Source organism: Littorina saxatilis, linkage group LG2 (genome assembly GCF_037325665.1).
Source record: "Littorina saxatilis isolate snail1 linkage group LG2, US_GU_Lsax_2.0, whole genome shotgun sequence".
In the NCBI taxonomy this organism is placed as follows: Eukaryota; Metazoa; Mollusca; class Gastropoda; order Littorinimorpha; family Littorinidae; genus Littorina; species Littorina saxatilis.
This window is the reverse complement of record NC_090246.1, coordinates 18,000,017-18,072,105: the sequence shown is the minus strand read 5'-3', so window position 1 is coordinate 18,072,105 and position 72,089 is coordinate 18,000,017. Positions and strand designations below refer to the sequence as shown.

At 42.9% G+C, this 72,089-nt stretch overlaps 4 protein-coding genes across 4 annotated transcripts in view; all 4 read right to left on the bottom strand.

Annotated features, from left to right (window-relative positions):
* Positions 1-109, bottom strand: part of LOC138957206 (ADAM 17-like protease) — a 64,689-nt gene extending 64,580 nt beyond the window's left edge. The window contains exon 1 of the mRNA XM_070328363.1: positions 31-109. Coding sequence (XP_070184464.1) covers positions 31-109 — 79 coding nt within the window. The remainder of the gene's footprint in view (positions 1-30) is intronic.
* Positions 1-5,294, bottom strand: part of LOC138957197 (ADAM 17-like protease) — a 60,387-nt gene extending 55,093 nt beyond the window's left edge. The window contains exons 1-2 of the mRNA XM_070328355.1: positions 4,934-5,294; positions 31-163 (exon numbers count right to left, since the gene is read on the bottom strand). Of these exons, the coding sequence (XP_070184456.1) occupies positions 31-163; positions 4,934-4,985 (185 nt within the window). The 5' untranslated portion in view covers positions 4,986-5,294. The remainder of the gene's footprint in view (positions 1-30; positions 164-4,933) is intronic.
* A 10,808-nt stretch (positions 5,295-16,102) lies between these two features.
* Positions 16,103-23,619, bottom strand: LOC138958367 (neurogenic locus notch homolog protein 1-like). Its single transcript, XM_070329484.1, has 5 exons — positions 21,905-23,619; positions 20,866-21,060; positions 20,203-20,424; positions 19,125-19,337; positions 16,103-17,155 (listed from the first exon to the last, which is right to left on the bottom strand). Exons 1-5 carry the CDS (start codon positions 21,957-21,959, stop codon positions 16,893-16,895), a joined length of 948 nt encoding a protein of 315 aa, XP_070185585.1. The 5' UTR covers positions 21,960-23,619; the 3' UTR covers positions 16,103-16,892.
* A 2,861-nt stretch (positions 23,620-26,480) lies between these two features.
* LOC138958366 (prestalk protein-like) lies at positions 26,481-57,869 on the bottom strand. Its single transcript, XM_070329483.1, has 12 exons — positions 57,712-57,869; positions 45,768-45,850; positions 43,320-43,541; positions 40,733-40,975; positions 40,125-40,328; positions 38,182-38,403; positions 35,635-35,859; positions 35,057-35,260; positions 33,115-33,336; positions 29,350-29,592; positions 28,742-28,945; positions 26,481-27,038 (listed from the first exon to the last, which is right to left on the bottom strand). The coding sequence occupies exons 2-12, from the start codon at positions 45,832-45,834 to the stop codon at positions 26,776-26,778; spliced, it is 2,319 nt and encodes a 772-aa protein (XP_070185584.1). The 5' UTR covers positions 45,835-45,850; positions 57,712-57,869; the 3' UTR covers positions 26,481-26,775.
* Positions 57,870-72,089: the final 14,220 nt, after the last annotated feature.

Genomic DNA, 72,089 nt, shown 5'->3' with positions numbered 1-72,089 from the left:
GTTTGTAAAAAAGGATGATAACATACATACCTGCCAAGTGTTCTGAAGCTAACATGCTTGGTTTGAGAGACCTGTCCATCAGCACTCCTCTTAGTTCTTGTGGTAACATGTAGGTCCTCTGATTTCAAAGTTTCAAAGTATCGCACCTTTTTGTTAAGATCAGCTGAAAGTCAGAAGTCAAAATATTAAAAATGCACAATCCCTTCAATCTTGTTTGCTTGATTTTTCAAATCGTAAAACATTTCACTGTGCAGACATGACATACTGTATTGTATAAAGTAAACATACATGTAGTACCTGCCTTTTTTCCATTTTTAGTACTGCAGGGATTAGGGGGGGGGGGGTTGGATTTGATTTTGAATAATCATACAATTATTATACAATGCTTTAAATTAATGTCATATACGCCAACTGGAGAATACTGGAGGTAAAATATACTGATAATGTTATATTGTATGTGTCTTTACAGAGTGTGCCGGGGTATGTACGGGCCTTTTCTGTGCATTTAACGCGGCACATTTCCGAAGAGATCTGGCAATAGACAAACGTCGCTCTCACACTCAAATAAATTGAAATATAATCAAAACGAAGGCCTTTATTGTGCAAGTCACTCGACATGCAGATGTATCTCACAGTTCTCTGCTACAATAATAAGTACCTAAAATGTTTCCAAAGCATCTGAGTAAAGAACTGTTGGCTGCAAAATATGACTATGAATCTGGAAAAATGTATTGAAGTACACGCATATATACCTGGCAAGATTTGTTTCTGTGACTGGTCGACAGACGATGCAATTTGCTTTTTTCCCTTCTTATCGTACAAAAAATTCATTCCGTGTAAAACTCCAGTTCTTTGACACTGACAGGCAACAAATCTTGCAAAGTTTCAGTGGCTGCATTTTAGCAGACGGTCTTTCCCATGTTTAGCATATATATATATATATGATATATAGTCATCAAAATCTCATTTCCGGCCCTAGGCAACGTCCATTATATGCAATGTAGACATGAAGTTACGGGTCTGAAACAATATTATTAATATTATAGTCGTTTAGTCTTCATCGTGCGCGAATCCCTATCCCCAATGGAGGTCTCCCTTTTGCGTACTTCGGAGCGGTGTCACGTGATACGCAGAAATGGGTTGGAGGGCAAGAAGCGGAACGGCTAGTAGCGCCGTCAGTGCGCCGCTCGATGATTCGGGAGTGTTTTAATTGAATAGATGTCGAAATCAGGAACAAAAACGGTCGACCAGCCAAAAGAGAAATACATTACATCATTGAGTGACGTTGCTAAAGTGCGATACTTGGAGAAATTGACCGAAGCTCTTTAGTTTCAGATTACATATAATTTCTGCTTCAGTGTGTGTGCATGAGTTTTCATTTTGTTATTATTCAAGAAATTGTAGTTCTATTTCTAACTTTGTATGTTTATGTGTGAAGCTCTTTAGTTTTAGATTACCTATTATTTCTGCTTCAGTGTGTGTGAGTTTTCATTTCATTGTTATTCGAGAAATGGTATTTCTAACTTTGTATGTTTATGTTTGGAGAAGCGATTCTTTTTTCCTTTTTGGGATCAAGTCTGGTGTCTGCTTTAGTGCTTACTTTGATATTACCTTAGAACATTTATTGTGAACCTGTAAATGTGTAATGTGTGTGTGTGTTTTTTGTTCTTCTTTTTTATTTTTTCTATTTCTTTTTACTTTAGTGCTGCTGAAGACAGTAACTAAAAATTTCCCTGAATTCAGTGTTACGTGTTTTTTGTTTTTAATTTGTATATATATATGTTGACAATGACAGTTCAGTTAAATAAAGCGTTGAACACATTATATGTATTTTAATTTTTACCAATCTGTCACTCTGTGAATGTGAAGCTGGTGTGAGTGTGATATTTAACACATTACTTTTGATTTGTACCTAATCTCTGCCTTTGTTAGCTCCAGTAGGTGTGTTTTCAACAGTTTTGTTCAATTTTGTGAAACGTTACTGTTTTGAGACAAACCAGACACATATTTTTCCGTTTAGGACAGCTGGGCTCAACATATTAACTTTGTTGACTAAACAAAGGAGCCATTACACAGATACACACTCATTCTGACAATCACTCACCAGATTCTTCACAATTAAGAAATGTCTCAGATAAGACACACGCAAGCTTTAAAAAAAAAAAGTCTTAAGAACAAAAACGTTACTGCAACAACAATGTATTTATTAGTTCTTACTAAAATCACATGCTTCAATAAAAAAAAAAGCATAAACTGTACAGACATGCTAACCAGCACTGATTAAGGCACACACTTGGAGTCAAAAAGCTATGGCATCAACATAAGCAGTGTTGAATCTGTTTCAAATTGCACACTTCAGTCAAAAAGCTATGGCATCAACATATGCAGTGTTGAATCTGTTTCAAATTGCACACTTCAGTCAAAAATCACATGTCTGACAATGAGTGAATTAGTGTTTCCAATCAATGAACGGTAACTGTTTACATATAAAAAGTGAAAAAAAAAGTGAAAAAAAGAAAAGAACTGTACACACACACACTTGGCATCAGATCTCAAAATCAAATAAGGAATAGTGTTGAGTCTTGAAAATGCTTTGAATTATACACACTTGAGCCAGGAAGCAAAAAAAGGAACTACACTCATGCCAGCCAGCACAAGTCATACAGATACTGTACACAAGTCAAATCAATACTGTGTTTCAGGTTTGGCATCCACATAAACAGTTTTGTTGAGTCACTTGAGAAAAAGTGACTCTATGTAATCGGTCAGTGTTAGTCTGTCCGGCCGGCCGGCCGGCCGGCCGGCCATCCGGCCGGCCGTCCGTCCGTAGACACCACCTTAACGTTGGACTTTTCTCGGAAACTATCAAAGCGATCGGGCTCATATTTTGTTTAGTCGTGACCTCCAATGACCTCTACACTTTAACGATGGTTTCGTTGACCTTTGACCTTTTTCAAGGTCACAGGTCAGCGTCAAAGGAAAAATTAGACATTTTATATCTTTGACAAAGTTCATCGGATGTGATTGAAACTTTGTAGGATTATTCTTTACATCAAAGTATTTACATCTGTAGCCTTTTACGAACGTTATCAGAAAAACAAGGGAGATAACTAGCCTTTTCTGTTCGGCAACACACAACTTAACGTTGGGCTTTTCTCGGAAACTATAAAAGTGACCGGGCTCAAATTTTATGTGAACGTGACTCATTGTGTTGTGAATAGCAATTTCTTCCTGTCCATCTGATGCCTCATATAATATTCAGAACTGCGAAAGTGACTCGATCGAGCGTTTGCTCTTCTTGTTTCTGTTTTAAATCACACACTTGTCAATAAACTATACAGACATGCTAACCAGCATTGATTAAGGCACACACTTGAGTCAAAAAGCTATGGCATTAACATTAGCAGTGTTGAATCTTGTTTCAAACTGCACATTTCAGTCAAAAAGCGAGTGAATCGGTGTTTCAATCATTAGCAAAATTAATACTGCTGTTGAGGTTTGGAATCAATGAACAATAACTGTTCACACATCAATACTGTCAAAAGTGTAAAAAAAAAAAGAACTGTACATGCACCCACATACTAAGCATCATATCTCAAGATCAAATAAGGAACAGTGTTGAGCCCTTGAAAATGTTTTCAATAATACACACTTCAGTCAGAAAGCAAAAACAAAAAAGTAACTACACACATTCCTGCCAGCACAAATCATATAGATACATAAATAAAATTAATACTGTTTTTCTGGTTTGGCATCCACAGAAGTTATGTTTATGTTTTTCCTGTTGATTTTTTTCAGCCACGCTCTCCTTCTTTTCTCCAGTAAATCTCGGTGTCTTCCTCCAGCGTCGACTTTCGGAATTCTGAAAAATGCAAGAGCATTTTCCTTGTTGCTTCGGCTTGTGCAACCGATTATGCAACAAGTATTCACCATCTTGAATGAAATTTAGCCAAATCGTCGACGCAAATACGGAATCGCCGCAGCGAAACTTCGCGATCGGCGCCACGCTTCCATGTTTTCGCTAAGCGGCGCGGTGGCTTCTTGCCCTCCAAGCCCCGGTGCGCACGAAGTGATGACGTCAATAGGGAGACCTCCATAGAAGTCAAACTTTATTCCGTGCAGTCAGAACAGAATACTATGTCAGAATAGCAATATAAACACTATTGTGTTTCAGCGTAGCAATAAGGTCCAATATTTAGACTGGAACAAGTATAATGCGACTCATCTTCGACTCGTCGGCATTATACTTATCTCGTCTAAATATCGGACCCTTAGCTATTGCTACGCTGAAAACACAATAGCTGTCAATGATCAAGGCCTGATGGTGCACAATTAAGTTTCTGTTGCATGAGATCACTAAAGGGTGGGGGTGCAGGGGGATACCACCAAAGTAATTGTTTGATGTAAGGTTTAAATTCAGAGGCTTTCCATGACCACTATGTCAGGTAACATGTACTAATTCAGAGGATTAACTGTGTTACCTGTATCTTACTAAATGATTCAGTGCTGCTTCTGAATGCCATTATGCAGGACATTTTATCTCTTTGAACTTAGAATTTCATTGTTTCTGACTACCGTTTCTAAGTAACTACGTTTACAAATTACTAATTTTAATAATACAGACTGTACAACAAGAAACACGGAAATGACACTATTCTATTATCGTTTTTTTTTCTTGGGTACTTGCTGCACAAGCTTCGAAATAAGAGGCAACAGTACAAATTCGCTGAAGATTTCTATAACACAGACGGAATGAAAACACGAAACTCACCAATATCAGATCTACACACAACAGTCAAAAGAAGAACACACCAAGTAACTGGTTTCACAGAAGCCGAGAAGGTCTCCGTTCACAGAAACCTGTCCACTAACTGTACCCTGGTAAGCAGACGACAAATCAAACATGAATAGCCATTTACCACATTCAACTTACCTGAACAATAAACAGCAAACAAGAAGCACATAAATACACAGCTCGGTCTCATGATGCTAACCGCATAGGGCTTGTGACATATACGAGCCTAAATCAGCGCTAGAAATCATACTAGCGAACATTTGGCACAGAAGTTTGGCATCTGACGGAAGCGTTCGGAACCACCGCGGGACAGTTACGCACAACAGCAAAGTCACCCGGATAATTTAAGCGATAGTTCCGTATTCGACAGAGACGCGTAACAGAGTTGCTTAGTGGCTGAAAGCATTTCTTTTATGTCTTCTAATTTAAGACTTTTTCATCCGAATTTTTACGGTGATTTTTATCATCAACGTCTTTGGCTCAAAGGAACAAAACTGATAACCAGCATATAATTCTTCTGCTACACGTCGATTGTACTTTCGCTTTCTGCACACAACACAGCACTGAACGAACAGTTTTTGTGTATTTATTTTGAGCTGAATGCTTTGCCGACGGCGTCACAGCCTCTTACAGGGGGTAGCTATTTTTGTCGTACCGCAGCAACGGATTGTACTTGTTGTTTTTCGTTGGTGTCCGTCCTCTGTTCGTCTGTCCATCGCGACGTACTAAAGTTGGCACTGATTTTGAGGAATTATTTTTACTTTCTGATAACTTTACTTGAACTGAGGTTTCAAGCTGTGTATACACTGATTCATCATCAGGACAGAAGCTTGTTCGTTCGTTAGGTTGGTTGGTTTTTAAGCTGGTGTATAATATGCTTTCATAGTTTGAGTAGAAACCTTTTCGAATCAGCCTGCCCCCTAGCTTTATTGTTTTTCTTCTTCTGTCGATGTGCGTCAGTTCTCTATCAGGGTATATTCCTGGATATCACACTTGTAATATTGAAATTAACCAGACATTTCACTGAGCTATGCGGCATGATCCTCTTTGTTGCTGTACAAATACTGGCCATTTTTACACCCAAAAAAATAGATAACTCAAGCTTTCATGTTTGTGGTCGAGGCCTCAGCATGATAGAGAGCCGATTCGCCCCCCGCACCCCCCACCCCCTTAAGAGAAACAGGGAAAAAATAATCAAACAAACAAACAAACATACAAAATTAATAAACGAACAAACAATAAAACAGCATACAACATACAACTTACATACAAACAAACAAACAAATACACGAGCAAACAAACAAACAAACAAACAATATATATGTTTGCTGGGAATGTTTGCTGGAAACATACAACATACAACATAGCCTACATACAAACAAACAAACAAACAAACAGCAACTAAAGGGGACGATCGAGATGCAAGGTCTCGTCGACTTTAACACCCCTCGGCGTTTCATTGGTTTACTTAATTATCATTGTTTGGCTAATGTATCATCTCACGGGGGATAACCGGTCAAAGGCCGAACAGAAGCCGAAGGCCGCTCATGACACGTGTGAAGGCAAGTTTTGTCTGTTTTCTAGGTATTGTTTGATTTATGTCGGGATTTAAGGTAAGCTACTGATTCAGCGATGACTAAATTTGTTTCTCGATGCATAAAAAGTCAGGGAGCGATTGATATTTGCCCGTAAATAGCCTTCAAAGCTGAAAATGTCCGCGATCGAGCACCGGAAATGGCTGTTCGATGGGTTTTGCAAGTAGAAATGTGCTTTATTTCACCAAATCAGCTCGTATTTGGTGTGGGTACGGGATTCTAGAGGACGAAGGAGTCATAAGATGTGCAAAGAAGTGCTATTTGGGAGTAGAATAAATCTTCCGAGACAGTAGACAAGAGAAGGTCATATTTGAGAGAGTTGCGCGTAGGCCGATTGTCTTTCCGAAAAGGGAATGATACAGCAGATTAATCATTCGTTTTGACCAGAAACCTAGTCTCTAGTTTTTATGAATGAGTTTTTTAATTAAAACAATCACGAGAACTCTCTCGCTTAGCCTAATGGCTGTTCGATGGGTTTCGCAAGTAGAAATGTGCTTTATTTCACCAAATCAGCTCGTATTTGACATCGGTTTGGTATATATATATATATTTTCTAATCCTACTGCGAACTGGATAGCAGACGCGGCACGACTGTTGCACCACACTTTGAAGTAATCCCACACTTTGAAGTAAATTACTTCAAAGTGTGGGGATGTGCCCCACACTTTGAAGTAAACCCATTTTTTACTTCAAAGTGTGGGGGGATCTTCCCACACTTTGAAGTAAACTCAGTTTTTACTTTAAATTGTGGGGGGATCTTCCCACACTTTGAAGTAACTTACTTCAAAGCGTGGGACTTTTGCATCGCCTGTTTGAGCCTGATGAGTTTGTAAAAAAAAAAATGGCAAAGTCTTTTGGATGAGTGAACAGAAAAAGTGAGCGAGCCAAGAAACATAGTGATGTTTGTTATCAGGCTTTAAGCAATGTCCCATTGTTGAGTGTGACGAAAACTCGTGGTGACGATTTTAAAACATGTTGGGTCACGCATGGTCCAATCTTACATGGTCCAACCTTACATGGTCCAACCTTACATGGTCCAACCTTACATGGTGCAACCTTACATGGTCCAACCTTACATGGTCCAATCTTACATGGTCCATATATATAGTATTGGACCATGTAAGATTGGACCATGTAAGATTGGATCATGTAAGGTTGGACCATGTAAGGTTGGACCATGTAAGGTTGGACCATGTAATATTGGACCATGTAAGATTGGACCATGTAAGATTGGACCATGTAGGGTTGGACCATGTAAGATTGGACCATGTAAGGTTGGACCATGTAAGGTTGGACCATGTAAGATTGGACCATGTAAGATTGGACCATGTAAGGTTGGACCATGTAAGGTTGGGTCCTTTGTCGCTGCCCTACACGCCACCAGGCGTGAAAGGCAGTAAGTAAGTAAGTAATGTAAGGTTGGACCATGTAAGATTGGACCATGTAAGGTTGGACCATGTAAGGTTGGACCATGTAATATTGGACCATGTAAGGTTGGACCATGTAAGGTTGGACCATGTTATATTGGACCATGTAAGATTGGACCATGTAAGGTTGGAACATGTAAGGTTGGACCATGTAAGATTGGACCATGTAAGATTGGACCATGTAAGATTGGACCATGTAAGGTTGGACCATGTAAGATTGGACCATGTAAGATTGGACCATGTAAGGTCGGACCATGTAAGGTTGGACCATGTAAGATTGGACCATGTAAGATTGGACCATGCGTGACCCAACATGTTTTAAAATCGTCATCACGAGTTTTCGTCACACTCAACAATGGGACATTGCTTAAAGCCTGATAACAAACATCATTATGTTTCTTGGCTCGCTCACTTTTTCTGTTCACTCAAAGATCCCCCCACACTTTGAAGTAAAAAATGGGTTTACTTCAAAGTGTGGGGCACATCCCCACACTTTGAAGTAATTTACTTCAAAGTGTGGGATTACTTCAAAGTGTGGTGCAACAGTCGTGCCGCGTCTGCTATCCAGTTCGCGGTAGGATTAGAAAAAATATATATATACCAAACCGATGTCAAATACGAGCTGATTTGGTGAAATAAAGCACATTTCTACTTGCGAAACCCATCGAACAGCCATTAGACTAAGCGAGAGAGTTCTCGTGATTGTTCTTGTAACCGGAGCCCTAGAGAGGGTCCGTATCCTCATTAATTGTTCTCAGGGGGAGGCTGAAGATTGCCGAGGAGAGCAACTATGGTTATCTTACCTTTACTCTAGCCCTATGTAATGTAGCTGCACAATCAGTCTAGTCTATGCCTCGCGTTGTGTTCAATACATGTGCCTACAATACTAGCCGACCTCGGTATTCAGAAGAAACCCTGTGTGTTTCTTAGTAATCTAGACTGTGTGTTACATAAATATTGTGGTATGTGTTTTGGATGTTAGAGTTTGCCACGTACAGTACAGTTTTAACCACACATGTTTACAGCACAACAGTCAAGGAGAGGCAGAAGTTACAATACATGACACGAAAGCAAGCTCACACACTTACGTTCGTTCACCGACACACGCATGTTCACGCTCACCTCTCGTACGTACAGTGATGTTCACCATAACTCATAGGAAACAGTTACAAGGTTTTATTTTACACTATATTACATGAAAAGCAAGTAACAAACCCATCAAACAAAGCACCAAACAATCCTTCAATCAGTCTTACCTAGCGTTTACCCTAACTCCGATTAATAACTAACACCTACGGCTCCTTTCTTATGTATGCCTATCTCGTCCCTGCTGGCTCTGTTTCACTCACAAGACAGACACGGCAACAACACGTAGACTCAACACTGAAAGACAGAACGAACATGCAAACGTCCAGCATTTAAATGCAACGCTGAAAGACAACGATCAAGCAGAACACACAGCATTTGTTCAACGCTGAGAGACAACGATCAAGCAAAACACACAGCATTTGTTCAACGCTGAGAGACAACAAACAAGCAAAACGCACAGCATTTGTTCAACGCTGAGAGACAACAAACAAGCAAAACGCACAGCATTTGTTCAACGCTGAGAGACAACAAACAAGCAAAACACACAGCATTTGTTCAACGCTGAGAGACAACAAACAAGCAAAACGCACAGCATTTGTTCAACGCTGAGAGACAACAAACAAGCAAAACACACAGCATTTGTTCAACGCTGAGAGACAACAAACAAGCAAAACGCACAGCATTTGTTCAACGCTGAGAGACAACAAACAAGCAAAACACACAGCATTTGTTCAACGCTGAGAGACAACAAACAAGCAAAACACACAGCATTTGTTCAACGCTGAGAGACAACAAACAAGCAAAACACACAGCATTTGTTCAACGCTGAGAGACAACGATCAAGCAAAACACACAGCATTTGTTCAACGCTGAGAGACAACAAACAAGCAAAACACACAGCATTTGTTCAACGCTGAGAGACAACAAACAAGCAAAACACACAGCATTTGTTCAACGCTGAGAGACAACAAACAAGCAAAACACACAGCATTTGTTCAACGCTGAGAGACAAAACGAACTACGAAACAGAGACATAGTACACACTTGTGCAGCGTGTAAGAAAGAGAGAGAAAAAGACGAGGGAAAGAGAGCAAGCACTTATTCAGCGCTGACTGACGAGACTCGCAGAGCCGGCCTCTTTTATAGTTTCTCAAAGACTCGGTACTAATCTTCTGTGATCGCTGTGGGCTGGCTGTAAGGGAGGGGATGGGGGTATCTACAGGAAAGGCGGGGGTGACTAGAAGGAAGGTGGGGTCACTGAGTACCTGCAACTCTGAGCTAGTAGGGCTCTCCCGCTACACTCCCCCCTCCTTAGACATAATGTGCCCTCACATTAGTCAAAAACGAATGACTAGACATCAATAAATGCATCCACAAAATCAAAATAATACATGTTTAAACACAGCAACATCATCATCAATCGAACCAGTTTTTATTAGACAATATTTTGACAATCAGACAATGCTGCATATCCATGGGAAAACAACCCAAACACAACTACAGCAAAAATCCAATCTTGATCAGTCAATTTTCTCCACAGAGAAAAAGTAACACAATGTCAACACTACCATACAAAAATGCAACCTTTATCCCCATCAACCCGTTTAGTTTAAAATATAGGATTTCTCTTTCAAGTCAATGTGCGCTCTTGTATGCACAAGCTTAATACTCACACAAAAACTCTCGCTCACGGCTTTACAATAAAGGCCTCTTACTATATCACCACGTCATGAGTTGGATACGAGTTCATTACCCAAAATATATGTGTCAACTATAATTCCCATTCATCAATTGTAGGGGTTTCTGCGCCTAAATCGTAAATAGGTAGCTTTACGGGCCAATGGCACTGAGGGCTTAACTTTGGACTTTTAACCGACTACTACTCAGACTTTACTGATCTCCAGAAATAATATGTGATGAAAATGGGGAAAAAATCGCAACGATACACATGGGTTACGATACACTCGCGAGTTTTATGTGCAAGACATTATTTAGCCCAGTTGAATGCTAGTACTAGCAGCATTGTTCATTAGCTGAATCACTCAAATTCAGCCTACCGAGTAAACGATCATTAAAAAAAAAATTAAAATCATGTTAATTTCACACAAATACAAAACAGCTCTTTAAAACATCTACAGTTCATGACAAACCCCGTTTAGGTTTTAATGGCATAAGTGTCTCCAGAATGTGACACAATTGAAAAAATGTACAAAATCTCATTGCGTATACCATATAATTATTCCTGAACATCATGACTCACAACCGAAACTTGAGTTGTAACGCGAAGAGGTAGGGCCGTCAAAAGAGCCTTCGACTGCACCCTTACGTTACACTTGGTACCTCGATTTTGAAGCGATGGCTGTTCTCTGCTAAAGAGGGCGATGGCGGTGGTGATGACGTCATTCGGCCAAACTCTTCGAGGACTGAGTTCATCCAGGGTGACATCCCACTCTCATGGCTGCTCGTCGCACTGTCACGGGTGGGGCGTCCTCATCACGGCGTGTGGTCGGGACTGCATCCACGTCACTGGATCGAACACTGGGCTGCTTTGGCGGTTGGTAGGATAGCAACCATACTTTTCAGCATGGTGCCTCCTATGTAGACAACAGACCCGGAACCGCTTGATGACACGTCTTCTGCTCTTCTCAATAAGGCGTACACATGAAAGTTCCTTCCTTACTTCAAGCCCTCTTTACATATGGCTTGTTTCACAAACATATCTACTCGGTTCTCTTACAAACCACGATCGATTACAGCTTCTGTTACACTGTTATCTAATCCGTACTCCTTTTTCTTTTCCTGCCTCAAACTTCAGTGACCTTTCCCTCTACCCACAAATTATCACACTGCATTAAAAATGTTCTGATAGCTGAGCTGCTGCACCGTAAAACGTCATTCTTAAGTCTCCCATTTCCTCATTGAAACAGAGTCAAGTCAAGAGAATGTTACTAGATCCCCCTGTTGGAGCATAACCGGCCAACTCCTCATGAGACCATCCAGAAAACCCGGCGGTCCGGTCACTTGTGCAGAACTACTGACCTCGCAAGATACCAAAGGAAACTGTGATCATCAGACCCGTTGACACCCGGATCTCGGCTCTGTCATTTCGCTGTCTGAACCACCTCGTTCCTTCCCTTTCTCTACCGCTAGAGATGTACCAAGCGACTGCCTCCCGCACACCAGGATAACATGTAGAGGACTGAACAGTATTTATAAGGGGTTTCCTCGGCCGCCTTATCTGCCCTGACCACTACACTGTATACCCCCCGCTGAATAGTGTTAACATCGACCTCCGATCCCCTGTCGGCTAGGCTTAGGAAACTCGCATCACTACAAGTCACTACTCATGTTTCTGACAACAGACTCCACTCTTCTCTCTGACAACTCCTCAACGGGACCCTCGTGACATAACACACGAAATGTCAAGGTGTCTCGCTCGCAGAATGAACCATCTCTTAATCTTATCCTTCACCACCTCGCAGCAATGAATTCAAAGTAACGGCAGTTTATACAAATACAATAACAACGTCTGCTTGGCTTCTCTATCAAAATCCTAACTCACTTATCACTTATACCAAACACTTGGAACTTCAAACCTCCTTTCACTTTTACTGTCTTGGCCTTCCAACGAGCCGTCAACTTTGTACAACACTGGACTGAACAAGAAAACCTCTCACAAACGCCTCAGAACTAGGCAGCAAAACGACAGTGTCACACATCTGTACCCATGTGTCAGTCACTTCTCTCTTCAACACCTATCACCAAAGAGCTCTCTGCCAAAATCCAACAAAGACGAATATTCTATGAACGATCTACCATTACTATACCTCCCGGTCCACTATACTTCCAACCACATCACTGTGTGGAAAGCTAACAGCATTTATACCAACTTTCTAAAACTCTGACCATAAAGCATCCAGTCTTTATTTATACACACCAACACACCAACACAGTTCCCCTTTAACTGAGTGGACGGAAAGTGAAACTGCACCTGTTGCTTGGACAATACCCCTAATCGGTCCTTTATCTCCCTGTGTTTGCGCTCGGGCTGAGTCTGGGAGTCGCGCGACCACGCTAATCACTTCCCTGACTGCCTGGCCTGTTTACTTCAGTGCCTTGCCCATTGTCTCTGGGTCCCTGTTTCGGGCAGTCTCTAGAGTAGTGGCCCTTGGAACCACATCTGTAACAAGTGACTGAATCCATGTTTCTAACTCTGTGTCCCTCTCTACCAGATTTTGCAAATTTTTCCAGGGTCGCAGCTACCTGTTCACTTAGAGTTGTCAAAACTTTCAATATCTCACCATCCCGCGTTCTTTGCTCAGCGATGTTTCTACGGTGTTCTTCATCTTTGTTTTCCAGTTTCCTCGAACACAGACAACTGCATCTGCTGAACGAGCTTTCTTCTTCGCTGCTGCTAAAAGAGTTAGACGTACGTCTCAAACCTCTTATTTTCACCCATTTTGGAATACGAACGTTCCGCAACAACCAACTTGGCACCAACAGCCAAAGAAAGCCTAAAACAGCACCCATCTTGCCAAGTCACAAGAACTAACACACCAAACACAACTGTGCGTAATGAAAACGCTTCTGCAAAACTCTAACAATCGCAAAACACCTCTTTTGTAACCTAGACACTAACAAAATCCTACTGTCACGGGATGATTTTGAAACAGAAACACAAAAAATCCTGGTCACGGCACCAATTTGTAACCGGAGCCCTAGTTGAGGGTCCGTATCCTCATTAATTGTTCTCAGGGGGAGGCTGAAGATTGCCGAGGAGAGCAACTATGGTTATCTTACCTTTACTCTAGCCCTATGTAATGTAGCTGCACAATCAGTCTAGTCTATGCCTCGCGTTGTGTTCAATACATGTGCCTACAATACTAGCCGACCTCGGTATTCAGAGGAAACCCTGTGTGTTTCTTAGTGGTCTAGACTGTGCGTTACATAAATGTTGTGGTATGTGTTTTGGATGTTAGAGTTTGCCACGTAACAGCACAGTTTTAACAACACATGTTTACAGGACAACAGTCAAGGAGAGGCAGAAGTTACAATACATGACACGAAAGCAAGCTCACACACTTACGTTCGTTCACCGACACACGCATGTTCACGCTCACCTCTCGTACGTACAGTGAATGTTCACCATAACTCATAGGAAACAGTTACAAGGTTTTATTTTACACTATATTACATGAAAAGCAAGTAACAAGCCCATCAAACAAAGCACCAAACAATCCTTCAATCAGTCTTACCTAGCATTTACCCTAACTCCGATTAATAACTAACACCTACGGCTCCTTTCTTATGTATGCCTATCTCGTTCCTGCTGGCCGGCTCTGTTTCACACACAAGACAGACACGGCAACAATACGTATACTCAACACTGAAAGACGGAACGAACATGCAAACGTTCAGCATTTAAATGCAACGCTGAAAGACAACGATCAAGCAGAACACGCAGCATTTGTTCAACGCTGAGAGACAACGATCAAGCAAAACACACAGCATTTGTTCAACGCTGAGAGACAACAAACAAGCAAAACGCACAGCATTTGTTCAACGCTGAGAGACAACAAACAAGCAAGCAAAACGCACAGCATTTGTTCAACGCTGAGAGACAACGATCAAGCAAGACACACAGCATTTGTTCAACGCTGAGAGACAACAAACAAGCAAAACACACAGCATTTGTTCAACGCTGAGAGACAACAAACAAGCAAAACACACAGCATTTGTTCAACGCTGAGAGACAACAAACAAGCAAAACGCAGAGCATTTCTTCAACGCTGAGAGACAACAAACAAGCAAAACACACAGCATTTGTTCAACGCTGAGAGACAACAAACAAGCAAAACACACAGCATTTGTTCAACGCTGAGAGACAACAAACAAGCAAAACACACAGCATTTGTTCAACGCTGAGAGACAACGATCAAGCAAAACACACAGCATTTGTTCAACGCTGAGAGACAACAAACAAGCAAAACACACAGCATTTGTTCAACGCTGAGAGACAACAAACAAGCAAAACACACAGCATTTGTTCAACGCTGAGAGACAACAAACAAGCAAAACACACAGCATTTGTTCAACGCTGAGAGACAAAACGAACTACGAAACAGAGACATAGTACACACTTGTGCAGCGTGTAAGAAAGAGAGAGAAAAAGACGAGGGAAAGAGAGCAAGCACTTATTCAGCGCTGACTGACGAGACTCGCAGAGCCGGCCTCTTTTATAGTTTCTCAAAGACTCGGTACTAATCTTCTGTGATCGCTGTGGGCTGGCTGTAAGGGAGGGGATGGGGGTATCTACAGGAAAGGCGGGGGTGACTAGAAGGAAGGTGGGGTCACTGAGTACCTGCAACTCTGAGCTAGTAGGGCTCTCCCGCTACACTTTAATTAAAAAACTCATTCATAAAAACTAGAGACTAGGTTTCTGGTCAAAACGAATGATTAATCTGCTGTATCATTCCCTTGTCGGAAAGACAATCGGCCTACGCGCATCTCTCAAATATGACCTTCTCTTGTCTACTGTCTCGGAAGATTTCTTCTACTCCCAAATAGCACTTCTTTGCACCTCTTATGACTCTTTCGTCCTCTAGAATCCCGTATCCACACCAAATACGAGCTGATTTGGTGAAATAAAGCACATTTCTACTTGCAAAACCCATCGAACAGCCATTTCCGGTGCTCGATCGCGGACATTTTCAGCTTTGAAGGCTATTTACGGGCAAATATCAATCGCTCCCTGACTTTTTATGCATCGAGAAACAAATTTAGTCATCGCTGAATCAGTAGCTTACCTTAAATCCCGACATAAATCAAACAATACCTAGAAAACAGACAAAACTTGCCTTCACACGTGTCATGAGCGGCCTTCGGCTTCTGTTCGGCCTTTGACCGGTTATCCCCCGTGCATCTGAGCTCGTTGTTTTGTTTTACGTTGTTTGCTTTTTCATGTCGCCTGACAGCCATTGAATCCCTGACTGTTTCCGGTGTCAAAACGTGACAAATATGACAGATCATAATTATCCTGTGCAATGTCTGTAACACCGACACATAAGCTTACAGACACCGCACACACACACACTGACTGACTCACATACACACGTCACACACACACACACACACACACACACACACACACACACAGACACACACGTGACACACATGACAAGAACGACGTCAGATTGGAATCATGGTCGATTGTTCGTACTGAAACTGATAATGCATTGTAACTAATTGGCCTACTCATCAGCCTTTCTGTCATGAATAAATTGCAAGCATCATTTCAAAAACCTCTTCATTTTGGTGCAGAGGCATTCTCATAATCATTACAGGCAAAACAAATTATGTGTGCGTGCACAGGCATCTTGATGCCACGGTTTATTTGCCCCAAAACATATAAGTAAACGATCGAATGATTATGATTAAAACAAAAAGTCTGAGAATTCGAAAATATGCAACTGAGCAGACTGCCGAGAAAATGTGCACTGCGGCTATCCACATCTTTTTCATCCTAGCACTACACGCTCAGTTATCTTTGAAAGTGTCTCTTTTGAAGTAATGATCGAGTCAATGAATCAATAAATCGGTTGAATTAGCAAAACATAACAGATAGATAGATAGAAAGTTATACATGCATCCATAAACCATTCATGCCGATAAACAATTTTCATTTCATGTCTTCGTGTTTATTACTTTACTATTCCATTGCTGGGAACTGAATTGAGGTCGTTTGCACCCTGTGGAAAGACAGCAGCAACAAGAGATGCGGTATCCGGGTGTGTGCGTGTTTGGGTGTAATCAGTCACCTGCACTCAGTTTTGACGTGCGACCGAGGTGACACGCAGATGGGACAGGGATACCGTCTCTGAGTCCACACATAAATTAGATCCGTATCTGTCCCAGCTTGGATTCGAACCCCTGAACCGGGGATCACAAGTCCAGCGCTCAATCAATTGAGCTGCCGGGACCCTAATGCTAACAATACGAATAATCAAACATCATCATGAAGAATGTCAAAGTTAATTTCGCCAAGCAGCACCAGAGCGGCCCCATGACGTTGACTGCTGACGAAAATGTGACGTTGCAGTCATGTCCCACGTCGACGCAAGTGCAACTTGAAATGACGTCATCCACGATTGTAAGGTTCAGGCCATGACGTGGACAACAGAAAAGCGTGTTTCCATGAGAACAGGTGTTGTTGGATGGTGTACCCTTGCAATGAGCCCCGGTACGGCACTCTGTCGAGAACAACTGAATTACAGGGTGACCGAATAACCAAAGGGAAGTAAGCGCTCTAGATGCATACGACATGTGTAATGGAGTAAGCGAGAGTTATACGGAACCAATCTCCTGGCACCTGAGAGAATTAGAAGCATTGACATGAACAAGCGACTTTCATCCTCTTCATCATCATCATCATCATCATCATCATCATCATCATCATCATCATCATCATCATCATCATCATCATCATCAGAGTGACCGACACTAAAAAATGCCACCCCCCAAAAAAAGTTAATTACTTCTGCATCTGTTCACAGAATTATTTCATATTTGCTGTACATTAACTTCAGCGTTTGTTCACCAGTCTTCAATGTGGCAAGTTTGTAGGTCAAATTGTTTGATTTTTGTGCTCTTTCGAGAAAGAACAAAAATCCGACTTCGGAGATCGACTTAACAGTGCCGCGAGGTTTGAAACTGAGCGGTAGCCGAACAAACCCGATTTAAGCCCTCCAGATTGTTATTTGTGGGATTATTTGAAGGACCTAGTATACTAAAACCAACCTAAGACAATTATTGACTTGAATACAGCAATTATACAGGCAGGATCAAGGCATTTCCCAATAAGGAATGCGTTCACCTCATTGATGAACAAGGGACACACGTACAACAGGTTACATTGTTTGAAACGTTTCGTTTTTACATTTAGTCAAGTTTTGACTAAATGTTTTAACGTAGAGGGGGGAATCGAGACGAGGGTCGTGGTGTATGTGCGTGTGTGCGTGCGTGTGTGTGTGCGTGTGTGTGTGTGTGTAGAGCGATTCAGACTAAACTACTGGACCGATCTTTATGAAATTTGACATGAGAGTTCCTGGGTATGAAATCCCCGAACGTTTTTTTCATTTTTTTGATAAATGTCTTTGATGACGTCATATCCGGCTTTTCGTGAAAGTTGAGGCGGCACTGTCACGCCCTCATTTTTTAACCAAATTGGTTGAAATTTTGGTCAAGTACTCTTCGACGAAGCCCGGACTTCGGTATTGCATTTCAGCTTGGTGGCTTAAAAATTAATTGATGACTTTGGTCATTAAACATCTGAAAATTGTAAAAAAAAATAAAAATTTATAAAACGATCCAAATTTACGTTTATCTTATTCTCCATCATTTGCTGATTCCAAAAACATATAAATATGTTATATTCGGATTAAAAACAAGCTCTGAAAATTAAATATATAAAAATTATCATCAAAATTTTTTTTTCGAAATCAATTTAAAAACACTTTCACCTTATTCCTTGTCGGTTCCTGATTCCAAAAATATATAGATATGATATGTTTGGATTAAAAACACGCTCAGAAAATTAAAACGAAGAGAGGTACAGTAAAGCGTGCTATCCTTCTCAGCGCAACGAATACCCCGCTCTTCTTGTCAATTCCACGTGCACTGCCTTTGCCACGGGCGGTGGAGTGACGATGCTACGAGTATACGGTCTTGCTGCGTTGCGTTGCGTTCAGTTTCATTCTGTGAGTTCGACAGCTACTTGACTAAATGTTGTATTTTCGCCTTACGCGACTTGTTTATTTAATGCTTTCATTGCATACTGGTGAACTGAAGAAATGTAAACCTGCCTCTGATTTTGTGGCCAATATGTAATATACTTGACAGTGGTTGTAAACCAGCATCAAGTGAACTATGAAGATTGTGACCAGTTGTGAGGATGTTCTGAGGTTATCTGTATTCAACATTACAGCTGAGAGGAATTTGAAGCTGAGCTCCCTATCTTTGTATGTCCTGTTATGAACACAGGGCTTGTTTCATTAGCTATCAGTGGTTGTAAACCTGCATGGAGTGAAATATGAAGGACGTAGTTATTGTAACCGGATCCTTTCAGGACATTCTGCGTTTATCTAAATTCAACAGTTGGGAAGTATTATAAGCTGAGCTTCCTGCTTTTATTTTTCTGTTATGAGCAAAGATTGAATTCACCTTTCGTCGTGTCACTGTCAACAGGAAACGGTTCGTGTGCCTCGCAACGGGTACTCATGAACTCATTGGTGCACGTGCACCTGGTGACGTTCGTGTCAAGGTCGTTGATGGTCTCCACACCGCGGCTACCATAGCAACAGAATGTGGCGACATCGCTGTGACAGATGCTGCTGGGGTTGTCGGTGCAGTCGTCGTCGTAGGAGCATTGTTCCCCTTTGAAAGAGAACAAATGATGAAAACCCAAATTGAAATCTTAAAGTAACAGTCGATCCTTCCCGCGAAAACCGTTTGGCTCACCATCTCAGATCTGACAAGCATGTACATGAGATTAGAACATCTTTCCACTTGGACACATACCATCCTGTCTCTGCTTTGTGTAAAGAGTAATAACTTTTTATGAATTGATTTCTCAGATTGACACAAGTGTCCGTTAAAAAATAAACTCATCCAAAAATATACGTTTTCGGAAATAACTCCGTCGGGTTTATATGGGTTGTGCAAGAGTGAATACCCTTGCTTTTTTACTCTGACACACATTGGAGGGCCAGAAGGGTGTGTCCAGGACAGGGGCACGTGTTTCCTATACACCCCTCGTTAGTGATTGGCCCCTTCAATGTTTGTCTGAGTAAAAAGCAAGGGTATTCACTCTTCCACAACCCATACAAACCCGACAATTATTTTCGGAATTCGTCTTTTCCCACACTGCGCAAAAAAGCACCCAGGCTGGGGATTTGACGTTGAATCGAATCGTACAGAAGTGTGTGGATGTTCTTTTCTCCCCTGTGGACCTGGGCTGGGGTGCACGAAACAAAAAATTGGTGCCATCCTAATGGATGGTTCGCAGCCGCGGGGTCAGATTGGTTGAAATTAAGATTTGTTGGGTTTTCAACCAATCAGACCTCGTGGCTTGTTTCCACCAAGTTGGGTGGCGCCCAGTTTTGCTTCGTGCACCTCTGCCCTGGTGTCCATAATTTATATGCATTTGAATTGCCTGAAATGTGCCTGACCCTTTTAACTCCACACTTTATGCCCCTCTGTGACAGAACATTCGAATGCCTTTTTCCATCCGTATCCTTACCTGAACTTGATGCGTTCATTGTTGTTGGTGGGGCATGGCGTTGCTGATCGTGTTTTGGAACAGCACTTCCATGGCAACGGCATACAACATTTCCCGGACCGAAGTGCGTGGAGTGCACGTATTGGTTGTCCCCATGGCAACAGAAAATGATGCCATAGACGTCGAGTCTCGACTTTTCTTCCACGCCATCACATGCTGTACCCCACAGGCAGGAACGACGCCCTGAAGGAGAAAGAGGACATGAAGTAGGCTACATGTATTCGAAAGGCATTTCATGATGGTGTCAGTCAGTCTTTCGTGCGCAGGCTTATCAGTAACACAGTGACACTATTTCATTTGAATTAATTTTGAGTTTTACATAAACTTTTGCGTCTCTATTGAAACAAGGGTATAGTGCATGCTGCATGTTGCAAAACACCGTGAAGAGCAATGAGAACAACAACGATAACAACGACCAATACGCTGGGAAATAATCAGACACAAGACCTATACTCCCTCACACACACCCCCCCCCACACACACACACACACACAAACACACACACACACATACGCACGCACGCACGCACTCATCACCCCCTCCCCCTCACACACACACATACACACACACACACACACACACACACACACACAAACGCAAAGGTTTACGTCTGTTGATCCCAACCTTGACTCATGGTTTGATCAGCATAGGCCATAGCAGCCTCGGCGATGGTAGTACACTGACAAGTGACGTTGCCCCTGGCAACGCGAGTCATGTCCACATAATCTGAAGACTCATCGCAGCAATAGGTGACGTTGTCCACATGGATGCCCGTTTCATTTATGTTCTTGCAAGCCTTGTTCTGTAGACACGGATTACCTGATTTTGGACAGCAAAAAGTGGACAATTTGTTTTGACACTGAGAAGAAAATGCGAAAATCGTGTACACTGAAAACAAGGCCAAGGTTGCATTTGTTTCCCTAAAGTAAGCAATTCAGCTCTCATTTGATTCTTCAAAGATTCTCTAGATGGTTTTGAGACACTGGGTCACACTTTACAGATTAACCTGACCACAAATTAAACCAAACCAAACCAAAACTAACAAACTAAACAAACACACACACATACACCCCAAAACGCCCAGTTAAATCCAGTATAAAACATTATTTGCTACAACTTCATTCCCTTAAATGACACATTGATAGGCCTCCCTTTGAACTTTCGAGGCGATTATCGTGGATTGACGCATGTAAAAGGCCGTATTGACCAATCGCAAGAATCTGTTACATTCTAAACACATCTTGACCGTCTCAAGTTCTTCAAGTGCATTTGTGTAAGAATCAGTCGACAGGGTCACAGCTCTCCAAAGTGACCGCCCCCAGTATAGGACCAACTCCGATGCCTCTTATAAATAGACGATTTTCGGAAATAACTCTGTCGGGTTTGTATGCGTGGTGAAAGAGTGAATACCCAGGTTGCTTTTTCTGTGACAAATAACTTCACACGTGCTCCTGTCCACGTGTTTCCGACACACCCCTCGCTAGTGATTGGCCCCTCCAATGTTTGTCCGAGTAAAAAGCAAGGGCATTCACTCGGCTTTCACAACCCGTACAAACCCGACAGAGTTATTTTCGGAATTCGTCTATTGTATCACGAGAGATGTAGCCTGTTACTGTTACTTTAAAGTTCGAGAATGCAATGAAAATCTTGGTTGACCACTTACTTGAACACTCGTTGAAGAAGCCGAACAACACGAACAAAACAATCCTGTAATCCATTCCTTGTTGCTTGTGAAATCAAAATCAAATTTTAAATGTACCGAAAAGATTTCAGGAAAATTAGCAGGTTCTCCTTTGGACGCAGAAATGGAGAGCATTAACCTGAATCACAACGAAAGGGAGGAACGTATTTGGAGATTGAACGGGTGTTTTTATGAAGGAGGAAAAAAGATGTGCCGATGCTCTTTGCAATTTCACTAAAACAAAAATTCACGAAACACAGTAAAAGTCGTTGCATGCAGGAAAATCCAGAAGCCTCTGAATACACATAAACAAGCAAAGCAACGTTATCCTGAGAAAAAACCACCAGCAAACGTCTCTGGAAATTCACTATTTTGAAACTTTAAAACTCTCTGGAAATACACGATTTTGCAATTTAATATAACTCTGGAAATACGCGATTTTGACATTTAAAATTCATATTTTTGTTTAACGATTTTTACATTTTAAAACGTTTTTTGAATGGACAATTTTGACTTTTTAAAACTCTGAGCACTGAGCACAAAACGACACAACAGTAGAAAACACAACATTAGAAGCGAGATTTGAGCCACAATCAGCGTGCATTCATCCTAACAGTAACACTGACTTCGGGTAGAAGCTCTGCAAAGGTTTCCCTCGAAACAAGCTCCCCACCCAGAACATACCACAGTATTCAGGATTGAGCATTACCGGTGGGAGGGATGAAAAGAGGGGGAGGGGGGGGGGGGGGTAAGAGGAGGAGTGCTTTCTCAATCACACACAAGAAAGTCTGAGGGAGGAATCATTAGAGGCGACAAGAGTAGGGCTCAAGACACGACAGTTTTCACGACGTCTTATCACATTTACGTCACTTTACAGAGGGGCGGTTGCCTGCGAGAAAGGGGTACCTTTCTTCATCGCCCTTCTTGCAGCTACAACTTTCCAGAATTAAACCGCAAGCTGGTGTGACTAAGTGCCTGCTTTTGGGAAACATGTCTGCTTTTAGTTGGAGGTTAAAACATCGACTAGTTTCACGTTAGTGCAGATTGATCTTTGGAAAAAAATTGACATTTTGCAGCCTAATTCGCTTCATTTCAAGGGATGAGAGAGATAGGGGAATATAAAAGAAGGATGAAGCCGGAGCACGAGGAGTAGAATTAAGTTGTGAACGAGGACGGCAAAGAGTAAGCGACGAGTGGGTAAAGACCACAGGCACACGGTTAAGTGAGAGAAAAAATAGGCAGTTCAATATATTGCATCTGGCGTACTTTAATGCACCAGAAATACAAGAATATTGCCATAAATCCCAACAGTAAAATTGTCTTCTTTTCCACTCCCACCGAAACTAGTGTAATTCCCGTTTTTGTACGTGTATGGCCGTTTTTACCCCACCATTCAAGGCAGCCATACGCCGCTTTCGGGGGAAGCATGCTGGGTATGTATTTTCGTGTTTCTATAACCCACCCAATTCTGACTTGGATTACAGGATCTGTTCCGTGCGCACTTGGTCTTGTGCTTGCGTGTACACCCGAAGGGGGTCAAGTTAAGGCATTATGGTGAGCCTAAAAAACCCAGGTAGTGTGCCTGTGGCTACATAAGGCAACGAACATGCACGATCCTGTCTGGTTAATCAAATATTTGGCTTCAATCTTCGCCTTTTCGCGTTAGATTCAGCAGCTGTACCTCCCTTACTAAGTGCACAAGTACACATTCTGTCAGAAACAATTATATATCGCATCTCAGGGGCGGATCTGGGGGGGGGGGGTGCAATGGGTGCAATTGCACCCCCCCCCCCCAGCGGGACAAAAAAAAAAAAAAAAAAAAAAGAAGAAAAAAAAGAAGAAGAAAAAAAAGAAGAAGAAAAATGTATCACCTGAAAATAGCACTTTACACGCTCAGATTGCACCAGATTGCACAATTTTGCTTCCTTTTTAAAAAAAAATTCCGGGGGGGCATGCCCCCGGACCCCCCTAGCATGCTCGGCGCTTCGCGCCATCGGTTCGGCGCTTCGCTGATAAGATACAAAAAAAACCAAAAACTTTGCACCCCCCCCTTTCAAAACCCAGATCCGCCCCTGCATCTAATGAGAATAGTATAATCCTGACTGTTATGTTCCTTTCGGATACAGTCACTCGTTTTTTTAATTAACGGTTTTTTTCTCACGAAATTATGATGTTTTGCACAATATCCATCGTTTTGCAGAGATACATGACTGTTCAGGAAGAAGAGATGGTTTAAGAGAATGTTGTATTAAGACTTGGGTTAATTCTTTAGGAGTTTCCATGAGGAGTTTTCCATGGCGTGTACGAGGGACGGACCTTACACGGGAGAATGCGGAGCGATGGTGGAGGAAGAGACCACATCGGCGCAGAGATGGCTAGACGGTGCTACTCGCTAATGGCGGAAGAGTGTTCCTCGGGGAGGAACGTGTGAAATATGCATACTGTAATAGCATTTACAAGGAGAGTGTGTTTCTGGGAAATCATCATCTACATAGATTCAGCGGCACAAGGATGAATAAATGACGGCATGCAGTGACACGTGATACGAACTCGTGAGTGTCTGTCAACACCTTATCTTGTGCAGTAATCTATTATTGAGATAGTTTCTTTATATCATTTAATCACATGCGTTGAGTGATTGCGATAAGATTGTGTGAACTGTGTGTTCGAGAAGTTGATTGGTATTGATATTTTGAGGTGAAATTGTGTTGTAATTTGTGAGGAATTAATAAGTCTGTATCCTCCCAAATTCTGTGTTTGAAGTGTGTAGTGTGAAGAGTGAAGAGTCAGTTTAATTAGAGAGGGCAGAACACGACTACATAACAGTAACTCCTTTATTCGCACCATAATCCACTTCATGACAGATGACATAAGTAAATAAAAGTGAAAATGCACACACCACAGGACGTCGATACGCACAAACGAGCATACACATGATTGTGTGTGTATGTGTCACATTGTGCATGTGTGTGTGTGTGTGTGTGTGTGTGTGTGTGTGAGTCTGTGTGTGTGTGTGTGTTGAGGCCTGCACTTGCCAAACGGGCCTGTGTGTGTGTGTGTGTGAATCTGTGCGTGTGTGTGTGTGTGAGTCTGTGTGAGTGTGTGTGTTGAGGCCTGCACTTGCCAAACAGGCCTGGTAAAGGGCGTACGATACATTATCGTATTCTCTTGGCACATAAACAGGTGTCTGTGTGTGTGATTGTGTCAGTGCAAATACAAAGAAAACAAGCCATACGAAATACACTCATTATCTATACATGTAGGTTGTGCGTTTTGTGTCGTTTATTCAAAAACAAACAATACTAATACAATGTTAGGCCAAACAAAAATATATGTTGGTTTAGGGTAACATTACCTCAAAAAATAGGATCGGCAGTTTTTTTTAATTTTTTTATTTTATTTTTTTGTTTCGGTATGGTTCGCAAAATGTGCCATTTTTTGTTTGTTTTTTTGATAAATGAAAAACAAGTTTTAGGGTCGGCGAGGAAAATTAGGGTCGGTCGGGTTACCCTAAACCAACATATATTTTTGTTTGGCCTTATACAGAACATACAAAGAATTATACTGCCCAGAGGCCCACGTCGATTGAAAAATATTACTGATCAAATTATTTTCTATAACGTATCTCATCAACATTTAGGAAGAGCACACACACACACACACACACACACACACGCACACACACACGCGCGCGCGCGCGTACGATAACCCCAGACATTTTTTTATTTTTTCGATAACTATCTTTGATGACGTCATATCTGGCATTTAGTAAAAGTTGAGGCCGCGCTGTCACGCCCTCATTTTTCGACCAAATTGATTGATATTTTGGTCAAGTAATCTTCGACGACGTCCGAACTATGGGATTGCATTTCAGCTTGGAAGCTCAAAAATTTGTTAATTAGCTTGCTCATTAAAGTTGTCATTAAAATCTAATTTTCAGTTACAGATTAAAAAATGATCGCTTTGTATTCCTCATCTTCTCCTAAATTCAAAATTATATGGATATGTCATGTTTACTCTAACAATGTGCTCAGAATGGAAGAAAATAGGTCCAGTAAGTACTTCGGTCGCTTAATTGCTTCGCGGAGACGATCGAGGGTGACCCGCCCCAGTCTTCAGGTTAGCCGAGACTATCTGAAGGTAGTCTCGGCGATGACTGTGTTTTGGGTTATTGATCTTTATAGTTTGTTTAACGATTGACTAAATGTTTTTATATCGCTTTTGGTTTAATATGTTCAAGTTCTGGCGGCAAAGCAGTTAACACGGTGGAATTTCAAATTGAAATGTTATTTTCATGGCAGAAATTGGTAACATAAAAAAGTTAAAAATGCTATCCCCAAAAAAGGGGGAGAAAAAAAAAGACAGATTGAGCTATTTTTAAGCTCAGATAGCCCCGTTTGGCTTCTTTGGACCAACATTTGTTCGGGGGGGGGGGGGGGGGGGCATGCCCCCCCCCCCCCCCCCCCGTGCCCTCCTCCCCCCCCCCCCCTGGGAATCTCGGTCGCTTCGCTCATTCGTCTAGGTCTCTTCGTTCCCTTAACTTAGCCCCCTCCCCCCCCCCAACAAAAAAAACCTAACTGATCCGCCCATGGGCATATTAGGCTTAGAAAATTGCTCATGTTGGTTCAGTTAAAAATAATAATTCTCCCATTCTGGCTGCACCCAAAAGCTGTGCAGGAACATTGTCCAGCGTTCTATACTACGCATCATAAAAACAACAACTAGGTAGATGTCATTGAGTGCAGATCTTTGTGATGAGGCCTTTTATTGTAAAACCAGTTATGTGACTGGAAATACCGTCCGTATCTGCCTAGCTTTTTTTTATGACGGGTTGTACATTAGTCTACCAGTTCTTAGTGAATCAAATTCCGCTGTCCAAGCAAAGCTGCAGACAGCACAAGCACAAGCAGCTGAGCCGCCGACTGAAGGAGGAAGGTGGGAGCGGAGGACGTGACACAAGACTTGTCCTTGGCTGTGGTGCACGTGCAATCAGAGATGTTGCCGTTGTGCAGCGTGACCTTGACAGCCATGTTGTGCGCACAGCAGCGCTCGTTGCCCTGGTCGTCTTTGCACACGTCGTCGTCGTCGTCTTTGCCGCTGCAGTCTGATAGACATGCTGTGAGACAAAGACATTTTATGAAGTTTAAGTGTGGCAGATTCTGAGAGCTTTTTGTTGTTGAAAAAGATGCCAAAGGCGGAGTTTGAAAGAGCTTTCTTGTTGGAACTGAAAGTCCGTTTCGGTAAGAAAAAAGTCTCAGCTTCTGAGCAAAAAAAGCTTTCTTGTCGGCTTTCGACGAAAAATGTTGATTGTTATGTGAACCACATCACACACACACACACACACACACACACACACACACACAACACACACACACACACACACACACACACACACTCTCTTTCGTTCTGTCCGTGTCTGTCTGTCTGTCTCTTAATCTCACTATGTATATCTTTCACTGTTTTTGAAATTGTTTCCCTTACCCCCAACCTCCCAATCGCAATGAACTGGAACGTTTTAGCGATTAAACTTTCTGAGTTCTGAGTTCTATCTATATCTTTCTCTCTCTCCCCTGTCCCCCAAACATGCTACATCCGCCCTTAAACTATTTCACTCAGACCATGAAGACCAAAAGGCTGTAAGCTAATGCTCGTAGTACACACATTTTCAATGGAACGTTGTAGTTTTTGTTGTATGTGTCTATGAATTACCAACGGAACGTTTTATTTTGATTTTGTTATTTTTCATTTTTTGCCTGAGCCAACAAATTCTTTAAGGTACAACGTAGTTCTTATATGCGAGCTTATGAATTTCCAAAGCATTCGCAATTTGTGTTCTATGAGCCCATGAACGTCCAATGTACTTATATGTTGTGGATGGTAGGCAGAAGAATTATTTCCACCACATATGCAATATAAAGATTTCGTTTTAGCTTTAGTTTTTAATTTAGTTTTCACCTGTTAGTAGTGGTGATTTACAATTTATCGGCCTTGAATCTTGCAGATTATATCAGAACTGTACTGCTGTAAGCTGTTCAAGTGATTTACTTCTCCAGCTACCATTAGTAAAGAAAATGCGCACCATTCAAGTAAGTTAAAAGTAATATCTGTTTGATCGAAACTTTTGCAATGAATGACAAAGAACATTTTAGAATGTCACCTGTTAAAAGACCACACAGGAGCGTAGCTGTAAAACGTGTGGTATTAAATGTTGTTAACCGGTGCTACGCTGACCAGGCATGCTATATACACCACGATATCCTTTGCTTTTGTGTTCAGTTTTATCGTGAACGTACGGGTGACACGTATTTCACCCTGCCTTTTGCTTAACTTGAAAACGTCTTTGAAAACAACTGAATCGAATTAAAAAATATATATTATCTGACTAGTGTACACACCCATGCTTTGTAAAAGCACACATGCTTCGTGAATAAAGGTCCCAGGTCTCTCTAGCACATTTCTTCGACGTCAAGTGTTAGGTTGAGACGCGCATCCTCATGTGAAACCTTTAATTATCCGCCTTTTGAGCTCATTTTCCCTGGCTGGGTGTGTAAATATATGTGTGCTAATATCTTTCGTTTGACTACCGTTAGGAACGTTTTTTGCACACACCCTATGCCCCACAATTCCAAGCTACTCGCCAAATTTGAGCTCAATTGACCCCACAGTACCAGAGATACAAGTCTAAACAGTAGACAAACAAACTAACCCAAACAAACAAACAGACAGAGTGAATCCTAAAAGCCCCATTTATTACATAAATGGCGGCTTAATAAAACAAATAAAAAACATGTCCATTCAGCACTAATAACAGACACTTACCGAGCTGAGTTTGTGGGATGGGTACAGGTGCACTTTCACACATCTCGCCGAACACCTGGTTGGTGCACGTGCACCTGGTCAAACTGTCGCCGTCATTCTCAGTGACAATGCCGCGGCTGCCATAGCAACAGAAGGTGGCTTCTGGAGACGTACACTTCAAGGACGGTTTGTGATCACACCCCTTATCGTAGGAACAAACCTCTCCTGTTGGGGTAAAAATAAATGTGCAACCGTTATAAAATAGAAATCAGATCTTGACATTGGTAGGACGCGGAGGACTCAGTGTGTGTGTGTGTGTGTGTGTGTGTGTGTGTGTGTGTGTGTGTGTGTGTGTGTGTGTGTGAGAGAGAGAGTGTGTGTGTGTGTGTGTGTGTGTGTGTGTGTGTGTTACACGCGCTGCGAGGGTGGTACTTGTTTCAGCTAATTACCACACACATACACACACACACACACACACACACACACACACACACACACACACACACACACACACACACACACACACACACACACACACACACACACACACACACACACACACACACACACACACTCACTCACCCGACATGATACCCATGCGCAACTTTACCCTCAAACATCAATCTCACCTGTAGAGTTATACATGGCGGTCTGGGGCACGATGTAGGCCCTGGGGTCAGGGGAGGGAATAGAGGTGTTACAGCGACATCCAATGTACTCTTCTTTGTCGCCGTCAAAGATGATGGTGGTGGTATGCTTGTAAGAACTGGTGAACCCCTGTTGCGGCCAACAACAGGTCTTGAACCTGAAGTTTGTGGTAGAGTTTGACTTGGAGCCAGAACAGGCCGTCTCCCCACGACTGCACATTCGTCCTGGAACAAAGCCAATTAGTACACTCTTTGACTGCACACGTGTCCTGGAACAAAGCATCTAAGGACCCTCTTTGACTGCAGACTGCACATTCGTCCTGGAACAAAGCATCTTAGAACACTCTTTGACTGCACACTGCACATTCGTCTTGGAACAAAGCATCTTAGGACCCCCTTTGACTGCAGACTGCACATTCGTCCTGAAACAAAGCAGTGTAGGACACTCTTCGACTGCACACTGTGCATTCGTCCTGAAACAAAGCATCTTAAGACAGTCTTCGACTGCACACTGCACATTCGTCTTGGAATAAAGCAACTTAGGACACTCTTCGACTGCAGACTGCACACTACACATTCGTCCTAGATCAAAGCCACTTAGTACACTCTTTGACTGCACACTGCACATTAGTCCTGGAATAAAGCAACTTAGGACACTCTTCGACTGCAGACTACACACTGCACATTCGTCCTGGAACAAAGCAACTTAGGACACTCTTTGACTGCAGACTGCACACTGCACATTCGTCCTGGAACAAAGCAACTTAGGGCACTCTTTGACTGCACACTGCACATTCGTCCTGGAACAAAGCAACTTAGGACACTCTTTGACTGCACACTGCACATTCGTCCTGGAACAAAGCAACTTAGGACACTCTTTGACTGCACACTGCACATTCGTCCTGGAACAAAGCAACGTAGGACACTCTTTGACTGCAGACTCCACATTAGTCCTGGAATAAAGCAACTTAGGACACTCTTCGACTGCAGACTGCACAGTAGTCCTGGAATAAAGCAACTTAGGACACTCTTCGACTGCAGACTGCACACTACACATTCGTCCTGGAACAAAGCAACTTAGGAAACTCTTCGACTGCAGACTGCACATTCGTCTTGGAATAAAGCAACTTTGGACACTCTTCGACTGCAGACTGCACACTACACATTCGTCCTAGATGAAAGCCACTTAGTACACTCTTTGACTGCACACTGCACATTCGTCTTGGAACAAAGCAACTTAGGGCACTCTTCGACTGCAGACTGCACATTAGTCCTGGAACAAAGCAACTTAGGACACTCTTCGACTGCAGACTGCACATTAGTCCTGGAATAAAGCAACTTAGGACACTCTTTGACTGCAGACTGCACATTAGTCCTGGAATAAAGCAACTTAGGACACTCTTCGACTGCAGACTACACATTCGTCCTGGAATAAAGCAACTTAGGACACTCTTCGACTGCAGACTGCACATTAGTCCTGGAACAAAGCAACTTAGGACACTCTTCGACTGCAGACTGCACATTCGTTTTGGAATAAAGCAACTTTGGACACTCTTCGACTGCAGACTGCACACTACACATTCGTCCCAGATCAAAGCCACTTAGTACACTCTTTGACTGCACACTGCACATTAGTCTTGGAACAAAGCAACTTAGGACACTCTTCGACTGCAGACTGCACATTCGTCCTGGAACAAAGCAACTTAGGACACTCTTCGACTGCAGACTGCACATTAGTCCTGGAACAAAGCAACTTAGGACACTCTTCGACTGCAGACTGCACATTAGTCCTGGAATAAAGCAACTTAGGACACTCTTCGACTGCAGACTACACATTCGTCCTGGAATAAAGCAACTTAGGACACTCTTCGACTGCAGACTGCACACTACACATTCGTCCTTGATCAAAGCAACTTAGGACACTCTTTGACTGCACACTCGTCCTGGAACAAAGCCACTTAGTACACTCTTTGACTGCACACTCGTCCTGGAACAAAGCAACTTAGTACACGCGTAACATCAGTCGATTATTCGCTTGATCGTTACTTCACGTTAGCATCCTCTCAACTTTCCAGGAAACTGCAAGCATTAGGACACTCTTCGACTGCAGACTGCACACTGCACATTAGTCTGGAACAAAGCAACTTAGGACACTCTTCGACTGCAGACTGCACACTACACATTCGTCCTGGAATAAAGCAACTTAGGACACTCTTCGACTGCAGACTGCACATTAGTCCTGGAACAAAGCAACTTAGGACACTCTTCGACTGTAGACTGCACACTACACATTCGTCCTGGAATAAAGCAACTTAGGACACTCTTCGACTGCAGACTGCACATTAGTCCTGGAACAAAGCAACTTAGGACACTCTTCGACTGCAGACTGCACACTACACATTCGTCCTAGATCAAAGCCACTTAGTACACTCTTTGACTGCACACTGCACATTAGTCCTGGAACAAAGGAACTTAGGACACTCTTCGACTGCAGACTGCACACTACACATTCGTCCTTGATCAAAGCCACTTAGTACACTCTTTGACTGCACACTCGTCCTGGAACAAAGCAACTTAGTACACGCGTAACATCAGTCGATTATTCGCTTGATCGTTACTTCACGTTAGCATCCTCTCAACTTTCCAGGAAACTGCAAGCATTTGGTTTAGTGTTTGGAATTTGGTGTATGAGTTATTGTTCTTGGGGTATTCCCTCAAGGGGATAGGGTGCAAAGAAAGAATCGTGCTACCCAATGTTTTCCCCATGCATTCGCATTTTCCAAAGCCTGACACTTTCGCTGCGACCTCAGTTGGGATGTACCCAATCGTACACACGGGGATGTTCGGAAATCTGGGAGAGTCTTCACAAAATGGACTCTGGAAAACACATTCCTCGCCAAACGTGGGGGTCGAACCCACGCCAATAACGACGACTGGGTTCAAAGCCAGTGCCGCTACTGACTGAGCTATTTTCAGGTGTACTCGGTGAAGAAATGAAGAAACATGGAATTTTGTTGTCATTGTGTTGTCATTTTGGTTTGGAAGCCACAACAGGCTGCCGCTCCACGATGGCACATTCGTCTTGGAGCGTATCAATAATACACGTGTCAATTCCTTTATTCACTTGCCCGTTGCATACTTTACTTCCGCGCACTGTCTCAAATCTTCAGGAAACAGAAAGTAAGAAATACGAAAGTTTGATGTATTCTTGACAGAGTGCATGGCTCACAAATGAGACCAGCATCGAACAAATTAGCCCTTCAAATAATAATGATAATAATAATTGTCAGTAAGTACTGGTGTCACATTACCGATGTGAAACAGTTGATTGGCTAATGGCAATGCGCTTGAAACTGTTAGCGCACTGAGTGTTGGAGTGCGCTAACAAACCCAGAGAGCGTATTCTTGCGCCTGTGCTCCTTCTTTCCATTTGAGAAGATTCTTCTCATCTTCCGTGTAAGTGACATGTAGCTTACCGTCTCCACATTTCCAAACAATGATGGTTGACACTACAATTCCCCGCTGCTTAAAGCAGAAGTGTTTTTTCTGACATATTTCTACGCACTTCGTTCAATAATTCGTTTTCTCGATTTGCTCTATAAATCTCTTAGAACATTGTCATGTCTCAATAACTTAAATTATAATAAAAACTATAATGATAGTAATAATAAATAGTGTTACTATAGCGCGAGTCCCATCAATTGGCTCCAGGCGCTTTAAATTATGCTGCGCTGTGTCTGTTCTTACCCAAGTTCTTGCTACCATCGGCCCACTTCTGTATCTTCTCATCTAAGGTAAAGTCGGGACGACAGGTACAAAAGTCCACAGTTCCATTGGTCCTGGTAGAATTCCGCGTAGTGTTCTTCTCAGGGCAGCAGTAGTACGCGAGGTCGTTGACCGAGACATCGTCCGGCACTCCTCTTCCTCCCCGGAAACACGCTGATCCGCTTTCACAGTCCTGCTGGCCGTCTGCAAAAACACACGTCGCCGGGTCGGTTGGTTCAGGGCTGGTTCAAGTATAACAAGTCGCGTAAGGCGAAATAATAACATTTAGTCAAGCTGTCGAACTCACAGAATGAAACTGAACGCACTGCTTTATTCACCAAGACCACATACTCGTAGTTTCGTCAGTCCACCGCTCGTGGCAAAGGCAGTGAAATCGACAAGCCATGCAGAATAGTGCGGTAGTGGTCGCGCTGAGCAGGAGAACACGCTTTTCTGTATGTCTATTCTTTTTAGCTTACTGAGTTTGTTTTTAATACAAACATATCATATCTATATGTTTTTGGAATCAGGGACCGACAAGAAATACGATGAAATTGTTTTTAAATCGATTTCGGAAAATTAATTTTAATCATAATTTTTATATTTATAATTTTCAGAGCTTGTTTGTAATCCAAATATAACATATGTATATGTTTTTGGAATCAGAAAATGACGCAGAATAAGATGACATTGTTTTTGAATCGATTAATAAAAATAATAATTTTAATTACAAGTTTCCGATTTTTAATGACCAAACTCATTGATTATTATTGTCTCGAACACTTTTAGGACCCATCCTGAACTCAGGTCAAAAATGAGTTATTTCCCTTAAACTGGCGATAGCCGTGGATCGATGATTATCAGAATGTTTTTGGACCGTGGTGCGTTTTTGCGCTAGACCTAACTTTTAAAATCTAAATAATAAATTGACAGCTTGTTACACAAACATTCTTTAATCATAAAAGAATTCTTTTTTCATCAAGACAAGATCTGTGCAATTCGAAGTTGTGAAAGTTTGAAAAAAGAAAAGCCCGGAAGCAGGGTCACGCAAGGGTCGTAGCAGACGACGGTTTATGCGGCATACCGCCGTTCCTCTCAACAGTCAAAAGCCATCGCTAGAATTCTTGTGAACCACAGCCGTTTGTTTCGTGCATAAAAACGTGCTATTATAGATAAGCTCACATCGAGTCGCATTCAAATGACTAACTGACGACTACATTGTGAAAAAGGGAAACTGGATCACACGGGTTCACGATGGCTCAGGGGTAAGATATAAACCACGCAAAAATAAATTCTTTGAAAATTGTTCGCTCTTTACGGAGGGCACCTAGGATGTTCTCAATCGGTGAGTGTTTAAATGAAAGGGTGTCTGTACTGTGTGTAAAGGCCTGACCGTATCCGTGATGGTTTACGGGAGGCTTACTGTGCCTTTAACTTGTAAACGTCTTTGAAAACAACTGAAACGAATTAAAAAAAATATATTATCTGACTAGTGTTCACACCCATGCTTTGTAAAAGCACACATGCTTCGTGAATAAAGGTCCCAGGTCTCTCTAGCACATTTCTTCGACGTCAAGTGTTAGGTTGAGACGCGCATCCTCATGTTAAACCTTTAATTAGCCGCATTTTGAGCTCATTTTACCTAGCTGGGTGTGTAAATATGTGTGTGCCAATATCTTTCGTTTGACTACCGTTAGGAACGTTTTTTGCACACACCCTATGCCCCACAATTCCAAGCTACTCGCCAAGTTTGAGCTCAATTGACCCCAGAGTACCAGAGATAATAGTCTAAACAGTAGACAAACAAACACCCAAACAAACAAACAGACAGAGTGAATCCTAAAAGCCCCATTTATTACATAAATGGCGGCTTAATAAAACAAATAAAAAACATGTCCATTCAGCACTGATAACAGACACTTACCGAGCGGAGTTTGTGGGATGGGTACAGGTGCACTTTCACACATCTCGCCGAACACCTGGTTGGTGCACGTGCACCTGGTCAAACTGTCGCCGTCATTCTCAGTGACAATGCCGCGGCTGCCATAGCAACAGAAGGTGGCTTCTGGAGACGTACACTTCAAGGACGGTTTGTGATCACACCCCTTATCGTAGGAACAAACCTCTCCTGTTGGGGTAAAAATAAATGTGCAACCGTTATAAAATAGAAATCAGATCTTGACATTGGTAGGACGCGGAGGACTCAGTGTGTGTGTGTGTGTGTTTGTGTGTGTGCGTGTATGTGTGAGTGTGTGTGTGTGTGTGTGTGTGTGTGTGTGTGTGTGTGTGTGTGTGTGTGTTACACGCGCTGCGAGGGTGGTACTTGTTTCAGCTAATTAACACACACATACACACACACACACACACACACACACACACACACACACACTCACACAAACACACATACACACACACACACACACACACACACACACACACACACACACTCACTCACCCGACATGATACCCATGCGCAACTTTACCCTCAAACATCAATCTCACCTGTAGAGTTATACATGGCGGTTTGGGGCACGATGTAGGCCCTGGGGTCAGGGGAGGGAATCGGGGTTTTACAGCGGCATCCGATGTACTCTTCTTTGTCGCCGTCAAAGATGATGGTGGTGGTGAACCCCTGTTGCGGCCAACAACAGGTCTTGAACCTGAAGTTTGTGGTAGAGTTTGACTTGGAGCCAGAACAGGCCGTCTCCCCACGACTGCACATTCGTCCTGGAACAAAGCCAATTAGTACACTCTTTGACTGCACACTTGTCCTGGAGCAAAGCATCTAAGGACCCTCTTTGACTGCAGACTGCACATTCGTCCTTGAACAAAGCATCTTTGAACACTCTTTGACTGCACACTGCACATTCGTCTTGGAACAAAGCATCTTTGGACCCGCTTTGACTGCAGACTGCACATTCGTCCTGAAACAAAGCATTTTAGGACACTCTTCGACTGCACACTGTACATTCGTCCTGGAACAAAGCATCTTAAGACAGTCTTCGACTGCATACTGCACATTCGTCTTGGAATAAAGCAACTTAGGACACTCTTCGACTGCAGACTGCACACTACACATTCGTCCTGGAACAAAGCAACTTAGGAAACTCTTCGACTGCAGACTGCACATTCGTCTTGGAATAAAGCAACTTTGGACACTCTTCGACTGCAGACTGCACACTACACATTCGTCCTAGATCAAAGCCACTTAGTACACTCTTTGACTGCACACTGCACATTAGTCTTGGAACAAAGCAACTTAGGACACTCTTCGACTGCAGACTGCACATTAGTCCTGGAATAAAGCAACTTAGGACACTCTTCGACTGCAGACTGCACATTAGTCCTGGAACAAAGCAACTTAGGACACTCTTCGACTGCAGACTGCACATTAGTCCTGGAATAAAGCAACTTAGGACACTCTTCGACTGCAGACTGCACATTAGTCCTGGAACAAAGCAACTTAGGACACTCTTCGACTGCAGACTGCACACTACACATTCGTCCTGGAATAAAGCAACTTAGGACACTCTTCGACTGCAGACTGCATATTAGTCCTGGAACAAAGCATCTTAAGACAGTCTTCGACTGCATACTGCACATTCGTCTTGGAATAAAGCAACTTAGGACACTCTTCGACTGCAGACTGCACATTAGTCCTGGAACAAAGCAACTTAGGACACTCTTCGACTGCAGACTGCACACTACACATTCGTCCTAGATCAAAGCCACTTAGTACACTCTTTGACTGCACACTGCACATTCGTCCTGGAACAAAGCAACTTAGGACACTCTTCGACTGCAGACTGCACACTACACATTCGTCCTTGATCAAAGCCACTTAGTACACTCTTTGACTGCACACTCGTCCTGGAACAAAGCAACTTAGTACACGCGTAACATCAGTCGATTATTCGCTTGATCGTTACTTCACGTTAGCATCCTCTCAACTTTCCAGGAAACTGCAAGCATTTGGTTTAGTGTTTGGAATTTGGTGTATGAGTTATTGTTCTTGGGGTATTCCCTCAAGGGGATAGGGTGCAAAGAAAGAATCGTGCTACCCAATGTTTTCCCCATGCATTCGCATTTTCCAAAGCCTGAAACTTTCGCTGCGACCTCAGTTGGGATGTACCCAATCGTACACACGGGGATGTTCGGAAATCTGGGAGAGTCTTCACAAAATGGACTCTGGAAAACACATTCCTCGCCAAACGTGGGGGTCGAACCCACGCCAATAACGACGACTGGGTTCAAAGCCAGTGCCGCTACTGACTGAGCTATTTTCAGGTGTACTCGGTGAAGAAATGAAGAAACATGGAATTTTGTTGTCATTGTGTTGTCATTTTGGTTTGGAAGCCACAACAGGCTGCCGCTCCACGATGGCACATTCGTCTTGGAGCGTATCAATAATACACGTGTCAATTCCTTTATTCACTCTTGCATACTTTACTTCCGCGCACTGTCTCAAATCTTCAAGAAACAGAAAGTAAGAAACACGAAAGTTTGATGTTTTCTTGACAGAGTGCATGGTTCACAAATGAGACCAGCATCGAACAAATTAGCCCTTCAAATAATAATGATAATAATAATTGTCAGAAAGTACTGGTGTCACATTACTGATGTGAAACAGTTGATTGGCTAATGGCAATGTGCTTGAAACTGTTAGCGCACTGTTGGAGTGCGCTAACAAACCCAGAGAGCGTATTCTTGCGCCTGTGCTCCTTCTTTCCATTTGAGAAGATTCTTCTCATCTTCCGTGTAAGTGACATGTAGCTTACCGTCTCCACATTTCCAAACAATGATGGTTGACACTACAATTCCCCGCTGCTTAAAGCAGAAGTGTTTTTTCTGACATATTTCTACGCACTTCGTTCAATAATTCGTTTTCTCGATTTGCTCTATAAATCTCTTAGAACATTGTCATGTCTCAATAACTTAAATTATAATAAAAACTATAATGATAGTAATAATAAATAGTGTTACTATAGCGCGAGTCCCATCAATTGGCTCCAGGCGCTTTAAATTATGCTGCGCTGTGTCTGTTCTTACCCAAGTTCTTGCTACCATCGGCCCACTTCTGTATCTTCTCATCTAAGGTAAAGTCGGGACGACAGGTACAAAAGTCCACAGTTCCATTGGTCCTGGTAGAATTCCGCGTAGTGTTCTTCTCAGGGCAGCAGTAGTACGCGAGGTCGTTGACCGAGACATCGTCCGGCACTCCTCTTCCTCCCCGGAAACACGCTGATCCGCTTTCACAGTCCTGCTGGCCGTCTGCAAAAACACACGTCGCCGGGTCGGTTGGTTCAGGGCTGGTTCAAGTATAACAAGTCGCGTAAGGCGAAATAATAACATTTAGTCAAGCTGTCGAACTCACAGAATGAAACTGAACGCACTGCTTTATTCACCAAGACCACATACTCGTAGTTTCGTCAGTCCACCGCTCGTGGCAAAGGCAGTGAAATCGACAAGCCATGCAGAATAGTGCGGTAGTGGTCGCGCTGAGCAGGAGAACACGCTTTTCTGTATGTCTATTCTTTTTAGCTTACTGAGTTTGTTTTTAATACAAACATATCATATCTATATGTTTTTGGAATCAGGGACCGACAAGAAATACGATGAAATTGTTTTTAAATCGATTTCGGAAAATTAATTTTAATCATAATTTTTATATTTATAATTTTCAGAGCTTGTTTGTAATCCAAATATAACATATGTATATGTTTTTGGAATCAGAAAATGACGCAGAATAAGATGACATTGTTTTTGAATCGATTAATAAAAATAATAATTTTAATTACAAGTTTCCGATTTTTAATGACCAAACTCATTGATTATTATTGTCTCGAACACTTTTAGGACCCATCCTGAACTCAGGTCAAAAATGAGTTATTTCCCTTAAACTGGCGATAGCCGTGGATCGATGATTATCAGAATGTTTTTGGACCGTGGTGCGTTTTTGCGCTAGACCTAACTTTTAAAATCTAAATAATAAATTGACAGCTTGTTACACAAACATTCTTTAATCATAAAAGAATTCTTTTTTCATCAAGACAAGATCTGTGCAATTCGAAGTTGTGAAAGTTTGAAAAAAGAAAAGCCCGGAAGCAGGGTCACGCAAGGGTCGTAGCAGACGACGGTTTATGCGGCATACCGCCGTTCCTCTCAACAGTCAAAAGCCATCGCTAGAATTCTTGTGAACCACAGCCGTTTGTTTCGTGCATAAAAACGTGCTATTATAGATAAGCTCACATCGAGTCGCATTCAAATGACTAACTGACGACTACATTGTGAAAAAGGGAAACTGGATCACACGGGTTCACGATGGCTCAGGGGTAAGATATAAACCACGCAAAAATAAATTCTTTGAAAATTGTTCGCTCTTTACGGAGGGCACCTAGGATGTTCTCAATCGGTGAGTGTTTAAATGAAAGGGTGTCTCGTACTGTGTGTAAAGGCCTGACCGTATCCGTGATGGTTTACGGGAGGCTTATTGTGCCTTTAACTTGAAAACGTCTTTGAAAACAACTGAAACGAATTAAAAAATATATATTATCTGACTAGTGTTCACACCCATGCTTTGTAAAAGCACACATGCTTCGTGAATAAAGGTCCCAGGTCTCTCTAGCACATTTCTTCGACGTCAAGTGTTAGGTTGAGACGCGCATCCTCATGTTAAACCTTTAATTAGCCGCATTTTGAGCTCATTTTACCTAGCTGGGTGTGTAAATATGTGTGTGCCAATATCTTTCGTTTGACTACCGTTAGGAACGTTTTTTGCACACACCCTATGCCCCACAATTCCAAGCTACTCGCCAAATTTGAGCTCAATTGACCCCAGAGTACCAGAGATAATAGTCTAAACAGTAGACAAACAAACACCCAAACAAACAAACAGACAGAGTGAATCCTAAAAGCCCCATTTATTACATAAATGGCGGCTTAATAAAACAAATAAAAAACATGTCCATTCAGCACTGATAACAGACACTTACCGAGCGGAGTTTGTGGGATGGGTACAGGTGCACTTTCACACATCTCGCCGAACACCTGGTTGGTGCACGTGCACCTGGTCAAACTGTCGCCGTCATTCTCAGTGACAATGCCGCGGCTGCCATAGCAACAGAAGGTGGCTTCTGGAGACGTACACTTCAAGGACGGTTTGTGATCACACCCCTTATCGTAGGAACAAACCTCTCCTGTTGGGGTAAAAATAAATGTGCAACCGTTATAAAATAGAAATCAGATCTTGACATTGGTAGGACGCGGAGGACTCAGTGTGTGTGTGTGTGTGTTTGTGTGTGTGCGTGTATGTGTGAGTGTGTGTGTGTGTGTGTGTGTGTGTGTGTGTGTGTGTGTGTGTGTGTGTGTGTGTGTGTGTGTGTGTGTGTTTGTGTGTGTTACACGCGCTGCGAGGGTGGTACTTGTTTCAGCTAATTAACACACACACACACACACACACACACACACGTAAACACACACACACACACACACACACACACACACACACACACACACACACACACACACACACACACACACACACACTCACTCACCCGACATGATACCCATGCGCAACTTTACCCTCAAACATCAATCTCACCTGTAGAGTTATACATGGCGGTTTGGGGCACGATGTAGGCCCTGGGGTCAGGGGAGGGAATAGAGGTGTTACAGCGACATCCAATGTACTCTTCTTTGTCGCCGTCAAAGATGATGGTGGTGGTATGCTTGTAAGAACTGGTGAACCCCTGTTGCGGCCAACAACAGGTCTTGAACCTGAAGTTTGTGGTAGAGTTTGACTTGGAGCCAGAACAGGCCGTCTCCCCACGACTGCACATTCGTCCTGGAACAAAGCCAATTAGTACACTCTTTGACTGCACACTTGTCCTGGAGCAAAGCATCTAAGGACCCTCTTTGACTGCAGACTGCACATTCGTCCTGGAACAAAGCATCTTTGAACACTCTTTGACTGCACACTGCACATTCGTCTTGGAACAAAGCATCTTTGGACCCGCTTTGACTGCAGACTGCACATTCGTCCTGAAACAAAGCATTTTAGGACACTCTTCGACTGCACACTGTACATTCGTCCTGGAACAAAGCATCTTAAGACAGTCTTCGACTGCAGACTGCACATTCGTCCTGGAACAAAGCAACTTAGAACACTCTTTGACTGCACACTGCACATTCGTCCTGAAACAAAGCATTTTAGGACACTCTTTGACTGCACACTGCACATTCGTCCTGAAACAAAGCATCTTAAGACAGTCTTCGACTGCATACTGCACATTCGTCTTGGAATAAAGCAACTTTGGACACTCTTCGACTGCAGACTGCACACTACACATTCGTCCTAGATCAAAGCCACTTAGTACACTCTTTGACTGTACACTGCACATTAGTCCTGGAATAAAGCAACTTAGGACACTCTTCGACTGCAGACTGCACATTAGTCCTGGAATAAAGCAACTTAGGACACTCTTCGACTGCAGACTGCACACTACACATTCGTCCTGAAACAAAGCAACTTAGGACACTCTTTGACTGCAGACCGCACACTGCACATTCGTCCTGGAACAAAGCAACTTAGGACACTCTTCGACTGCAGACTGCACACTACACATTCGTCCTTGATCAAAGCAACTTAGGACACTCTTCGACTGCAGACTGCACACTACACATTCGTCCTTGATCAAAGCAACTTAGGACACTCTTTGACTGCACACTCGTCCTGGAACAAAGCCACTTAGTACACTCTTTGACTGCACACTCGTCCTGGAACAAAGCAACGTAGGACACTCTTTGACCGCAGACTGCACATTCGTCCTGAAACAAAGCAGTTTAGGACACTCTTCGACTGCAGACTGCACATTCGTCCTGGAACAAAGCAACTTAGGACACTCTTCGACTGCAGACTGCACATTAGTCCTGGAACAAAGCAACTTTGGACACTCTTCGACTGCAGACTGCACACTACACATTCGTCCTTGATCAAAGCCACTTAGTACACTCTTTGACTGCACACTCTTCCTGGAACAAAGCAACTTAGTACACGCTTGATCGTTACTTCACGTTAGCATCCTCTCAACTTTCCAGGAAACTGCAAGCATTTGGTTTAGTGTTTGGAATTTGGTGTATGAGTTATTGTTCTTGGGGTATTCCCTCAAGGGGATAGGGTGCAAAGAAAGAATCGTGCTACCCAATGTTTTCCCCATGCATTCGCATTTTCCAAAGCCTGAAACTTTCGCTGCGACCTCAGTTGGGATGTACCCAATCGTACACACGGGGATGTTCGGAAATCTGGGAGAGTCTTCACAAAATGGACTCTGGAAAACACATTCCTCGCCAAACGTGGGGGTCGAACCCACGCCAATAACGACGACTGGGTTCAAAGCCAGTGCCGCTACTGACTGAGCTATTTTCAGGTGTACTCGGTGAAGAAATGAAGAAACATGGAATTTTGTTGTCATTGTGTTGTCATTTTGGTTTGGAAGCCACAACAGGCTGCCGCTCCACGATGGCACATTCGTCTTGGAGCGTATCAATAATACACGTGTCAATTCCTTTATTCACTCTTGCATACTTTACTTCCGCGCACTGTCTCAAATCTTCAAGAAACAGAAAGTAAGAAACACGAAAGTTTGATGTTTTCTTGACAGAGTGCATGGTTCACAAATGAGACCAGCATCGAACAAATTAGCCCTTCAAATAATAATGATAATAATAATTGTCAGAAAGTACTGGTGTCACATTACTGATGTGAAACAGTTGATTGGCTAATGGCAATGTGCTTGAAACTGTTAGCGCACTGTTGGAGTGCGCTAACAAACCCAGAGAGCGTATTCTTGCGCCTGTGCTCCTTCTTTCCATTTGAGAAGATTCTTCTCATCTTCCGTGTAAGTGACATGTAGCTTACCGTCTCCACATTTCCAAACAATGATGGTTGACACTACAATTCCCCGCTGCTTAAAGCAGAAGTGTTTTTTCTGACATATTTCTACGCACTTCGTTCAATAATTCGTTTTCTCGATTTGCTCTATAAATCTCTTAGAACATTGTCATGTCTCAATAACTTAAATTATAATAAAAACTATAATGATAGTAATAATAAATAGTGTTACTATAGCGCGAGTCCCATCAATTGGCTCCAGGCGCTTTATATTATGCTGCGCTGTGTCTGTTCTTACCCAAGTTCTTGCTACCATCGGCCCACTTCTGTATCTTCTCATCTAAGGTAAAGTCGGGACGACAGGTACAAAAGTCCACAGTTCCATTGGTCCTGGTAGAATTCCGCGTAGTGTTCTTCTCAGGGCAGCAGTAGTACGCGAGGTCGTTGACCGAGACATCGTCCGGCACTCCTCTTCCTCCCCGGAAACACGCTGATCCGCTTTCACAGTCCTGCTGGCCGTCTGCAAAAACACACGTCGCCGGGTCGGTTGGTTCAGGGCTGGTTCAAGTATAACAAGTCGCGTAAGGCGAAATAATAACATTTAGTCAAGCTGTCGAACTCACAGAATGAAACTGAACGCACTGCTTTATTCACCAAGACCACATACTCGTAGTTTCGTCAGTCCACCGCTCGTGGCAAAGGCAGTGAAATCGACAAGCCATGCAGAATAGTGCGGTAGTGGTCGCGCTGAGCAGGATAACATGCTTTTCTGTATGTCTATTCTTTTTAGCTTACTGAGTTTGTTTTTAATATCATATCTATATGTTTTTGGAATCAGGGACCGACAAGGAATAAGATGAAATTGTTTTTAAATCGATTTCGGAAAATTAATTTTAATTATAATTTTTATATTTTTAATTTTCAGAGCTTGTTTGTAATCCAAATATAACATATGTATATGTTTTTGGAATCAGAAAATGACGAAGAATAAGATGAAATTGTTTTTGGATCGTTTAATAAAAAAATAATTTTAATTACAAGCCGGATATGACGTCATCAAAGGTATTTATTGAAAAAATGAAAACAACATCCGGGGATATCATTCCCAGAAACTCTCATGTCAAATTTCATAAAAGATCGGTCCAGTAGTTTAGTCTGAATCGCTCTACACACACACACGCACAGACAGACAGACAGACAGACAGACGAGGAATAGACACACACACACACACACACACACTCACACACACACACACACACCACGACCCTCGTCTCGATTCCCCCTCTATGTTAAAACATTTAGTCAAAACTTGACAAAATGTAAAAAAAGAAGGAACAAGAAAACACCATAAACAAACAGAAAAGCAACAACAGCACAAGGAAAATAAACTAACTACAAACACACACACACACACACACACACACACACACACACACACACACACACACACACACACACACACACACACACACACACGTCATTCACATTAAATTGTTCTTCTTGACTTCGGTCACTACTGAGTAGCTTTTACTTTGCATGTCCTGAGGAAAGGATGTCCCTTTAATAGTATATATGTGCGCTTAACACTTGATAATTAAAATGTTCACATAAAAATGGTAAAACCAGGTTTTTGCACCAGTAAGCCGTGTCATAATCGCGTGACTACCTGGATGTGATACATGGCCCCTTTGTCAGTTTAATCGGCCATCTATCGCGGTCCCCGGATTTCTGGTTTGGTCTCGATTCACCGTTTCCCGTCATTCTCCGTATTATTGAAGTAGCCACCGTCCAGTTAAAACTTGGCGGCAGCTGAAGCGAAGTAGCCTTTCGCCGTATTGAAAAGACTATACCGTGATACGACACTTCTATTATGTTCCACTGAATGAATACGGCGGTGAAGTAGGAAACGGAGAAACGAGAAACGGAGAAACGGGAAAACGGTCAACCGGGAGTACACCGGAATCCTTGCGCCACTGTACTCATGTACGGTGGCCGGGGGTGAATTAGTCAAATGACTTTGATGTCCATTTCTGTTAAATAAGTCCGCCTGCAGAAAACAGTGAGACTAACCAGTAAACTAGAATAGTATGACTCATTTTGAAACTTTAGTTTTCTTTTTGACATTGTACATGGGGCGGGGATGTAGCTCAGTCGGTAGCGCGCTGGATTTGTATCCAGTTGGCCGCTGTCAGCGTGAGTTCGTCCCCACGTTCGGCGAGAGATTTATTTCTCAGAGTCAACTTTGTGTGCAGACTCTCCTCGTGTGTACACGCAAGCACAAGACCAAGTGCGCACGAAAAAGATCCTGTAATCCATGTCAGAGTTCGGTGGGTTATAGAAACACGAAAATACCCAGCATGCTTCCTCCGAAAGCGGCGTATGGCTGCCTAAGATGGCGGGGTAAAAACGTGAGTCATACACGTAAAAGCCGTGGGAGTTTCAGCCCATGAACGAACAAACAAACAAAAGACATTGTACATTTTAGAGTATTTCCACAGCCGTCAGAGAAAAGTTTGCGTAGTAGCAGGGTGACTCAGTGCTGTGAGTTGTGACACCCTCCCCCCTCCACCACACACACACTGACACACACACACAGCATGTTATAACCAGTAATAGTCCCTTTGTGAGTTACCAAAACGTCTTTCTGGTCAGACAAAGCAGCGGTAAAACCGAAGGTATCGATTTATGCACTGCGTGCCAACTCAGTAAAGGCTTAAACCGAATATACAGACAGAGAGTACTTACCCGAAACGCAGAGAACCGCAAATACCCCCAGCACAGACAAGACGGCAGCACAATGTCGAACATCCATGGCTGAAGATTAAATTCTGCAAAAGTACAGTGACAGCTGTTAGCGCGATGAGCCTTTTTTTGCGCAGTAAATGTACACAAAAGAACTTGATCCCGGGCCATAATGAGATTTTTGTGAGCATTATGCATTTTATCGTGTGCCTGTTGCGACTCCGCCTCAGTTGGGTGTTCTGACCAATGGAAAACGCACGCGCAGGGTCAATAGAACCTGACCATCGGGGAATGTTTGTTCACGCCGGAGGAAGGTGTACGCCCGTTTTAGGGCATATATATATATCGCCTTCTCCGCTGAAATCTGAGACAAGAGAAACCAGATCGAAGGTAAATACTCGCACAACATGTGCTAGAACTCGTAAACTGTTTTGTGTATATTGGCAATTTTCAGGTCGCAACTGCACAAACCCTTTGTCTATCACATACGTGACTTTTTCCATAGTACCCGCTCCGTACGTGAAGTTTGCACTTACTTTTGTTCCAATCGAATGTCAAACCCCCCCTAACATGGGGATATTTTAATTGTTTTTCATTATTTAAGCATTACCCTGTTGCTACAGCAGTTCGAACAAGTTGTACAACATGTGTGTGTGTGTGTGTGTGTGTGTGTGTGTGTGTGTGTGTGTGTGTGTGTGTGTGTGTGTGTATGTATGTGTCGAGGGGAGGGGCACAAAACTCCTTTTTCTTTTCACACACACACACACACACACACACACACACACACACACACACACACACACACACCCACGAGCGCACACGCACACACACACGAAAACACACACATATATACAAACACATGCACGACGGGCGCAGTGGCGTGGTGGTAAGACGTCGGCCTCCTAATCGGGAGGTTGTGAGTTCGAATCCCGGTCGCTGCCGCCTGGTGGGTTAAGAGTGGAGATTTTTCCGATCTCCCAGGTCAACTTATGTGCAGACCTGCTTGTGACTTAACCCCCTTCGTGTGTACACGCAAGCACAAGACCAAGTGCGCACGGAAAAGATCCTGTAATCCATGTCGGAGTTCGGTGGGTTATGGAAACACGAAAATACCCAGCATGCCTACTCAACGAAAGCGGAGTGAGCTGACTATGCTCTCAGAGTATAGTGTGGGGAACCCAAATGGGCAAACAAGCTCACACGTAACCAGAAAAATTCTGGAACGCTGAAGAAGAAGAAGAAGAAAAACACATGCACATGCACACACACACAGACAGACACAAGTCATATATATATATATATAGACGACTTGTGTCTGTGTGTCTGTGTGTGTGTTCGCGATGCACGGCCAAAGTTCTCGATGGATCTGCTTCAAATTTGGTGGGCATATTCAGGTAGACCACGGACACAACCTGGTCGATGAGAATTTTCAACACGTGCTCTCAGCGCGCAGCGCTGAATCGATTTTGGTTTTTCTGTTTATCTTCCCAGATCCATTCCCACTAACTCTTCCTTATCTTCTCCAGTGTTTTGCGTTTATCTCCCTTCCTTCGTGTGGCGTCAATCCATATTCCCGTTACTATTTTTAGAAGGTCACTGCACGTTACTATTTTTAGAAGGTCACTGCACTGTCCAGAACGCTTTCCTTGCACCCGTAAGTTGTCCTCACTGTAAAAGTGCAAAGGTCGAATCTATTTATAGCCACGCGAAAAATACACTGTCATATATCTCTATATATTTATACATATATATATATATATATATATATATAGAAGACTAGAGGAATACCCGCTTCGCCGGGTAGCCGGCTTCGCTGGGATGAAATACTTAGAGCCGTACGCCGGCTTTGCTGGGTCCGAACAATGGACCCGCCAAGCTTAGGTCCCTCCCAGATTCGTGGAATGGGAACAGCACGAAAATGATTCAGTGGCCATAATGCCATTCCTGACCATATCGAGTCCCATCCTTGTCGACGAATGTAACCGTGTTAATCACCTTTGGAGGCGAACTCCACTCAAACAGGATTGAGCAATTTAGAGCTTATCTGTAAGCCCTTTTGAACTGTTATGGCTTTTCAAAGGAAGGCCAGTACATACAAATACACAAAAGCCGCCAGACCACATCACAAACAGAACTGAACAATCCCCAGGTGTTGCTCACATAGAGACACACACACACACACACACACACACACACACACACACACACACACACACAAACACAGAGAAGCCGTATCTATAGAGAGATAGATGACAGTGTATTTTTCGCGTGGCTATAAATGGATTCGACCTTTGCACTTTTACAGTGAGGATAATTTACGGGTCCAATTTACGTTCTGGACACTGCGGTGACCTTCTAAAAATAGTAACAGAACGCCGGGAATATCCGAAGATGCCCCCTCATAAGTGCACCATACGAAGGAAGGGAGGTAAACGCTGAAAACATGGAGAAGATAAGGAAGAGTTACTGGGAATGGTGAAATGAACACAAAAACCAAAATCGGTTCAGCGCTGCGCGCTGAGAGCACGTGTTGAAATATCTCATCGATGATATTGTGTCCGGGGTGTAGCTGAATACGGTGTCCAAATTTGAAAAAGATCCACCGAGAACTTTGGCTTTGGTGTGTCGGTATGGGGGCCCGGGTAGCTGTATGGGGGCCCGGGTAGCTGAGGTGGAACCAAAATCGGTTCAGCGCTGCGCGCTGAGAGCACGTGTTGAAATATCTCATCGATCAGGTTGTGTCCGGGGTCTCTGTGAATAAGCCCACCAAATTTGAAGCAGATCCATCGAGAACTTTGGCCGTGCATCGCGAAGACACAGACAGACAGATACACACACAGACACAAGTCGAAAATATATATATAGATATATATACGGCTTCTGTGTGTGTGTGTGTGTGTGTGTGTGTGTGTGTGTGTGTGTGTGTGTGTGTGTGTGTGTGTGTGTGTGTGTGGGCAACACCTGTGGATTGTAGAGTTCTTTTTGTGATGTGGTCTGGCGGCTTTGGTGTGTCTGTATGTTCGGGCCTTCCTTTGAGAAGCCATAACAGTTATTATAGGGCTTAGAAATAAGCTCTAAAATTCTCAATCCCGTTTGAGTGGACTTCGCCTTTAAAGGTGATTGTGGTGTTACGGCACTCGGTTACATTTGGCGTCGTCGACAGGGATGGGACTCGACATGATATGTTCAGGAATGGCATTATGGCCTCTGAATCATTTTCGTGCTGTTCCCATTCCACCAACCTGGGAGGGACCTAAGCTTGGCGGGTCCATGGTTCGGAACTTTGGGGACAAAGTTCATTCAAAGGGGGTCGAGTGTGACAGGGAGACTACCGTCGCTCGCTCTTCACAGCAGACTCTGCAGAATTGTTCGCCTTAGAAGTTGTGAGCTATTTATAGCTAGCTCGCCAGGCAACACCTGTGGATTGTAGAGTTCTGTTTGTGATGGGGTCTGGCGGCTTTTGTCTCTCTGTATGTTCTTGCCTTCCTTTGAGTGGGCACAAACTGGTGGATGAAAATGTTCACACATGCTCTAAGACGGCGAACCGCCACGCTGTCTCTCTCTGTCTCGCGATTCATCCTCTAGTACATCATATAATATATGTCACCGTGTATGTATGTGTAATTTTGATTCTCTGCTAGAGAAAGTAGATATTAGCAAAATACATGTATCAATTATGGCCGCCAGTTGCATTTTATATTTTCAAATTATCTACTTACGCTAGCAGATAATCCAAACCATACATACGTACACGGGTACATTATGATGTAGATCAACAGTTGCAGTGATACCCTCCTCACTGACAGGTTCCACATACCTCAATCGGAAAATTCATTATTGACTGTAACGTGTTTGATCCAGGTGTACACATTGAGCAGGGTGGTATCAAATAAAAGTGCAGGGTCTTAGGAACGCAACGGGTAACATTCTACCAACACCAAGACTGAGCATGACCGTAAAAGTCAACCTCCCCAAAGTTTGAACCGAATCCGTGCACCATCTTTGTATCATCTACACACCGTTTGTACGATTTGTCAGAAATTGTCAACGTTCAACAACATTAGCTCTGGTTTTTGGCACTCAGCTTTTTTCTGTCTGAAAACTTTGCAACATCAGAACGTCAGGGCATGCAAAATTGATGACGTCACCACATGCCATCGCAGCTTAACAGACATCTGTATTATTATGGTTAGTGTGATTGTATCCACCCATGGAATACAGAATCATCTCATATAAGAGTTTATAACCATAGGCTATTCTGATGAACACGTGGGGCAATTCGGGGGCTGTGATTGGATGGTCTCTTCCGATCATCAAAGCATAATGCTACGGAAGTCGGCCATTTTTCTCAATATCCAAAAGCATATTGTCAATAACAAAGACGCATGGTTCCGGTTTACCCACCTGTACCACACGATGTTTCACGATGTTTCACTGATCGACAACAGCATACACTGACAACTTGAAATTCTTCTCGGGAATGTTTTTCAGCTTTACAAATGTCGATAGCATACCCTTTTCTGCTAACTTCCCGATGAAACAGGACTAAACCTATTATTTTCTGTCCCTAAACACCACAAAATGCCCAAAGTCGAAAGATGTAGTACAAACAGGGGAGTACAACGGAACAGCCGTTTTTGTGTGCCTGTGAGCTTAGTTCACAGTTGCCGACTGACACAAATTTTCGCATTCGGCTTTTCTTATCTCGTAACTCCACACTAAATACCCCACTTCCCCTCTGAAGTATTGATGTACAACCCATGGCACTAACATTCATGTAGTCGTTTATAACTGAGGTTGAAAAATTCGCTTCATGACGAGACAAGTATAAATGCCATTCACCCAAACTGGAAACGTCGCTGCCGTCTGCTCGCTTTGTACGGATTAGCTGTTCTCTTTTCCTCCCCTTGTTGCATCCTAGTTCTTCAGTTGTTTCTAGTTTTCCGTTGATGTTGTGTTTTGGTCTTCTTCATAAGTAGTCTTGTTCAAAATTAAAAAAAACCTCAAACTTCTTTTTGTTGTATACGAATGAACTAATAAAAAGCTGTTTAACAGCTGTGTTGTCAAATCGAGTTTTTTTCCAAAGTCAGTGTGGCGCCTGCGCAAAACTATTGCGCATAAGAAACGGCGTCTGCTATCAAAACCTGAGATCAACGCATCGACGCAAAAACTGTCATTTTGTAAGTTTGGAACAACAAATAAAGGTCAGAACAGCTATACAATCGCTATTGTATTTTCAGCGCAGCAATAGGGTCCGATATTTAGACTCGAACAAGTATAATGCGACTCGTCTTCGACTCGATCGTCGGCATTATACTTGTCTCGTCTAAATATCGGACCCTTGTTTGTTTGTTTGTTTATTTGTTGCTTAACGTCCAGCCGACTACGCAGAGCCATATCAGGACGAGGAAGGGGGGGGGGGGGGGGGATGAAGGGGGCCACTTGCCAAGCGATTCCTGTTTACAAATGTACTAACCCATTACTTGTGTCCCAGCAGGCTTTAGTAAAACTAAATTAATACCTACTGGAAGATTACCAGTTTCCAGTATGTTAAAATAGGCTTAACCTATCTACTGCTGGACTTACATCAGAACACTAACAGATTAAACTATACATGAATCGCGAGACAAGCGGCAAGAGAAGAGATTTTTGGAAAAAATACAGGTGAATGAGCAAGAAGGCAGAAAAAAGAAAAGAATTCATGAAGAAAAAGAGAGCATGACAGGAAAGAGGAACCAAAAATCTACCTAACAGCAAACTAGAAAGCTCCTGCGGTTCCAAAAACATGAGGGGCCTTTAATTTCATAACCGCAGTGCCCCATTGCGGGAATATCGGACCCTATTGCTCCGCTGAAAACACAATATAGTTAGGGCGATAAGGGTCGAATATCAAGCTGATACTGCAAATTTGAGGCAAAGCATGATTTTTTGCATACACCTTGTGGACACATTAGCCTGCAAATTTAGCGTCAGAAACACCTTGTACGGGGCCCATGATAGCCACAATAGAGCGTTAAACAAGGTAACCCATTCCGCCCACGTACATTTTTTTCACCGGCGCCACTTATCATGAGTAAGAATTTCCCGGCAAAAACAAATGCAATACAAACCAAAACTACGATGAAATAACAAGAGGAAAATAAGAACCGATGAGATTGTGCTTGACATAAATCTTACCTTGAAGTAAATACTACTAAGAGGTCTGCGTGTTGTTCAGACGCGGCTGATCACGTTTGCAGTCCCCACCACAGAAACACAGCGCTGTGCACTGCAGGTTTGCCTTTGAGCATTTGCAGCGGCCTCTACATCCTTGTTTGCAGCCACAGTGTATGAGTTCATAGCACCTTTTGGTAACAGCATCTGGACAATTGCTGCTCCGTCAAGAACCTTGGCATCCACGTTTGGAGTACTGTCAGGTAGAGGAACAATGACGGCTTCACTCAAAACCTCGTCAAGTTCATCTGGAGGGTCTTGAAGTAATGTGCCAATTGTGTCATCCAGAACTTCAGCAGGAATCTCGGATGAATCTTGTGCTTCGTTTTGACTCCCAGTGGTAGAACTTGCAGCATCCGTTTCACCCAGGCAGTGGGCAGGGTTGTCTTCTGTTGTCTTTGCAGGATGATCTGTCAAGCAGGCGAGCAGATCAGTCTTTGTACCTGCTCTGATGTCACCAAGTGTTGACAGTGAGGGTGGCCATGGCTGGTTTTCATGCTTGAAGAACTCGTCCAGGTTCCCATCTCTTGTCTGACAGGCAATGTATAGCCTTGAAAATAAAGCACAGTCATTTTTGAGTGCTGCCAGACTTCCTTTCAATCTTGGTTTTGGCTTCGCTTTATGGTTTGAGAACAGTGGAAGGTTGATCTTGTTGATCGGTGCAGCAATTGACTTTGTCCGTTGAACAAAGCGTTCTTCAACAAAGGTATTGTACAGCGCTTTTCCCACTGTCGTGACCTTCAGCATGGCGTCAACATGTTCAGTACTCATGATGTCTCTTAATAATACTAATAATAATGGACATTTGCTATAGCGCATAATCATATATATGCTCAATGCGCTTTACATATTAATTTCTGCCGTGTGAGATGGAATTTTTTACACAATATATCACGCATTCACATCGGCCAGCAAACCTCAAGCCTATTAGGGCGAGCATTCACCTTTCACGGCCTTTATTCCAAGTCACACGGGTGTCCAGAGCAAACAGGTACTTGCTGTCTTCTTCAAAAGGGTTCCCTATTTCCTCAAATTTGCTGACTAGTGCATTCACCTGGGAGACAAATGAGGTTTGGACACTTGGTTGCTGCTCATGGTGATCCTTGCAGGTCATGTCTTTCCTACAAACTTGATCTTCGAATTCTTTCACCATCCTTGATATCTCCGGTCCAGCGATCATCCAGCGTCTCAGTGCACTTGGATTGTTCGTAAGGCCTATCGCTCCACCATCTCCTTTGATCTGGGCATTGCACTGCTCATGGGCATGGTCCAGGGCTATTGAAGAGAACTTGCGTTTTGTTTTCCTGACCACGAATGCTCCAGCACAGAAATGGCGGAACACATCCGGGTGAGTCGTCTCAAGGGCTGTGAGGTCACGGATATGTACAGACAACCAGCGTGAGTAGTTGACATGGTCAAGCGCAAAGAACCAGGGGATGAGTGCTGTCAAACATTGCACATACATCTGAACGTTTCCGATTCGGATTGACTGTACCAGCTGTAGAATGCAGAGTTCAAATTCCAACACCAGTGACCAGTATTTGAACTGTGGTTGTTCTTCAGCAGTGTTTGTCTGCCACTCCTCAAAGGTAATGACTTGATCTGACAGGTGTCTGAACTTCATGTACGCTCGCTGCTGAAGTATGTGCAGAACCACTGCGGTGATCCGATGGATGTGTAGAAATCTCTTCAGATGAGTAACTTTGACACACGACTCTGCAATACCTGGTAGAAGAACACCAGCGTCTGCCACCCCACTGACCCACCCTGAACCCTTCAACCAATCGCCGATGGTTTTGAAGGCAGCCATTTCAATATGGAGACCACCAAGCATGATGATATAGTTCTGCTCACCATACTCTGCCGGCCATTGCCACTGTATCTCTTTTGCGATTGCGAATAGTGGCTGGTCCATGGTTAAGATTGTGATGGATTGAGGTGTTGAGTTGCGCATTTGATGAGATCCATGACATGGCGGATCAAAGCTACCGAATGTGCATTGTCAGACAGAAGGGGCATCAGTCCTATCCTTGACACAGGCCTGTCATCAGCTCTGAGCTGTGATGCATGGTATGCTGCCCACGAAATGTTTTCATTTTCTTTCGCTGGATTGCTCTCAAGAAAGGCATGAACATGCCGCAGCCACTCATATTCTGATTCCTTGCCGTCGATTTCTTTGCTGACGCAGGGTCTGCAACGTCCTTTGACGTTTGGTGCAAAGTTTTCTTCTGATGTGCAAGGTACAGGCATGACGTTGGTGTATGTAGCAGGAAGCAGAGGAATACTTCGAGGTTGGTTGCTTTTCTCACCAATGAGAGGGACTGCTTGTTCTTGACCCTCGCATTCACTCACTCTGTGTTGCATCAACGAAATACTGGTGCCGTGAAAAGAATGTGTAGCTGTTGTTGAAGAAGGGTTGTGGTCAATGTTATCCACAGCTCCTATCGTGAAGACGTTTTTCAACATCTTTGTTGGTACAACTGCTTCTTCTTCAAACTTAGCACATACCTTGCTAGCTACCTCTGTAGAAATACAAAGCACCCGGGCATACGAAATTCCGATTCCAAGAGTGTGCATTGTTTCCACCAGATCTTTGTTTCTAGTGTCAGCGTGTATTTTTAGGCTGATGTATATAGGCAACGGAGTCTCCCTTTCCCGATTTCGCCTGTGAACAGATCCTGTCTTTGAAGATTGTTTACAGTTGAATGCAATCAATTGAGAAATTGTCAAGACAGCTTGTTGCTGAGGGTCACTGTGGGGTTGGTGCTGCTCAACAACAGCTGGTCCTTTCAATATGAAGCTAACCAGCGTGTTTAAAGACAATGGGACTGATTCTTCTTGGCATCTGTCTTTAAAGCTGCCTTGAAAGACCTGTTGTGACTTGAGTATTTCTTTCCTCACTATCTGAGCAGCTTTGGAAAGCTGAAGAATATCAGAACCAGTGTTACATGCTGATTTAAGAGTATATCCTATGTCCCTATCAAATGCAAGGACAGCCTCTTTACCCTGCGTGGTTGAAACAAGATCAGGCACAGCTGATAGGAGCTTTTCTCGAAGTCTTGTTGTATGCACATAGGAATCTTTCAAACCAAGATCTGCTAAACGTGAGATGTACAGCTGGCAGATGTGTGACATTGTGAAAAAGGGTGCTGTTTCTGGCTTGTCTCGGAAGTCTTCAATGTATGCAACAAGTTCTGCAAAAGCAACATCTTTGATCCTCTGGTTCCCATCTGCCTCCACATTGTCCAGATATAACTTTGGTTCTCGCCTGAAAAAGGCATTCATACATTTCTTGTGGTATTTTGCTTCAGTTGCTACCATATCACCAGGCGCAAGCTTCCTAAGGACAAGCTGGTCATTGATAAGTTTAGCATGGTTACGGACTTTGGTATCCACTGGAATTGTGGACACGCTATGAAACCCTGCACTTCCGGGTGGTTCATCGCAGAAAAAGCACACATTGTTGATACAGTCAGAAGAAACAGTCGACTTCCGAGTTTTAGCAGGACTCACCGATACTTCATCCTGTTTTCTTTTCCATGTGAGAACAGTGCTACTTACTTTCGTTCTGCAAGACTTATGCCACGAAGCACTATGCGCTTTAAAAGCATTCTCCAGTCCATGTCCTTCGTCCAATAGTTCCAGTGATACAGGGATCGGTAACTCTCCAAGACTTTGAAATTGTGTGAGGTTTTCAGCCACATATTTGTAACCTACACCGTCCTTCTTAGCTGGGCAAATGAGTGGCTCTTTTGAACTAATTTGACACAACGCACATAAATTCCGGTCAATAACCACCTTTTTCTTAGCAGGTTTTCCATATTTACTGAAATGATCAAGGCGTTGATACTTTCTTGACATGCTTTGCTTAGTTCCTGTTTATTTGTAGAGTTTCACATGGCGTCTCTGCAATCCAAAAGTGACAACATAGACAATTAAAACACCTTTTCCTATGTTGTGAAAAACAATGTGACAGCAGATAACTCTCTCTCTCTCTCTCTCTCTCTCTCTCTCTCTCTCTCTCTCTCTCTCTCTCTGGTACGCATGCGCGCACACATAAGCATTTGCAGACATATTCTGATAGTCATTTATGACTTTAACGGTTTTGTTTAAGAAAATTCGCCGAATTTGTAAAAACAAAAAACAATAGAGAAATGTTAACATTCGAGCTTGTTTTGACACAAATGGCTTCCCATACTTTTTTCCACAGACTGCGCAGATCTAGCAGTGCAGAAACACATAGAGTACATTTTTCAGACATTGAACACGTACGATTAGGCCAAAAAAAAATTGTCTGTTTAGGGTAACATGACCAAAAAAAGTAGGGTCGGTAGGTAGGTAAAGTTTTTTTTTTTTTTTTTTTTTTTTTTTTTTTTGGTGTGTAAATGCTATGTTGGCTGAACATTCACTTCTTATATTTGATGAATACATGTTTCAAAACTAACGTATAAATAAAACAGAGAGAAAGGGAGAGAAAGAAACGCCAAATGTCTCTTTTTAGCATTTTCACCTCTTTTTTTTTTTTTTTTTTTTGAAATCAAAAAAAAGTTTTTGGGTCGGCGCCAAATCGATAGGGTCGGTCGGGTTACCCTAAACAGACATTTTTTTTTTTGGCCTTAGTGGTATATTCCAGAAGTAAGCTTACAAAGCAGATACATTATTCCCTGCCTGAATCTTTATGTCTGAATGGCCTTTTCTCTTTGAAAAAGTACACGTGCTATCCTGCTATCGTACACAAGTTGCGATCAAAGCAACGGCATGCATCGATCACATTTAATCCATCCGACCATATCAGGATAAAGAATACATTCATTACATAAGGACTTGTACATTCTTTTAATGTCATACATAATACATTTCTATAGTAAAACCCAGTAATATACTTACAGTCTTCAGACCGCGAAGGCGTGCTCTTTAGCAATTCACAGGCCATGTTCACAGGCTGGCGCGATGGTAAACATCCGGTGACATGTCCGGTGCGTTTCTTTTTTGCACCCCCGGTGCAGTAGAACTGTTTTGAGATTTTCGACTTTTTTGATACTTAGTTTTGTATTTTTGAATGTTAAGGAATCGGTTAAATGGTTAAAGAAATCACTCTATGTTATGCAAAAAAACACAATGTCGCTCACGCAGTTTGTTATGCCACTTTCTTAGCTTTTGTCTTTGGCTTTGGCACAGCTGCTTTGAACGTCAATAAGAACCCCTCTTTGATGTATTGCGTGTAATTATTGCTTAGTAGCCAAGTTGGTCATAATTCATGATACTTCAACCATTACAGATTCTTGTTGGCAATAAACGTCGAGATTCGCAAAATGTGTCCGGTCAATTATTTCAGCACGGTCACAGCAATGTTCGACACCGGTGGAGCAGTAAGTTCCTTACTATGGCCAATCATGTTAGTCAAAACCGAGCAACCAACTACTTTGACTGGCCACAACGGCCACCACAGCGCTCCCAAATAATGTTTCTGACGCTAATATTGAACTTTACTGTGGAACCCGTCTTCTGAACCACAGGGTTTGCTTTGCCTAAAATTTGCAGCATTAAATTCCTTATTGCCTAAGCTAATAGCTGTTACTATCATCAGTACAACGCCCGACGGAAAGGTTAGAAACTGTTACTTCTGTGTGTGTGTGTGTGTTATTCCTTTCTTCTCTTTTTGTTTGTTTCTCTGCTCACCATGTTCCAAGTTTTTAAACGCTAAACTCTGAGCAAATACGTTACATAAACTTACCTTTATTGCTTTTGTGATTCTTGATTTTGAAACGTTAGCTGTCTATCTGTTTTGAAGTTCAGTCCGACGACGTTGTATAATGCTCCGCTCACTTCAGCAGGACCGACGACACACTGGCCACTGCAGCTTATCCCAGCCCTACACGCTGCATGAAGGGAAACCAGAGACGAGTTGCCCAGAGCGGTTCGCCACGGGAAGAAGAAATTTAAGGGGCTTATTGTCCGTCAGGTCTTAATTGCCTATATTGGACATGAATTAGTTTATACGATAAAAAAAATTTAAAAAAAATAAAAAATAAAAAAAGAAGGTAGGGCTGGTCAAAAGAGGGAGGATGACTGGAGTGGGGGTGATAAGATATTTAAGAGGATCTGTTAAGATTGGATAAGGACGAGTACTTTGTATCACCTGAAAATAGGTGGGATCCACATACATATTCTGGGGGCATGGGACGATAAAAACGAGTGTTTATTTCATCCAATTGATGTTTAAAAGTTATAAAAGTCAGAGCCACATTTGATTAATACCGGTTAAAAGCAGGTATCCGTATTGGGAAACAGCATCCCAATACCGAGAAAAAATTGAGTTCTCTTAAAATTATTTGCACTGGTTAAAACCATCTAGCTATGTTTGACTTGTAAATACACTTAAGAAGCAGGGAGCTGTGTTTCCAGCCTAGTTCTGTGTGGTGGTGCAGAAATTGTGTTGGTGTGAGCTTGTGGGTGTGTTGGTATTCATGCACGGCATTAAAATTTACTTTGTTAAAATCACAGTTATGAAAGATGTGTTCAAAGCTAAAAACTTCTCCGCACTCGCAGTGGTGCAGGAAGAGGTTATGGATACAGCCCTCGGTGCGGGTTCTGTGGAACATTCTCAGGAGGCCGGGAGGGAGGGGGGGAAATGATCTCCCGTCAGGCTGACTCGCGAGGCCGCCAAAAAAAAGTATTTCTTATTTTAGCGTAGGCTTCAGATTTGGAAAATTTAATGTTGATGATAAAGTCATCCGGTAGCTCTGTACGTAGCTGTTTTGGCTGCCTGGTCGGCTAAATCATTTCCTCTTATGCCCGTATGGGACGGAACGTATAGGAATCTCAGGTCTGTCCCAGCTGTTATAATTTGATGTGATAGGAAGAGTGCTTCGTTTTGGAGTTCTAGACGGTTGTTAGTTTTTCCTTGCATGGCTTGTAAAGACGATTTGGAATCGGTGCAAATCACTGCGGCAACTGGTTTGTTATGTAAATCCTTAACAAACGTAAGTGCCATAATGATGGCGAATAGTTCTGCAGAAAAGATTGAGATGTTGGGGTTCAATTTATAATGTTTAATGATCTTTATGTGGGGTATAACAAAGGCACACCCGACGGTGCCGTCCTGTAATTTAGATCCGTCTGTGTAAATCTGTAGATAGTTAGCATATGTTGTTTTGAGTTCTTGTTGGGCTAGTGACTTTAATAAAAGGGGGTTGTCTGCTTTAGTGGCTGTTGGGTGAAGGGAGTCTGTTATAATTGGGGCCTCCAGTAACCAGGGGGGGTATACCTGTGGGTTTTGTTTTACTATGTTTTCCGGGGTGATGTTACTACCAGTAAGTAGTGGTTTAACAAAATCACATAGAGGTGTGGTCTTATCATAGATGGTTTTAGTTTTTTCTTTTAGTGTGTCCATGTGAATACGAGTGTTTTTGGAGAAGGATTCTCGTACGACTTCACTTGTGGGGTTGTCAGTGGTGTATGAGCGCACACCGTATTGAGCGGCGCGCAGTGTCCTTTCTTCTTGTAGTGTTGTCCAGCCTACCTCTTTGTAAACAAGTTTGTTTTTAGCGTGTTTACATGTGCTGAGGGCCAGTTTCAGTGCCTTTAGTTCTACTGTATCTAGTTTTTTTAAAACAGATTTCGGTGCCGTGAAGAAAGCCTCCTGGCCATAAGTGAGCCTAGACCTGACGAGGGCTCTAACTATGTCTGTCATGATCTTTTTGCCACAAGCCCACGGCTCTGCTCTTAAAAGTTTGATTAGGCTGATTGTTTTATTCGCCTTATTTACTAGGTGTAGAATGTGGGGTGACCAGCATAGGTTCCGCTCGATAATGACGCCTAGGAATTTCACCTGTTTACTGGGGGATAGGATTGTTTCGCCTATGTTTAATTTACATTTATCCAGTTTTTGTTGCCTTGAGACTACCATAAAGACCGTTTTTTCTGCTGCCAGTAGGAATCCGTTTAGGTTCATGTACTCTACCAGGTTATCTATTTTAGTTTGATAGGGGGTCATATTTGGTTTTTTATTACTTAGGATACGTGGTTTTGTGTTGTCAACCAGGGCTAAGTCATCGGCATATAGCATAATGGTGGCTCCTCCCACGTCCACAAGATCTATGTCGTGTAACATTATCATGAATAAAGTTGGGGCAATCACACTACCCTGGGGCACCCCCATATCTATCTTCTGTGGGGCTGATGTATCAGAGATAAAACTCTTTATGAAGTGGTACAGGCGCCCGGTGACACCAATACGCTGTAATTTAGTTAGGAGGCGAGCGTGCCACACTGAGTCATAAGCTTTTTGTATGTCAAAGAAGGTGGCAAGAAGGGCGTGGCTTTTATGCACTAATGCTTTTTTCATAGTTTCCACTAGTTTGACAATATGGTCTGTACAGGATCGGCCTTTCCTGAAGCCCGCCTGACATGAGGGGATGATTTTATGTTTATCCAGGTAAAACTCTAATCTTTCTTTTATAACTTTTTCATACAGTTTACCTAGGTGGGGAGTTAATGATATGGGGCGGTAACTACCTGGCACATCCTTAGGTTTACCTTGTTTATGAATAGCTACGACCTGTGCGTGTTTCCAGGCTTGGGGAATAGTGTTTTTAATCCAGATAAAGTTATAAAAATCTGCTAAAATGTTAATAAACGGTTGTGGAAATCTTACATATTAATCTGTAGGAAATAATATCTGCTCCTGAAGCTTTTTTTTAACATCCTTTATTTCTTTTATTGCCCTGCCACACTCCCTTGACGTAATGGGACTATTTATAGGATTGGAGTTGTCACTGGGGGGATCGCTGAATTCCTCCTCCATTTGTGTGCGGAAAAATAAATCATCCGGATTTAGGTGGGCTGATTGGCTGGCTTTAGAAAAAGTCTCTGCTAACACATTTGCCTTGTCTAAATCGGTAGCTGTTTTAGTTCCGTTTACAGTCAGGGGTTTCTCCGGTAGTCTAGTACGCCTCTTATGACGTTTTAATTTTTTCCAAACTTTACCAGAATCCTTATAATCTTTGACGGATGAGTCTACAAACTCCTCCCAATGGGACAGTTTAGCTTTAGCTATGGTCAGGGCACACGTACTCTCCGCCTCTTTCATGAGGTTATAATTTATACTGTTCTGGTTTCGTGAAAAGGCCTTAATGCGTGCTCTCTTAGCCTCTACCACTTTGCTGCATTCTTCGTTCCACCACGAAGATACCTTAGCTTCGTTAAAAACTTTATTTACCTTCTTCTTTGGAATACATAGGTCGACTGCTGTTAATACTTTAGTCCGTATGTTTTCATAAAAAATGTTAATGTCTTCGTTTTTAACGTCTTCCAATTTAGTTTCACTCAATACTTGTTGGAAATGTTGCCAGTCGGCTTTATTATAGGAATATGGTTGTTGTGGGAGGGTGTTTATTTTGTCTGGTTCGGAGCTATGAATCGAGGTTAAGATGACTATGTGGTCCGAGTGAAGCGTGTCAGGGAAGACATGCCAGTCTGTCTGCAAGAATAGGGAATTGCTAATGAGAGTCAGATCAATCGCCGAATTAGTTATCTCCCCGTCGTTTAACAGTTGAAAGCCCGAGTCCACAATACAGTCTGCTAGGTAGCTTTTTTTCCCTGGGGGGTAATCTCGTTCCCACATTACGTGCCTGTCATTGAAGTCTCCAGCTATCAGCCAGTTTTTGTTTGTGTGAGAGATGTTACTGATCCAAGCGGCTCGACCACTCTTCGCACAGCCTGTAGGATAATAAATATTTAAAACATTTAGGTTTTTGCTGCCTTTCATATGCACCTGAACCAGGCAGGACCATACATTTTCTTCTAATGAGACTGGTGAAGTCTCGACGTCATAGGATAGTCCACATCTAATATAAGTGGCGACCTTTATTAATTTCCCTTTGTTTTTAATGTCAATTACTGGTGGGTAATAAAAGCCATCTAGTTTGGGTAATTTGCTGTAGTGGACATTGGTTGACTGTAGGGCCAATATATCACATGATTCATTATATAGAAAGTCTTTCAGATAACTGATTGTAGTATTGATGCTTCTGCAGTTCCACTGCATGATTCTCAGGTTTTGATTTGTTCCTGTGCCTAGTCCTTCCATTGAAAGGTGAATTAGGGATGTTAAAAATAAGACGGTTAAAACTTGGAATCTGGTGTGCTCCATTATAGGGTCATTTTGTACTGTAAGATTTCCTTTATTGTCAGATCTCTTGCCCCAGCCAGCGATCCTAGGGCCAACATTGTGTCATCAGGTTTGATAGGGGTGATATTTAGCTTTGTGATGGAGTTGTAGATTGTGGTTAGTGAGTCTATCAGTGCGTTTGGGTTTTGTTGTTGTTTTGCCTGCATCATAAAAATCAAAGTTTGTTCCAAGAATGCTTGGAGTTACTCTTGTGGGACGTGTTTCTTTGTGGTGTAGATTTTCTGTATGAGTGTCTGCGCTAATTCTTCTTCTGCTTTACGTCTCTCTGCTTGGATCTTGCTAAGTATCCCCTCCTCCACTTCTTTCATGACCCTAGTGAGTATTTGTGTAGTGAGGTCGTCTTTCTGCGTCTCCGTGTACGGGAGTGTTTGTGTTGGTTCTGTATTGGTGTACTGTTCTGTCTGTGTGTGTGTGTCTTTCGGGTGCTTTTGTTTGATGTTTGGCTAATAAGGGTTCTGGGTTTAGGTCGGGGGCGCGGCCGTTGGGAGAAAGGCGGTATCGCCGTCTCACCGCCTATCGACTCTAGTAGGGGGCGTGGTATATCGCCTGGCCGCGTTTCGCAGCGAAGGCGTAGCCCTCGCGCGGTGTGGAGGCTCGAGTGACAGGCGCCCGCCAGTAGTCATCTCTCTTCTCCGAGGGGAGGGTCGGACCTTGCTGTTTTACTAGTTTTTGTTCCTTCTGCTTACGGGCTCTTAGCAGAGCCTCAGCGTACGGGATATAGGAGGAGGCCCTTATTCTGTTTGCCTCAACTCTCAGCCTAATTTCGGGGCAACCCTGATAGGCGGAAGAGTGTTCTCCTTGACAGTTGATACAGTGTCTGTCTCTCACACAGTCTTTACCCTCGTGACCGAGGGTACCACACCGGGCGCAGGTGGGTTTCTTGCTCCGGCATTGAAACTTCAGATGGCCTAGTCTTTGGCACTTGCCACATCGTCTGGCTGGCATTGAGTATGGTTCTACACCATATATCTCCCCCTCGAGTACGATACACTCGGGAAGGACTGCAGCTTTAAAAACTATGCGTACTGCTGTGGATGGTTTCTGATCCTTTGTTTTTAGTCTGGTCATGTTTTTAACTGTGTTTTTTTCCTTTTTCTATGATGCCACCTGTGTCTGACCTGACTCGGACAGAGATGTTCATCTCCATGAGTTCCCCGTCCGAGTGGGAGAGGGGGACTCTTTTGATTACCCCCTCGGTAGTGGCCTCGGGGGCAAAACAGTTTATGGTTATTCCGCCGATCTTGGACCGTGCGATCAGTTTTTGTTGCTGGGCGGGGGAAACACACCCTACCAGTACGCAACCACCAGGGAGCTTACGCACTGACAGGATGGTTCCCACCGCAACACTGAGAGTTTTAAACAGATGGAGGCCGAGTCCATGAAGGGTGGCCGGGCCCTCCCTCAAGTCCTCTATGATGACAGGGAACTCCAGGAAGTCAGGGGTGGGGGTGATTTTTTCATGGAACAGTCTTATCCTGGCTGACTTTTTGTTTTGGTTTTGGGTTTCTGACTGCTTTTTAACTGATGACTCTTGATTTTGAGTTGGTTTTGGGGGTATTTCCTGAATTGCCTGGCTGTTGGTGTCTGTGTTAACAGGGACACGGTTAGACTGAGTTTTGTTCCCTGAGTGGGTAGTTTTATTTGTTTTCCTGCGTTTCCGCAGTTTTTTGCTTTTTGCCAGTTGGTACGCTTTTTCTTCCTGCCTGGCTAATTTTAGTCCCTCTGCCGTAGGGGACACGTCCCACTCCGGTATCGACTGTGAGGTAGGGTCGTTCCTACCCTCCTCTTCCTCGTCACTATCGCTGACCGCGCGCGGGCGCTTTAGCGGCGATGCTGTCTCGCCTGGCCCGCCTGGCTCGCCGGCCTGGGCCATGCGGCTGACGTCACGGTGACGCCCCGGACCGACCTTCGCGGAGCGTTTGTTGTTGTTTTGATTTGGGCTGTTATTGTTTGTCGTGGGGGCGATCACGCTCGACTCAACCGATGTTCCAGACATCTCCGATGGGTACCCGAGGCTCCACCAATCTTTTTCGCACAACCGAGTTGAGTCTAATGGCAGTTCCGCCATGATAGAGCAGTTAAAAACTGTAGAGTCCAGCTCTGTGTTGTTTACATGTTATTATTGCACTCTCATCCCAACACGGCCAGCACAGCACCAGGGCTATTTAAAAAAAAAAATAAAATAAAAAAAACGGTCCAGCAACTCAGGACCAAAAGGTAAGGTAAAAGCAGAGTCGGGACAGCTCACGACTTAAAGAAATAAAGGTTAACAACAACAACGAAAAATAGGGAAGAGGCCAACAAGCACAGGTGGTCTAAAAATCAGCATCGAGGGCTATGCTTACCACTGGGCACAGAAATAAAAGGAAAAAAAGGGCCTCAGCAGCGAGGCGCGGAAATAAAAGTGCCCAGAGTTAAACCAACCCCCCGGTTAAGGTCGAAAGAAAGTCACCGGAGCGTTGAGCGGAACAAAACAGACAAAAAGCCCAAGCATAAACATAAGCAAACAGCGGCCAAAGGGCAAAGTGAAAAGCACAAACCGTACAGCACCTGTAGCAGGCCAAGTAGTAAAATCAGGTAGTTAAAAGTCAGGTGTAAGCACGGAGCGTTGAGCGTTGGTGGCGTGAGAGCAAAACAAAGCGAAGCAACCAAAGCAGAATAAACGCAGTAGAGAAGCAAGCAATGTAAGGCAGACCGCTCACCCAGCACAACACCGCACAGACACAAGGCACAAGACAAGTAGAGATGTGAGCGATGTGATTCGATGTGAGAGCAAGTTGACAAATGCGACCTCTCTCAAGCTCGTCTGATAGCAACTGAGTTCGCCACGGGTCGCTCGCAGTGCGAATAACAAAAAGCCGTTTCTTACGGCAGTGCAGGAAAGCGCTCGCGAAGCACTTGGCGAGCGGCTTTGGTATATGCTCGCCCACCGCCCGCCGCGTTATCCAAGATGGCGGCGGTGTTTACACTGCGATGCCGTGTAGCGTGTTTCGATCTTCTCGGCGTGGTTTTCGACGTGACCCGAGGGATCCACCGCTTTTCAATGTTCAGGGACTACTTCAGCTAAATTTCTCATCATAACTACATTCTCTCTGACGATTTCACTGACCGAATCGTCTACTAGTTTAAGAAGTACAACTTTTTTCATATCTCGCAGCAATCGTGCTTTCTTCGTCGCCATCGTGAAGCGATTTGCCTCGTTGTGAGCCCGTTGCATAAACCAATCCAGAGCGACTTTTCTCTCAGCGGGCTATTGTGATTCTGAGCAACGCATGGCAGGCCAAGTACTCGTCATAATCCCTATCGCGGCATAAATAATAGGCCGTGCGTCGTCTGTGCCGCTGAAACTGCGCAGGTATGTACATTCTGCCCGTGGAAGCTCCTTGCGCTGGGTTGCTCATACACGGAACTATTTCGCTCAATAACAACACCACAAAAGCTGTTCGGGGATAGGCTTGTTTGGCTGTTGCCGGTGTAACACGACATTTTTACTCCACGGAAAATTTACTCCGGAGAAAATATTTCGTACGAAATTCTTACTCCGAGTACACCTTTCGCACGAGAAAAGAACTCCCCAAGGTAAGAAAAAATTACTCCCTCCACGAAATGTTGACTCCCCAAATTTTGTAGGCGAAAATTGGATGCGGGCGAAGGGATAATGCCAATATGTGATCTCGCGCAAACAAATGTCGCGCTACCCTCCCTCCACCCCTTCCACCACCAAGACAAACGGGGGAGAGGGGAGTAAAAGTTGCGTACACCTGCGTGGGCAGTAAATTGCTCGTGTGAGGGTGGAAAAATTTATTCGTTATTTATTCGTCAGGGGAGTAACATTTTCGACCAAAATGTTCACTCGGAACACACCTGTCGCTGGAAGTAATTTTCTCGTGTTATGGGGGAGTAGTATTTTTCGTAAAGGGAGTAATACTTTCGCACGAAATATTTACTCCGGAGTAAAAAATCTCATGGGAGTAATTTTCTCGTGTTACACCGGGTCCTATGCATGCTTTTAGTCATGCCACAGCTAAGCATCCTGGGACAGTGCGACAGAACTCGGTCGTATCCTGGATCGACGCACACGCCATCCAGTGCGTCGCAGCAATTAAAGGGCTTGTCACACATTAAGACTGGTTGTGGACTATGTATCGATTCAATACTGAAATTCCCTTCTTTGAGCATTGACTAAAACTACACAATAGGCGACTGACCGAGTCTATAATAATACAAAAGAGTGCATTGTGTGTGTACGTTCAATCGTAAAGAAAAAGAACAGGAATGATCCTTCATACGTGAGACCACCCATGTCATGATAAATAAAATCTCTTCACAGTGTCTATCATGAAAATTGGGTCAGGTCAAACTACAGTCTCAGTGGCAGGGAAGTAATTTTCCAAATAAATGTAATACACCAGTTAACAGTTTCGGCACTTACATGGTACAAAGAAGGAAAACTCACGTGATACCCAAAGCGATTCTGGTTGGACGAGAAATTTCGACGAGCAACCCCTGCATCGTCTGCTCAACGTGATGGAAGCCATTGAACTTTCTTTCTTTCTTTCTTTGGTGTTTAACGTCGTTTTCAACCATTCAAGATTATATCGCGACGGAGCAATTGAACGGGACGGTGTGTTTTCCTCTACATTATAACAAAAACCTCACGTTACATCCAAATTAGCGATGGCGTCAACATGCCGTGTTATTGGTTGCAGTAATGGGAGTAACCTACTTAAAAAATGGTGGTCGGAAGATTGCAAAATTCATTACGTGCCTCGACGGTCGTTAGTGTGTGGTTGCGAACCACAAGTTCAGGTGGGCATTTGTTATCGCCCGTGTGTCGTGTTTTGACAAACTTTTAGTACGACTGATGTGAGCCGAATTTATTGGGGAAAGTTCAATGAATGCAAAAAGGTATGCCAAATAGTAGTGTGTCAGGTTTCCTTTGCGTTGGGTTGTGGTGAAATACACAGCGGTTATCTGCTTGCGAGTTGACTGGAACACTGTTTTTTAATAACATCTCTCGATCTTCACATATTTTGTCATGTGAATAAGAACAGAACAAGTTCGTCAAACATATTTCTTATTTTATCTGCATTGAATGAATTTACAACGTCCTTCTTGTTAATTGTTTATTCATAAAGACTTGTACTGAAGAAAATGTTTCCACCTTTCAACGGGTGGAGTAGTGCGCCGGAGTAGTGTCCCTTGCGGAGAAACGTGGGCGAATAACACGATCTGCGCATGCGGTAAAATCAACCGGAAAAGGAAAAAGACATAAACATGCCGAAAAACGATATGCGCATCACCCGGAAAAGGAAATAAGTCGAATCTGCTCGCGATAAAAGAAGTGCGCATGTGCGAGATCTAAAATGGCCGCGGAACTGTTAACTGGTGTAGTCCGCACAGTCAATGGCAGAATGCTCACACTTTTTTGGATTGTGAGCCAAACCTTGTGATTGTTCTTCGAAATGTATTTATCATGACGCAGTAATCCAGGAGACAAGTCAGGGTTATGTCTTGAAGACGTCACATTATGGCGTAAGAGGGTTAGACGTCACGCGAAGGAATTACTGAAAGTCTCGGTCATTGTTATTTTGAGCGGGCCGAGACTAGTTTTTTCTTCGAAATCGGCCATTTCCACGTGCGAATGAGCAAACGGAAGTGGTAATGTTGCTAAATTTAGCCCTCGACTTGGCCATTCGGATTACTGTACAGTCCACAGGCACTCGTCACGATCGGGTCGGGATCAAAGTGGGCGGGGCCTGTGCGCTCTCAAGACTACTACTATTACAAGGTAAAACTCTCTTCGTTTCTCTAGACCGAACGGAAGTAGTGAAGTTATCAGAAACCGAGATTGCAGCAGACGACACACAGGTTGCGCATGTTTCCTGCGCATGTGACCCCGTGACCAGGCATATTATAAATTAAAAAGTTGTCAGCGGCGTTCGTCATCTCACTTTTGACCACTGGTCAAGCTACCTAAATCTGTGCTATCAGCTCACAAACTGTGTCACCCCCCCCCCCCCCCCCTTATCCAGGCTCTGGAGAGCCGGGTGCGAGGATCTGAACGTGTGTTGTATGGGTGCGGCGATTGTGTGACTTGAAACTGTGCTTGCTTCCAATGACATTAACGCTTTGTTTGTGCCTATGTGTGACTTGGCTGCGTTGTGGTTCCTGGTGCTGTACGTACCCCCCCCCCCCCCCCCCCCCCAAGAGAGCTGACTTAGGTTACAATAGGAACTTTGGCACAAAATCTATCCTCTTCCAAATTTCAGTCCGTACTAGACGGCAAGTGTATACCATCACAAGCTCTCATTTAATTACCGGTATAAGGTAGGATAGAGTTAGGGATAGGATTGGGATTGAAATAAAAATAGGAAATTAAATCAGCTGATCAGAATTATTAGTATACCCCCCCTCCCCCCTTAGGTCCTTCACCCACTCATCACCATCTACCATTCCACCGTCAAGTCACCTTACACAGATCACCGACCTTAACGGTCCATCATCCACCATTGCTATATAAGTAAAACATCTGTAGTCATTTCTCTTTCGCTTTCATACTCATGCCCATTGCTATCGCCTGTTTCTTAGTGTACGTAGGGCTGGCTTGCCCGTCTTTTTATATTTAGTCAAGTTTTGACTAAATATTTTAACATCGAGGGGGAATCGAAACGAGGGTCGTGGTGTATGTGCGTGCGTGCGTGTGTGCGTGCGTGTGTGTGTGTGTGTGTGTAGAGCGATTCAGACTAAACTACTGGACCGATCTTTATGAAATTTGACATGAGAGTTCCTGGGTATGAAATCCCCGAACGTTTTTTTCATTTTTTTGATAAATGTCTTTGATGACGTCATATCCGGCTTTTCGTGAAAGTTGAGGCGGCACTGTCACGCCCTCATTTTTCAACCAAATTGGTTCAAATTTTGGTCAAGTAATCTTCGACGAAGCCCGGGGTTCGGTATTGCATTTCAGCTTGGTGGCTTAAAAATTAATTAATGACTTTGGTCATTAAAAATCTGAAAATTGTAAAAAAAAATAAAAATTTATAAAACGATCCAAATTTACGTTTATCTTATTCTCCATCATTTGCTGATTCCAAAAACATATAAATATGTTATATTCGGATTAAAAACAAGCTCTGAAAATTAAATATATAAAAATTATTATCAAAATTAAATTGTCCAAATCAATTTAAAAACACTTTCATCTTATTTCTTGTCGGTTCCTGATTCCAAAAACATATAGATATGATATGTTTGGATTAAAAACACGCTCAGAAAGTTAAAACAAAGAGAGGTACAGAAAAGCGTGCTATTCTTCTTAGCGCAACTACTACCCCGCTCTTCTTGTCAATTTCACTGCCTTTGCCATGAGCGGTGGCCTGACGATGCTACGAGTAAAATGGCATTGCGTTCAGTTTCATTCTGTGAGTTCGACAGCTACTTGACTAAATATTGTATTTTCGCCTTACGCGACTTGTTACATTTAGTCAAGTTTTGACTAAATGTTTTAACGTAGAGGGGGAATCGAAACGAGGGTCGTGGTGTATGTGTGTGTGTGTGTGTGTGTATGTGTGTGTGTATGTGTGTGTGTGCGTGCGTGTAGAGCGATTCAGACCAAACTACTGGACCGATCTTTATGAAATTTGACATGAGAGTTCCTGGGATTGATATCCCCATACGTTTTTTTCATTTTTTTGATAAATGTCTTTGATGACGTCATATCCGGCTTTTCGTGAAAGTTGAGGCGGCACTGTCACGCCCTCATTTTTCAACCAAATTGGTTGAAATTTTAGTCAAGTAATCTTCGACGAAGCCCGGGGTTCGGTATTGCATTTCAGCTTGGTGGCTTAAAAATTAATTAATGACTTTGGTCATTAAAAATCTGAAAATTGTAAAAAAAAATAAAAATTTATAAAACGATCCAAATTTACGTTTATCTTATTCTCCATTATTTGCTGATTCCAAAAACATATAAATATGTTATATTCGGATTAAAAACAAGCTCTGAAAATTAAATATATAAAAATTATTATCAAAATTTTTTTTCGAAATCAATTTAAAAACACTTTCATCTTATTCCTTGTCGGTTCCTGATTCCAAAAATATATAGATATGATATGTTTGGATTAAAAACACGCTCAGAAAGTTAAAACGAAGAGAGGTACAGAAAAGCGTGCTATGCAGCATAGCGTAACCACTACCCCGCTCGCGCGCTCTTCTTGTCAATTTCACTGCCTATGCCGTGAGCGGTGGACCACGAGTATACGGTCTTGCTGCGTTGCATTGCGTTCAGTTTCATTCTGTGAGTTCGACAGCTACTTGACTAAATATTGTATTTTCGCCTTACGCGACTTGTTACATTTAGTCAAGTTTTGACTAAATGTTTTAACGTAGAGGGGGGAATCGAGACGAGGGTCGTGGTGTATGTGTGTGTGTGTGTGTGTGTGTGTGTGTGTGTGTGTGTGTGTGTGTGTGTGTGTGTGTGTGTGTGTGTCTGTCTGTCTGTCTGTGTGTGTAGAGCGATTCAGACCAAACTACTGGACCGATCTTTATGAAATTGGACGTGAGAGTTCCTGGGAATGATATCCCCGGACATTTGTCCTTTCTTTCGATAAATATCTTTGATGACGTCATATCCGGCTTTTTGTAAAAGTTGAGGCGGTGACTGTCACACCCTCATTTTTCAATCAAATTGATTGAAATTTTGGCCAAGCAATCTTCGACGAAGGCCGGACTTCAGTATTGCATTTCAGCTTGGTGGCTTAAAACTTAATTAATGACTCTGGTCATTAAAAATCTGAAAATTAAAAAAAAAAAAGTGTTTTTAAAACGATCCAAATTTACGTTTATCTTATTCTTCATCATTTTCTGATTCCAAAAACATATAAATATGTTATATTCGGATTAAAAACAAGCTCTGAAAATTAAAAATATAAAAATTATTATTAAAATAAAATTTCCGGAATCGATTTAAAAACAATTTCGTCTTATTCCTTGTGGGTTCCTGATTCCAAAAACATATAGATGTGATATATTTGGATTAAAAACACGCTCAGAAAGTTAACAAGTCGCGTAAGGCGAAAATACAACATTTAGTCAAGTAGCTGTCGAACTCACAGAATGAAACTGAACGCAATGCCATTTTTCAGCAAGACCGTATACTCGTAGCATCGTCAGTCCACCGCTCATGGCAAAGGCAGTGAAATTGACAAGAAGAGCGGGGTAGTAGTTGCGCTAAGAAGGATAGCACGCTTTTCTGTACCTCTCTTTGTTTTAACTTTTTGAGCGTGTTTTTAATCCAAACATATCATATCTATATGTTTTTGGAATCAGGAACCGACAAGGAATAAGATGAAAGTGTTTTTAAATTGATTTCGAAAATTTAATTTTGATCATAATTTTTATATATTTAATTTTCAGAGCTTGTTTTTAATCCAAATATAACATATTTATATGTTTTTGGGATCAGAAAATGATGGAGAATAAGATGAACGTAAATTTGGATCGTTTTATAAATTTTCATTTTTTTTTTACAATTTTCAGATTTTTAATGACCAAAGTCATTAATTAATTTTTAAGCCACCAAGCTGAAATGCAATACCGAAGTCCGGGCTTCGTCGAAGATTGCTTGACCAAAATTTCAATCAATTTGGTTGAAAAATGAGGGCGTGACAGTGCCGCCTCAACTTTCACGAAAAGCCGGATATGACGTCATCAAAGACATTTATCAACAAAATGAAAAAAACGTTCGGGGATTTCATACCCAGGAACTCTCATGTCAAATTTCATAAAGATCGGTCCAGTAGTTTAGTCTGAATCGCTCTACACACACACACACACACACACACACACGCACAGACACACATACACCACGACCCTCGTCTCGATTCCCCCCTCTACGTTAAAACATTTAGTCATAA

Excerpts from the sequence above, each read along its gene's own strand:
- LOC138958367 (XM_070329484.1), bottom strand. The coding sequence starts at position 21,959 with ATGGATTACAGGATTGTTTTGTTCGTGTTGTTCGGCTTCTTCAACGAG. Across the intron at positions 21,061-21,904 it reads CTTCTTCAACGAGTGTTCAA|GTAATCCGTGTCTACAGAAC; the intron begins GTAAGTGGTCAA and ends GTCCAAAATCAG. Across the intron at positions 20,425-20,865 it reads TGATCAAACCATGAGTCAAG|GGCGTCGTTCCTGCCTGTGG; the intron begins GTTGGGATCAAC and ends TTTCTCCTTCAG.
- LOC138958366 (XM_070329483.1), bottom strand. The coding sequence starts at position 45,834 with ATGGATGTTCGACATTGTGCTGCCGTCTTGTCTGTGCTGGGGGTATTT. Across the intron at positions 38,404-40,124 it reads CATCCCACAAACTCCGCTCG|ACGGCCAGCAGGACTGTGAA; the intron begins GTAAGTGTCTGT and ends GTGTTTTTGCAG. Across the intron at positions 27,039-28,741 it reads CATCCCACAAACTCAGCTCG|CATGTCTATCAGACTGCAGC; the intron begins GTAAGTGTCTGT and ends TTTGTCTCACAG.